The sequence below is a fragment of the Mustelus asterias genome, chromosome 4, assembly GCF_964213995.1.
Source record: "Mustelus asterias chromosome 4, sMusAst1.hap1.1, whole genome shotgun sequence".
Lineage (NCBI taxonomy): Eukaryota > Metazoa > Chordata > Chondrichthyes > Carcharhiniformes > Triakidae > Mustelus > Mustelus asterias.
In genome coordinates, this window is record NC_135804.1 from 94,016,911 (window position 1) to 94,070,742 (window position 53,832).

The following is a 53,832-nucleotide window of genomic DNA, read 5'->3' on the forward strand; positions in this document are numbered from 1 at the left end:
TAGCTAAAATGTAAAATTGCTATAACCTGAAGAAATTCTTATCTAAACATGCTGTCACAGTGGACCATTTGCATCATTTGTTAGTATGCTGTTCTGTGAACTGGGAACACTGTGCTTCAGCTTTGGTGAATATTTGCTCTCAGACTTCCTGAATTTTGTTAATTTATGTAGTGCGAAAGTATTTAACCAACCCAGGGGACAGAAGATCAGCACAAGTTCCACCTCAGTGCCCCTTCCTGGCTGATTACGTGCTGTAATTTTGAGAACCATGAAGCATATCCACCAGCAGTCACAGAATGCCTTTGTGGCAAGATTCATAGAATCAGAGGATCTTACAGTGCAGAAGGAGGCCATTTGGCCCATCGAGTTTGCACTGACTCTCTGACAGAGTGTCTTACCCTGGCCCTCTCCCCTGGCCTATCCCCATAACCCCACATATTTACCATGACTAATCCATCTAACCTACACATCATAGGACATGAATGGCCAATTTAGCATGGCCAATCCACCTAATTTGCACGTCTTTGGACTGTGGGAGGAAACCGGAGAACTTAGAGGAAACCCACACAGAAACTTGGAGAATGTGCAAACTCCACACATTCAAATATATAGGCCAGGATTCTCCCAAATAAATTCCAAGTTTCCAATGGGTGGAAAAATGGGAGTAAGTCCCACTGGTTTTTTTTAGCATGATTTCCAGACTGAATCTCAGACGCTCTGTTCATCGCAGAGTGTCCTTGCAGGATTCCCTCTGAAAATCTGGAGGCAGGGCCTAATCACGCCCGAGAGGCCAGCACTGAATGGGCCACTGCGTCTGCACCGATCTGTCAGCGTGGAGATTGGCGCATGCGCAGTGTCGCCCTCCCCCCCCCCCCCCCGCCCCCTGTTACCAGCCTCCAGATCAATGGCCAGCTCCGCAGCTCCCCATCGATGTCCTACCAACGCCATCCCTCCCAACCCCTGATCGCTGGTCTCCTGGACCTCCTTGGGACAGATGTCCTCCCCACCCACCACACCCCCTCCATCCCCACCCAGCCTCGATCTCCCCAACAACCCCCACAACGACAGTCCCTCCCCCAAGACAATCCCAACCCCACCCCCCGACCCCGCTGACCAGTCCCGATGTTCTCCCCTTCCCCCGCTGCCAGCCCTGATCTACCACCCCGCCAGCACAAATCACCCCCCAACCCTAATGGCCAGCCCTGATTGCCCTCATCCCTCCCTCTCTCAATGCTACAATTGCAGAGTGGCAGCGGGTTCCCCCCCCCCAGCCAATTGCCCCCCCAATAGGCCCTGCCCGAATAGGCCCCCTCTGGCCCTGCCCCCTTGGTACTGCCCACTGCCAGGGTCCCAGGCTGGCACTGCCCAAGGGGCAACCCCCCCTTACCCCTGACCTCCCGGTGGGGAGGGCCTCAATGGCTTCTCTTCACTGTAGCAGGATCAGGCCGCCTGTTACCTGTTAGTGGGGAGCAGGAGTAAATCCCTGTGGAGGGAACGACTCCCAGAGGATAATGGGGGTGCGCACTAGCAGGCCCAGAGAATGCAGTGCGGGGCCCGCGATCATATTGAAATCATAATTACAATATGCTAATCAGCTCTTCACCGATTTCTGGCACGGAACTGATTAGGTTCAAAAACTTGGTCCCAGAGATATGTGGAGGCCGTGACTTATAGTGAGAAGCCTTCAAAATGGCCACCACTCATGTCTCCCGGCCCGCTACGCTACTCATGCAGCGCAGCGGGCTGGGAGAATCGCTCCCATATTGTCAGAAAATAGCATCAGGATAAAGCACACACACTGGCTGCGATTTAGAGGCAGAGCAAACCGCGGGCACAAATTCTGAAATGGCCGCTACCTTTCGTGAGAGGCCAAAAACAGATTTGTGCCAACAAGAATCCCATGTGCAATCATCACCAGATCAAACCGATGGCACAATCAGTTTCATGCCCATGCAGGATGCGTACTTGATTAGCTTATTTTATAATAAATTTAAATAGGATTAGCAGGCTTAGCGCTGCCACTTCCGCCCTCACAGTGTGTTCCCATCCACTGGGTGTGATGTCACGCCAGCGCAATTCACTACAGGTTTTCAAAAGCAAAAATCAGTCGTGATGACCATGTCGGGGGTGCACAGTGAGGTATAGCTCCCGGTGATGCGGAACCAGGCAATGCCCACCCTGGCACTACTGTTTTGCAGTGTCAGGGTGACAGTGCCAAGCACAGGCCTCCTGTGGAGCCCCCTCTTGTGGGGGGTTTCCCTTATGTGGGGAAGGGAGGGGGCTATGCTTGTAGAGGGGGTGGGCATGATGCCCTAATTCAAGGTGGGGGTGGAGGCTCATCCCAATGCTTGTTGGGGGCAGGTTGGGTCAGAGCCTGTGAAGCGGGGTAGGGACGGTGCCAGTGCTGAGGGGGGTGGGGGTTGGAGTCAGTGATGAATGGGGGCGGTACTCTGATACCTGGGGGGGGGGGGGGGGGGGGGGCGGGGGTGAGTGGTCAGGTCACCCCGATGTTTGTGTACCCGACCTTTGCATTGTGGGGGCGGGGTGAGTGCGGGGGAGGGGGTGGATCCTGATATCCATGTTGGGGAGGGGGGATGGGGGCTTAAATTTAACTGAGATTGAGCATCCCTTTAAAAATGATACCCCAGCCTCAGAATCCTAACGTTGGTAGTGTGTTTAGGCCCTACCTCTCCAGCTGGCCATGTGATCCTCGCCAGCACTCTAAAGTTGCACAAAGTGCAGTTAAATCAAGTGAGCAAAAGCACCTATGAAACTAGCGAGTCTCAGACAGCATTTCTCACCTGATCCAGCACTCTGTACAATTTTGGGAAAATTGCACCCAGTGTCATATTCCAAATAATGATGTTTGTTCCAGCTGATTCCACCATTTCCTTGAAGTAATGTCCTTGGGCAGAATTTTGTGTCCTCTGATGTGGTTAACTGGGTAGTGAAGGAATATTAATCAGGTGTGAGGTTGATGAGACTGCACTGACTCTCTGAACCGCACCTCCACCACAACCCCCCCCCCTCCCCCCCTCCCCCCACCCCCACCCCATCCCCCCTTCCCCCCACCCCATCCCCCCTTCCCCCCACCCCCCCTCCCCCACCCCATCTCCTGTGCATTTACCATAGCCAATCCACCTAACCAACATATCTTTGGACTGTGGGAGGAAACCGGACCACCTGGAGGAAACCCACGCAGACACGGGGAGAACGTGCTGTGAGGATGCTACACATACCTTCAGTTGTCCCAAGTTACGGAAGGGAAAATCAATCAAAATTCCCACTCCTGAATCCTATCCAGCTACCCTGGCAAATAGAATTTGGATAAGGATACTGTGTGTGTGGCTGTGATGGCTCATATTAAATGACAGGCTCAAGTTTGAAGAACATTTCTTGTGAATTAAAGGTAGAATACCTGGGGTTCAGCTACACTTGTCTGTACTTTAGTGATCTTGGGAGATGTCCTGGCTTTGACAGCACAATTGAAGGATGTTGGGCTACATTTGTATTGGAGAATAATCCTGCAGAATTGAAATGGCGACCTGGAGCTTGACAATATTGCAGTGGGACTCCTAATGATTAACACCATTGGAGGAAGGGTCACTTTGATTTATTTTAACTGTGGAGGAGATATCTGGCATTTGATAATGGTGGAGGTGAGATTTGTCAAAATTATGCATTAAATTTGAGACATCGGTCACTGGTGAACCTAACGCCTGTCAACACTAATAGGAGGGCAGGGTACGGGTCTGACGGGATTGGTTAGAGAGGGAGGGGAGAATTCAATGACAGCACTGGTTTGTGGCTTTCTAAGGAATATTTTCAAACACTGAATTTATTATTTTGTCATTGGTTATGCCCAATGGTTGGCTCCCAATCGAGTAACATCTTAATTTTAAAATTATCATCCTTGCTTCCAAGTCCCATCAATGCATTGCTTCCAAGTCCCTCCCTATCTCTTTAATCTCCTCCAGCCCCTCAACATTCTGCAATATCAGCGCTCCTCTAATTCAGACCACTTTTGCATCCTTGATTTTAATATCTCCACCACTGGTGACCGCGGCTTCAGTTGCCTAGGCCCTACATGCTGGAACATCCTCTGTACACATCTCCACCTCCCAGCTCGCTTTCCCCTTTTGGGACATTCTTTAAAACCCACCTCTTTGCTGGCAAAAGGAGGTATCTTTGTTCCAACATAAATTGGAAGTGTTGGAAATGCCCAGCACATCTGGCAACATCTGTGCAGAGAGAAACAGAGGTCAGTGATCCTTTGACAGTGCAAATGCAGATTGTGTTTCTACTTTGACTCTCCAGATGCTGCCTGGCCTGCTGAGTATTCTATTTCTATTTCAAGTATCCAGCATCTCCTATCATTTTTTTAATGCATTCATGGGACGTGGGCATCGCTGGCTGGTTAGCATCCCTAGTTAACTGTTGTGGGAAATTCTTTTAAGTGGCCTGATTAATTTAAAGACTAAATCTTTTCATAAAACATTTCATTTCACAAAAGCAAAAAAATGTTTATTCAGTTCAATGAAATTAAAACATTGACATGTTAGAATCAAAAACACTACAAATTAACAATATTCAGACAAACATACAATTAAGACAAGACAAATCTCATTTTGGCCAAAATGGGAGATCAATGGATCCACCTACACAGCCAATGAGCTAGCAGGCTTTCACAAAAGATCTCAGATTTCATGCCAAAGGGCAGAATTGGTTATAGTTTTCGTTATCAGATTAATCAGCCCAGCACTTAATTAAAAGCAATTTCATTCATTCACTGTTGTGTCAATCTAACAATGGCATGTCCTTCAATTAATCATATTTTGACACCTTCAAATATTGATCTGCCATTCGTCTGTCTGTTTTACGGAAGGTCTCTCCCAAAAATGGCTTCTTATGGTTCAGCATTTCTCTAACCAGTTTAAACCGGCTCTAATACCAAAAAACACCTTTAGCTTTTGGTATTATCACCCGGCCTGGGTAATTTACTTTGTTGCATAATTTGTGCCTGACTTGGGCTGATATCTTTCATGAATACATCTTTCATTTTACTGGCATGTTACAAATTAATTTCTTCGAGACATTATTAAGATGTGACTTAAATATTTTGTATTCTTCTCAAACCACATATTAAAACATTAGCTGCTAATTATCCTCATGTTGGGTATTTAGAATTAATCAGAATTCTCAACTACATTGCTCGAAGGCAATTGAGAGTCAACCACATTGCGGTGGCTCTGGAGTCACATGTAGGCCAGACCAGGTGAGGACGACAGATTTCATTCCCTAAAGGACATTAGTGAACCAGATGAGTTTTTCTCGACAATGGTTTCATAGTCATCAGTAGATTGATACTTTTTATTGAGTTCAAATTTCACCATCTGCCGTGGTGGGATTTGAACCCGGGACCCCAGAACATTAGTTGGGTTCCTGGATTAATAGTCTAGCCACGAGAATTCTAATAGTCTAATTAGAACCAGTCTAATTAGCCACTAATAGTTTAATACCACTAGGCCATTGCCTCCCCTGCTAGGCATTTGTAAGTGTGGTTAGTTTCACTTTAAAATGAGAAAATATTTATCATTCATTGCAAAAGAAGTGTATTTTTTCTATTAACAAAGCTCACTTGTGTAGATAGAAATAGCAGATTATTACAGGTGAAGTGGTTGGTGCTAATTTACTGGAAAATGTTACCATTTTTAAACTTGGAACTGAAACCAGGAGTCATAAGCCAATTGAATACATCACCTTAGTTTAAGATATTCCCATTTGTACATAGGATTGTTGTTAGTGGTGCTTGTCTTTCAGATTTGCTGTCCGAGTATTGCATAGGATCAAGTTCAAAGAAGCAGAGTTGGTTGTATTATATAAAAAACCATGTTGGTTGCAATTGCCTGTCAAAGCCATAGTTGTAAAATGTATCATCCTGAAATCTTGAGCTTTCAATGGGCTTTATAAACAGATGTGGAGATGCCGGCGTTGGACTGGGGTAAACACAGTAAGAAGTCTAACAACACCAGGTTAAAGTCCAACAGGTTTATTTGGTAGCAAAAGCCACTAGCTTTCGGAACAGGCTGTCCCTTCGTCAGGTGGGTGGGAGTTCTGATCACAAACAGGGCACAAAGACACAAACTCAATTTACATGAATAATGATTGGAATCTGAGTCTTTACAGCTAATCAAGCCTTAAAGATACAGACAATGTGAGTGGAGGGAGCATTAAGCACAGGTTAAAGAGATGTGTATTGCCTCCAGACAGGACAGCTAGTGAGATTTTGCACATCCAGGCAGGTTGTGGGGGTTACAGGTAGTGTGACATGAACCAAATATCCCCTTGAGGCCATTCTCATGTGTGCGGAACCTGGCTATCAGTCTCTGTAAGAAGTCTAACAACACCAGGTTAAAGTCCAACAGGTTTATCCTGTTGGACTTTAACCTGGTGTAGTTAGACTTCTTACTGTGTTTACCCCAGTCCAACGCCGGCATCTCCATATCAGTCTCTGCTCAGCGACTCTGCGCTGTCGTGTGTCGTGAAGGCCGCCTTGGAGAACGCTTACCCGGAGATCAGAGGCTGAATGCCCGTGACCGCTGAAGTGCTCCCCAACAGGAAGAGAACAGTCTTGCCTGGTGATTGTCGAGCGGTGTTCATTCATCCGTTGTCATAGCGTCTGCATGGTTTCCTCAATGTACCATGCCTCGGGACATCCTTTCCTGCAGCGTAACAGGTAGACAACGTTGTCTTGACAAACACAGGACACGGTGGACAGAGTACCCTTCGTCGTCCAGTACTTCCCCGGAGCGGAGAAGGTATGACATCTCCTCCGGAGCCTTCAACATGTCATTGATAAAGACGAACATCTCGCCAAGGCCATCCCCACACCCCCACTCCTTGCCTTCAAACAACCGCACAACCTCAAACAGACCATTGTCCGCAGCAAACTACCCAGCCTTCAGGAGAACAGTGACCACGGCACCACGCAGCAACCTCTGCAAGACGTGCCGGATCATTGACACGGATGCCATCATCTCACGTGAGAACACCATCCACCAGGTACACGGTACATACTCTTGCAACTCAGCCAACATTGTCTACCTGATACGCTGCAGGAAAGGATGTCCCGAAGCATGCTACATTGGGGAAACCATGCAGACGCAACGACAACGGGTGAATGAACACCGCTCGACAATCACCAGGCAAGATGTGCAAAGATGTGCGGGTTAGGTTGATTGGCCATGCTAAAATTGCCCCTTGGTGTCCTGAGATGCGTAGGTTAGAGTGATTAGCAGGTAATATGTGTAAGGATATGGGGGTAGGGCCTGGGTGGGATTGTGGTCGGTGCAGACTTGATGGGCTGAATGGCCTGTTTCTGCACTGTCGGGTTTCTATGATTTCTGTGATTTCTATGAAGACTGTTCTCTTCCTGTTGGGGAGCACTTCAGCGGCCACGGGCATTCAGCCTCTGATCTCCGGGTAAGCGTTCTCCAAGGCGGCCTTCATGACACCCGACAGCGCAGAGTCGCTGAGCAGAGACTGATAGCCAGGTTCCGCACACATGAGGACGGCCTCAACCGGGATATTGGGTTCATGTCACACTATCTGTAACCCCCACAACCTGCCTGGATGTGCAAAATCTCACTCGCTGTCCTGTCTGGAGACAATACACATCTCTTTAACCTGTGCTTAATGCTCCCTCCACTCACATTGTCTGTACCTTTAAGGCTTGATTAGCTGTAAAGACTCACATTCCAATCATTATTCATGTAAATTGAGTTTGTGTCTTTGTGCCCTGTTTGTGATCAGAACTCCCACCCACCTGACGAAGGGACAGCCTGTTCCGAAAGCTAGTGGCTTTTGCTACCAAATAAACCTGTTGGACTTTAACCTGGTGTTGTTAGACTTCTTACTTTATAAACAGAGACAGAGAATACAAAAGACAAGAAGTTTTGGTAAACCCATATAAAACGGTTTGACCCCACTGTGACTATAGATCCCAATTCTGGACACCCAGAGGATATGAGGAGATCGAAGAGTGGTGATAAGTGGCCCAGAAACCTGAGAAGCACCAGGGCCTATGATTTATCTCTCCGACCCTGCTTAGAGGTTTTCACAGCACGTATGAAGCCAGCGAAACATGAAGCAGATCAGCTGGATTGTCAAAGCACAATGGCATCCCCAACAATGTTCACCCACCAGCCCCCCCACCGCCCCCCCACCCCAGAAATATTCACTCCCCTAAACCCCCAACCTTGGCAATGTTCAGACCCCATCCCAGCAATATTCACACACCTGGCAATATTCAGATTCCGTTCAGTCTATATCCCCTGCACACCCACAAACCCCACACCACTCATCAATGTTCAACCCATCATCCACCCGCCCTCCTCACCCGGCAATGTTTACTTCCTCTCCCCCCACCCCTGGATGCGTTCATCCCCACCTGCATCCCCTCTTGTATCCTCTCTCCAGACTTACCTTCCAGAATCCCTGACACCTCTCTAGCTAATGTTGGAAGAGCCAGCATTGTCACAGAGTGGGGGTGGAGGGAGTTTGAGAAACTTGTGGGTGAGAAGGGGTGAGGGAGTCTGAACATGATTAGGGAATGCGCTCGGGATGTGAATACTGACAGGAGCGAGGGAAGTGGTGAACACAGTTGGGGGATGAGGAACACTGGGGTTGAGAAGGGGGAGTTAACACTTGGGGGTGTGGGCGAGAGGGCAGGGGGGCTAACACACTCAAGAGGTGAGGAATAAGTGTGAATATGATCTGGGGAATAAGGCAGGGTTGAACACTGTCAGGGGTGAAGGAGAGGTCTGAACATTTTCAGGACATGAGGGGGAGGTTAGCATTGTCAGTGAGCGGAGATTGAATAGTTTTGGGGTGGACAGCTCCATTTAAAACATTGTAAGTCAATGAACTGAAGGTAGAACATAAGGACGTGTCTTAAGCTCTTGATAAGAGATTCATAGCTGGGCTGGAATTACAGTCAACAATTGACTGCATAACTCTTCATTCCTGCTGGAGCTGATATCACAAGGTGAGAAGGCTCCAATGTAAAGGGATAAGTGGGCAAAATAAACTGCAATCGGTATCTGGTGCACTTTCTTTGATCAGAAGATCTGGGCCTATTTTTCCTATTAGCTTTGCAACATAGTGGACTTCAGTTGGAGTGGGGGGCACTGGTTACTCCCCAAAATAACTGAGAGTTTGGAGTTTCCACCGATACTGATGTAGCTCCCAGATATCTGCTGCCTGAGGCAAAAATGGTCCCCCCCTTACTGAGCCAAAAGATCTTGGTGGCCGCATGTGAATTTTAAATCACCTCATTGTGAAATATGCGATTCTTGGAATTTCTCAATATGGTTTAAAACCAGTATTGAATATTAGACATTTCAATTATCGAGAAAAAAGTTAGAGGAAAGAATATTTCAAAAGACATTACGAATAATTTGTAGAAGTCTGTTAGCTAGATTTACCATCAGAGTTATTTACATACACAAAATCCATTCTAATCATTAAGAATTTATAACAGGAATTATTCTACACAAATATCATTAAATGAAGTATGATGAATTGTGTAAACAGAAAGGAAGCAGAGATGTAAGATTTAAGGCCAAGCTGGTGTAAAGTTCTAAACACTGGCAATCCTCTGATATATCACCTTGAAGTGGCCGTTCTTTTTGTGTGCAACCTAGCATGTTGGCAACCTACATAGAATATAGAACAGTACAGCACAGTACAGGCCCTTCGGCCCTCGATGTTGTGCCAAGCTTAGTCCGAAACCAAGATCAAGCTATCCCACTCCCTGTCATTCTGGTGCTCTCCATGTGCCTATCCAATAGCCGCTTGAAAGTTCCTAAAGTGCCCAACTCCACTATCACAGCAGGCAGTCCATTCCACACCCCAACCACTCTCTGAGTAAAGAACCTACCTCAGACATCCCTCCTATATCTCCCACCATAAACCTTATGGTTATCCCCCCCAGTAACAGCTACATCCACCCGAGGAAATAGTCTCTGAACGTCCACTCTATCTATCCCCCTCATCATCTTATAAACTTCTATTAAGTCTCCTCTCATCCTCCTCCACTCTAAAGAGAAAAGCCCTAGTTCCCTCAACCTTTCCTCATAAGACCTATCCTCCAAACCAGGCAGCATCCTGGAAAATCTCCTCTGCACTCTCTCCAATGCTTCCACATCCTTCTTATAGTGAGGTGACCAGAACTGCACACAATATTCCAAATGTGGTCTTACCAAGGTCCTGTACAGTTGCAGCATAACCCCACGGCTCTTAAACTCAAACCCCCTGTTAATAAACGCTAACACACTATAGGCCTTCTTCACGGCTCTATCCACTTGAGTGGCAACCTTCAGAGATCTGTGGATATGAACCCCAAGATCTCTCTGTTCCTCCACATTCCTCAGAATCCTGCCATTGACCCTGTAATCCGCATTCAAATTTGTCCTACCAAAATGAATCACCTCGCACTTATCAGGGTTAAACTCCATCTGCCATTTTTCGGCCCAGCCCTGCATCCTATCAATGTCTCTTTGCAGCCTACAACAGCCCTCCACCTCATCCACTACTCCACCAATCTTGGTGTCATCAGAAAATTTACTGACCCACCCTTCAGCCCCCTCCTCCAAGTCATTGATAAAAATCACAAATAGCAGAGGACCCAGCACTGATCCCTGTGGTACACCGCTGGTAACTGGTCTCCAGTCTGAAAATTTTCCATCCACCACCACCCTCTGTCTTCTATGAGATAGCCAGTTACTTATCCAATCGGCAAAATTTCCCTCTATCCCACACCTCCTTACTTTCTTCATGAGCCGACCATGGGGAACCTTATCAAACGCCTTACTAAAATCCATGTATACGACATCAACTGCTCTACCTTCATCTACACACTTAGTTACCTCCTCAAAGAATTCAATCAAATTTGTGAGGCAAGACTTACCCTTCACGAATCCGTGTTGACTATCCTGGATTAAGCTACATCTTTCCAAATGTTCATAAATGCTATCCCTGAGGACCTTTTCCATTAACTTACCGAACACCGAAGTAAGACTAACCGGCCTATAATTACCATGGTCATTCCTATTTCCTTTCTTGAACAGAGGAACAACATTCACCACTCTCCAGTCCTCTGGCACTATCCCCATGATGTGGAGATGCCGGCGTTGGACTGGGGTGAACACAGTAAGAGTTTTAACAACACCAGGTTAAAGTCCAACAGGTTTATTTGGTAGCTAATGGACAGTGAGGACCCAAAGATCAAAGCCAAAGGCTCTGCAATCTCATCCCTTGCCTCCCAAAGAATCCTAGGATATATCCCATCTGGCCCAGGGGACTTATCAACCCTCAGGTTTTTCAAAATTGCTAATACATCTTCCCTCAGAACATCTTCCTCCTCCAGCCTATCAGCCTGTATCACACTCTCATCCTCAAAAACATGGCCCCTCTCCTTGGTGAACACTGAAGAAAAGTATTCTTGATTTTCATTTTCATTTGTGGGTTGTGGGTGTTGGCTGCCTGGCATTTACAGCCCATATCCCTAACTGTCCTTGAGAAAGTGGTGGTGAGCAATGTTCCTTCAAAGTTCCATAGGCATGCAACTATGCAGCAAGTCAGAACAACTTGCACATGGATCAAAGAGTGTTTGAATAAACAGTGTTTAGCTAATTTATGATAGATCTTTGAGCAAATAACCAGCAGCACGCATAAAGGGGAACATTTATATGTGGTGTTCTTGGATTTCCAAAGGGCATTTGATAAGATGCCACATCAAACATTATTAAAAATAAGAAAGTATGGTTTGAGAGTAACATATTAGCATGAATAGAGGATTGGTTAGCTAACAGGGTGTAGAGATGCCGGCGTTAGACTGGGGTAAGCACAGTAAGAAGTCTCACAACACCAGGTTAAAGTCCAAAAATTTATTTGGTAGCACAAGCTTTCGGAGCACTGCCCCTTCATCAGGTGAGTGGGAGTTGTGTTCACAAACAGGGCATATATAGACACAAACTCAATTTACAAGATAATGGTTGGAACACGAGTCTTTACAGGTAATCAAGTTTTAAAGGTACAGACAATATGAGTGGAGAGAGGGTTAAGCACAGGTTAAAAAGATGTGTATTGTCTCCAGTCAGGACAGTTAGTGAGATTTTGCAAGCCCAGACAAGTCGTGGGGTTACAGGTAGTGTGACATGAACCCAAGATCCCGGTTGAGGCCGTCCTCATGTGTGTGGAACTTGGCTATCAGTTTCTGTTCAGCGATTCTGCATTGTCGTGTGTCATGAAGGCTGCCTTGGAGAATGCTTACCCGAAGATTAGAGGCTGAATGCCCGTAATGCTGAAGTGTTCCCCAACAGGAAGCGAACACTCCTGCCTGGTGATTGTCGAGCGGTGTTCATTCATCTGTTGTTGTAGTGTCTGCATGGTCTTCCCAATGTACCACGCCTCGGGACATCCTTTCCAGGAAAGCTTGTGGCTTGTGCCACCAAATAAACCTGTTGGACTTTAACCTGGTGTTGTGAGACTTCTTACTAGCTAACAGGAAGCAGAAATCAGTGATGAATGGATCATTTTCCGGTTGGCAAGTTGTAACTTATGGAGTACCACAAGATTCAGTGTTCGGGTCTCAACTATTTCCAATCTCTATCAATTACTTGGACGAACAAACCAAATGAATGGTAGTAAATTTGCCAAATGACACAAAGATAGGTAGGAAAGTAAATCATCAAGAGGAAGTAAAGAGTCTACAAAGGGATATAGATTGGTTAAGTGATTGAGAAATGTTTGGCAGATGGGGTATAACGTGGGAAAATGTGAACTTGTTCACTTTGGCAGGAACAATAGTAAAGCAGTAAATTATTTACATGGAGAGAGATTGCAAAACTCAGGTACAGAGGGATCAGGGTGTCCTGGTACATGAAGCACAAAACATTAGTATGCAGGTAAAACAAGTGATTAGGAAGGCAAATTGAATTATGGTGTTTCTAACAAGGGGAATAGAATATAAAAGTAGGGACGTTTTACTGCAGCTTTACAGGGTTTTGGTGAGACCACATCTTCAATATTGTGTACAGTTTTCTCTCCTTATTTGAAAAAAAGGATATAAATACATTAGAAGCAGTTCAGAGCAGGTTCACTCTACATTTTCCTGGGATGAAGGGCTTATCTTATGAAGAATGGTTGAACAATTTGGGCTGACAAGGATGCTCCCCTCCTCTCTCCCCAATCCAGAGCCTGACTATCCCTTCTGACCCGACTACCGCTACCCCTGCCCACCCAGCTATCCACTCATCCACCTACTCCCTACCCACCTACCCATCCTACCCACTTCACACACTTCATCTACTTACCCACCTCACCCACCAAAGTAGGTCAGAGGCTGTGAATCCTGCAGTGAGTAACTCACCTCCTGACTCCCCAAAGCTTGTCTGCCATCTACAAGGGACAAGTCAGAGTGTGGTGGAATACTTTCCACTTGCTTGGATGAATGTGGTTCCAGCAACCCTCAAGAAGCTTGACACCATCCAGGACAAAGCAGCCCGCTTGATTACCACCTTCAACATTCACTCGCTCTATCACCAATGCACAGTGGCAGCAGTATGTATCATGTACATGATATATTACAGCAACTCACCAAGGCTTCATCGACAGCACCTTCCAATCACATGATCTCTATCACCTGGAAGGACAAGAGAAGCAGATACATGGGGATACCACTACCTGCAAACTTCCCTTCAAGCTACACACCATCCTGGCTTGGAATTATATCGCTATTCCTTCATTGCTGCTGGCTCAAAATCCTGGAACTCCCTTCCTAATAACACTATGGGTGTATGATATGTCCACATAGAATCAGAGAATCCTTACAGTGCAGATGGAAGTCATTTGGCCCATCAAGTTTGCACCAACCACAATCTCACCCAGGCCCTATCCCCAAACCCTCACATATTTACCCTGTTAATCCCACTGACACTAAGCATCAATTCGTCATGGCCAATCCGCCAACCCCCACATCTTTGGAGTGTGGGAGGAAACCGGAGCACCCGGAGGAAACCCACCCAAGGAAATCCATGGGCTGGCAGTTCAAGAAGGTGGCACACCATTAGGAATGGTAAAGAATGCTGGCCTAGCCAGCGATGCCCACAAACCATGAAAAAATAATTAAAAATGAACATGGCTACTTACTCACCTCACCCACATTTAGCTCAGTTGGCTGGACAACTGGTTTGTGATGCAGAGCGACACCAACAGCGCAGGTTCAATTCCTGTACCGGATGAGGTTATTCATGAAGGCCTGCCTTCTCAAACTTGCCCCTCATCTGAGGTGTGGTGATCTTCAAGTTAAAATCACCACCAGTCAGCTCTCCCCCTCATAGCGCGGAGCCGGCAAAAGTCATCTGGGTCCATGGCACAGCTTACTAGCCTGAAAATGATCCATTGCTCTCTACTTCCTATTAGCTAACCAATCTTCTATCCACACTAATATATTACCCTCAAACCATGAACTCTTATTTTGTGTAGCAACTTTGATGTGGCATCAAATACCTTTTGGAAATTCAAGCATTTCTACTCCACTCCAATGGAGTTCTCCAAGGTGTGCTGCGCTGTACATTCCTTTGACAGCCAGGATTGGAAGACCCAGAATAAATGTGCAGCAGTGCCATTTCGGGGGAATTTACAACTGCAGCGCCAATTGGACGATGATTGCAATTAGCAAAAAGTTTCGGCCAAGAAAATGTTCACCTGCGGACACTGATCGTTTAGCCTGACACTCAGAAACATGGAAATCACAACATAGAAGTGGTCCACTATATGTGTGGCAGCTTTTAATATAGGGCTACCTAATCCAATTTCTCTGTCAACTCTCCAAACATGAGCAATAGCTTTTTGGATTGGCTACCACAGAGTAATTGGTGCTTATGAAACAATATGCCAGCAAAGTTGAATGTCTATCCACAACAGAAAGAAAAAATAACCTTTGTCAGTATTCCCCCATAACAATTGCCCTAGAATTTTGCTATGTGGATATTATTATTTTATATCACAGGGAGATGGTGGCATAGTGTCACCAGACTAATAATCCAGAGGCACGAGCCAATGCTCTGACGTCATGGGTTCAAATCCCACAACAGCAGATGGCAGAATTTAAATTCAGTTAATAAAATCTGGAAGCTGATCTCAATAATGGTGGCCATGAAACTGTCATTGATTGTTGTCCAAAAAAATCATCTTCAGGGAAGGAAATCTGCCATCCTTACCTGTTCTACATGTGACTCCAGAGCCACAGCAATCGTATTAACTCTTCATTGTCCTCTGCAAGGCCTGGCAAGCTACTCGGTTCATGGGCAATTCAGGATGGGCAACAAATGCTGGATTTGCCAATGGTGTCCACATTCCATTAAATCATTAATATTTTAAAATTCGCTTACACATTTAGAACATAGAACATAGAATAGTACAGCACAGAACAGGCCCTTCGGCCCACATTTACATAGCATTTATTTGATAGCTATCTATTTTAACCAGTTTATTTTGAGTGGATTCATCTTCCTGTTAAAACAGTAGGCTAAGGAACCTAATTTGTATTCGTAAACTGTTAACGTGCGCAGTAATCTTGATTCCCGTTACGAATTGGCTGAAGACTAACAGTGTACACTCTAAAGATTTCATTTGACCTGTTTCTCATTACTGTTCCTAAGTACTCCACAAAGATATTATTTCCCATCTTTACTCTATCAGATGGACTTTAAACCACATCAGCTGAAAAATAGCCTTCACATCGTACAGAAATAAGCTCACACTGGCCTTTCAATTGATCTTCACTATATTGTTACAATTTAATACTTCTACCAATCTACTCGCCTAATAGAGGAGGTGTGTATATATAATAATTCATGCTCATCCAACATTATATGTATTAAAATCGTGATGTGAAATACGCGATCTAACTGAAGTAAAGCTCACTCTCATGAAAATATCACCAAGAGGCGGAGCAAATCCTTAAAAGGCGTAACTTGGCTGGCATTTTAAACCGGGATTGGTAGAGAAAGCCCAGCCTATAGGGACTCACTTCACCAGAGTTTAAGTGAAAGAGTTTTTTTTAACAGCAGATTGAGCCAAAAAGGAATGGAAGGTGGGAAACATTATACTTGTGTTTGAAAAGTGCACGTTGTCCATTTTAATCTCTATTCCATCGAAATGCTTTTTAAAAAAAGTCTTTGACACTGTTGTTTCTAATGATAAAGACTTGCTTGCAGATGGAAAATTCGTGGCAAAGCGGGCTACAAGTTTAGCAGTCGAGCGCCATGAATAGAGCTATTTAACAGTGAGAAATTAACACTCCTGCATTCCGCCCCTCATTGTCCGGATTTGAGGTTCAGGGCATCAGGGAAAGGAAGGGGGAGAAGCCCCATTGAGGAAATCAGAGCGCTAACAACGCGACCAGGACTTCAAGGGGACTGGGATTTTTATTTATTTTTAAATTCCTTTTGGAATCCAACTGTTTTGTTTAGAATTTGCTGTGATAGCCATGGGGACTGGTGTGTTTGGGACACTGCTCCTGCTCTTTACTAACTGGCTGCTCGGTGTCCTGGCCGCCTCGGGGGAGTACTGCCACGGCTGGTCTGACAGTAACGGGAGCTGGCACTCGGGGTTCCAGTGTCCCGAGCGATACGATGGCCAGGAAGCCACTCTGTGCTGCGGATCTTGTGCTCTCCGGTATTGCTGCTCTCTGCCGGATAATCGACTAGACCAAGGCGCCTGCATCAACGATAACAACGTCAACCAGGAGCCAGACTCCTACAGTAAATCAACATCAGGTATGGGGCACATTTAATGAATTCTATCTCCAGCACCAGCATTCATTTTGATTTGATTTATTATTGTCACATGTATTGGGATACAGTGAAAAGTATTGTTTCTTGCGCGCTTACAGACAAAGCATACCGTTCATAGAGTACAAAGGGGAGGAAGAAAGGAGAGGGAGCAGAATTTAGTGTTACTACAGTCATAGCTAGGGTGTAGAGAAAGATCAACGTAATATTTATCTTATTCAATCTACAAAAAGATGCACCAACTTTTGTGATCCCTTCACCCACCCCATTGTTGAATAGAGGAAAATAACTTTTAAAAAGCCTGGCACGAAAACAGTGTTTTGAGATATTCTGCATCACTTTTCTAATTTACCAACATGACAGATGGGATCAAGACTCGATGAGTTACAGTAAAAGTATAATCTTGGAATATGTGCATTAGCTTTTGTATATATAAAATTTATTTTGGAAAGTCATGCAGACCAGAGAGTTCCTGATTTGATCTCAGTCTGTGTTTGGTTAATTGATTTGTTTGTTGCAATTGGTTTTAGTTCTCTGGGGCTCAGGAGGAGGAAACAATCCGCCACATTTCCCACTTCTCAGTTAAGGTGATTAATTTACAGCACAGGAGACCATTCAGCCCATGGTATTTGTCTTCGCTTTTGAAACAGTTATCCGGTTGTCCCCTATTCCTTGTTTTTTTTACCTACACTACTTCTCATTTAAGAGCTGTTATGGAGTTTGCTTCAACCAATATTTCTAGGAGAGGATTCCAAGTCCTAATGGTCCCTTTGTGTAAAGAACAATTTTCCTAAATTCCAGCGGCAGAGCTGCTGTGTTGACCTGTACTCCATCAATAGTTGGTATTTTTGGAATTAAAAGGAAAATCTATATGCATTTATATTCATATCCTTTACTCAAGATATTAATTCTCTTGCTTCATGACATCCAGTGCTCTTCCAGTTTGCCATTTTTCATGTGTGGGACTTGGCAATGAATGTTGGAAAGCTGGACAATATATGATAGACACATGTAGACAATGGTCAGGATTGGGAAACTTGGCCAATTTCCCTTGCCCAATAGAACATTTAGAGTCCCAATAATCACCGTGGGAAAAATCTAATTAAACTCGGTGCAACCAGGGATTGAATGGCATACCATTGGGTACCTTTTAGCTGTGATCGATAAAGAGAATGAAATTAACTTCCTTTTTAAAATGTAATTTTAAAGGACACTACTTTTTTAAAGTGCCTTTAACATCGTTGAATCAAAGAAATTATAGCATTGAAGATTATTCAGCCTTTCATATCTGTTCCAGTCTTCAGCTGATATTGGCTCTAATCCAATTCCCTATACTCGGTTTATGGTGTTCTCCAATACTTATCTAATCCTTCATTAGATGGTGTTATATAGACTATGCCTTGGTAACCATTTGTCACGAGCATCTGTTTGAAAGAAAACACCCATAAAGAAAATTTTCAAACTTCCTACTTAGTTTAAGAATCTTCTGTCTATGCCCTATTGTTACCAGCCGTCCATGGAAACTCTCTTTTATTATTTACCTTCTCTAAGCCTTTCAGAATTTTGAAAATCTCTTTGCTTTTCCTATTAATCTTCTCTGTTCTAACAAAAATTCTTTGATTATCGCCTTTCACTCAAATTCTTGTGAATCTAAAGCTTTCCATAGCCCAACAGTGATTCAATAGTGTTTTTCCACTGTAACTGATATTAAAATAATATATGTTTAAAATATATCTTGAATGACAAAAAGTATTAAGCAGCTTGCTACTAGTGTTGCCAAAATATTCAACAAGTGCTGGAGTAAGTATACAGAGTTTATTTGTACATGTCTATATATCCTTGTATGAATAACTTCCATTGACCAAGCTGCTGACCAGGACACTCCCCTCATCCCAGAACAAACTCTCTTTCTGCCAAGTGGATATTACGTTAGAAGGGGGTGGGAAACTAGGCTATTGGAGACTCTGTAAGTGTGTTTATTATTGCTCACAGAAGCTAGTTATAAAGTCCTATGACTTATGGAGGACCCTTTGGAGTAATTTTAACAGAACCCATCTGGTAGGAAACTTGTTGTGGAAATACTTTTCAGTAATCACTATATATTTTTTAAAAAATACTTTTTAAACTCAATGACAGAACTGGGAGATGGTTTAATAATCATTAAACATACAAAATTGGCATTATTTTACTGTGTTTAAGCAGTATTCACAAAAAGAAATGACTGAGCTCTTTTTTGCATTTTTTAAAAATAGCTTACCATCAACAGGTTCTTTCAAAAACTTTATTTTCATCTCTGTTGCCATAAATGTTCTCCATACAATGGAAATGCACCAAGTTGTATTGTTTTTAAAAAAGTATTTGTGTTTGTACTACTGCTGTAAAGTCTTGATTTTTAATAAGAATCAACTATATCCACTACCATGCCCAATAATAACACTTGTTCTTCATATTTCCTTTGTAGTTCCTATGTATTTGCCATTCCTCATCGTTGGTTCCATATTTGTAGCCTTCATCATAGTTGGTTCATTCATTGCGGTTTGCTGCTGCAGATGCTTGAAACCCAAGCCGCAGGAGAACCAGCAGGATGCCCCTACCCAGAGCCGTTTGCTAGAGTCCCTTCCTCCAACTGGCATCAGAACCCCCTCGCGCCATTCTACCTCCAGCACCACAACTACTTCCACAAGGAGCTCCATGGGACGGCAGAACAACATTTGTTCCGTGGGGACCGATGGTATCAACCTCTACATGAATGTGCCAACAAATTTCCCGGTCATGGGCTGTCACCAAGCTCAACAGTTCCTCCCTTCACAATCCACAGGAAATCCTTTTCTACCAGCACAATATCTTAGCTATGGGATTCCACCTGATCATACGCTAGTAATGGCTCCTGCATATGTGGACAGACCTGGATATGGACAACAATCTAATAATCCTTATTCACATGGAACATTAAATGGTGACCAGCTGATGTATCCAGCAGTGACTCTGTAAGATTCATCCACCCAAAAGACCAAGTCTAGTCTTTATGGAATCTCTGACAATGTAATACTTGAATCTAATAATTTAAAAATGCCTATGTAATCTTTCTTTAATTCCCAGTTACTACATTGTGTTCTTAGCTCTCAATGTTGGTATCATAAATAGGAGCTGAGGTAGGCTATTTGGCCATTGGGTCTGTTCTGTCATTTAATATGATCATTGCCGATCTTCTAACTCAATTCTACTTTCCCACACAAGCTATATCCACTTAATTCCCTTATTACCCCTAACTCTATTGGCCTCCTGTGTGTCGAATATATTCACCAACTAAATGTCCATAGCTCTCTGGGGTAGAAAATTTCAAAGATTCACAACTATTTGAATGAAGAAATCTCTCCTCATCTGTTTTAAATCTCTTTAATCTGAACTCTATCCGGATTCTCCTGCCAAGGGAACATTTTTCTAAGCATCTACCTCGTCCAAACCCATTAAGAATTTTGTATGTTTCAGTTTGATCTTTCATTGTTCTAGACACTGGGAATATAGACCTCATCTATTTATTATCTCCTTGTAGGACACCCCCTTAACCTAGGAAACAGTAGATTGAACCTTCCTTGCACTCCAGGGCAGGTATCCCCTTCCTTAGGTAAGGAGACCAAAACTGCATACAGTACTGAAGGGGAGGTAGTCAGGCTTCTTTACTCAGATGCTCTAATTCCTTTGTAACAAAAGCTAACATACCATTTGCCTTCCTAATTGCTTGCTGTACCTGCATGTTAACTTTCTGGAATTCGTGTCCAAGAACACTGAGGTCCCTGTAATGGTGCAAATTTCCTAGTTTCTCACTATTTTCAAAAAATACTCTGCTTTCTTTATTTTTCCTACCAAAGTAGATATCTTAACATTTCTTCGCATTGTAGTCTATGTTCTTACCCACTCTCCCAGTCAGTCTATACCCCCCTACAGCCTCTTTGCATCCTCCTCACTGCTTACTTTCTGGCTTAACTTTGTATTGTCAACAAACTTGGGTACGTTGAACTTGGGTCTCCTCAGCTAAGTAGTTAATATAGATTGTAAATAGCCATGGCCTGACCACTTATCGTACATCTCTAGATTTATCCTGAAAATGCCACGTTTATTCCTATTGTTTTCTTTCCAAATCCCTCACCCCTTCTCTCATAGAATAACTGGATCACTATCACCAAAATCTTGCTCCCGTTCACACTGGCAGGATCTTACTGTCCAGTCGATGGCGCACACCTGCCATGAGTTTCCTGGTGGCAAGGGATGCGTTCAACCAGAAATCCTGCTGACAACAGCAGGACCATAAGATCTTGCCCCCAGTGAGCGTTGTGCCGCTTTCTGCCACTGCCAAACACGCTGCGGAGAGGGAGAAAAATCCCACCCTATATCTTCATCTCTTCCATGCCCTTCAGTTGAAATTTGTTTGCTAATTTTACTAGAGAAGTTATTGATTTTAAATGAGGGGATCCCACTTTATGCTCACAATGGATTTACTAAATTACTAAAGAGAAATTTTGCTCCTTTCAATGGTTCTTTCAGTTCTTCAAAGACACTGGTAGAAATTCATCTTGGGACAGCCATATCTATTAACGGCCGGTGATATTATTTTATTTCATGGGCTGTGGGTGCCACTGACAAGGCCAGCAGTTATTGCCCTTGAACTGAGTAGGTTATTAGGCCACTTTCAGAGGCAATTAAGGGTCAACCACGTTGATGTGGTTCTGGAGTCACATGTAGGTCAGATGTGGTAAGGATGGAAGATTTCCTTCCCTAAACGACATTAGTGAGCCAGATGAGTTTCTCCAAAGTCGATGATAGATGTCCTGGTCACCATTACTGGGACTAGATTTCAATTCCAGAGTTTATTACTCAAATTTAAATTATACTAGCTGCCACGGTGGGATTTGAACCCAGTCTCCAGATCATTGGTCTAGGCTTCTCAATTACTAATCAATGTTGCCATGTCTCTCAATATGCAGTACCTAATATCCAATTCCATTGATTGTAATATAACTGAATATCAAGTATTGTGTTGAATTGTAGCCAATTCAATACTACCCAAGACAAGTTTTTATCCTGCTGTTCCTTTATCAATCTAATCAACACTCTTGCCGTTGATTATTTTACCCTTAATCCTTCATTAATCAAAATTCTTTATCACATTTTGTGCAAGTAATCTGTTCTGTAATGTATTGGACATTACAGAACTGCATATGCCAGCTTTTCTGGCTGAATATATTCCGTGCAGCACAAAAACTGTACAGCTAAGGCCCAGATTGAGTTTAGTATGATAAATTGGGGTTTTGCATTGGGTGTTGACAGTGTTCTGACATATCACTAGGCGATAGGTTTGTAAGTATGTAGAAGGTTATGGCAAATGTACAGTTCATCTGGTCCCTTTGCTCTGAATGGATTATATATGAATTCTATCCAAGTATAGTTATGTTTTGTACATTTTCTCAGGATGTGAATAAAAATGTGAACAACTTGCATCAATATAGCCTCATTTTCATCTTGTAAAGTCACAAAGTGCTGAGCAGGTTGTGGGAGAGAGGTTAGAGAAAGGACTAAGCATAGTCAGAAGGTTATGTTTCAATATACTACTGAAGTGACAAGATAAAAAGTATTGGGAGAGTGAGTTCCAGAGTTCTGTAGTGTGTAGCTAAAAGGACTGCTATTAATGGTGGACTTCAGGAAGTGTGGGAATGGGGGAGGTAACATATGATAGAACAGTGGCGTTGAAATATATGACTGAATTTGTCTTCTGGATATTTGTCAAATTGGTGCATGATGACAGAAATGTGTGCCACAAATATTCTGTCTCAGGTATTGAATGTGTCCTGCATGAATAAATTGGTTAAACTCTTTAATGTTTGCAAACTGTAAGCAACTTGTTTGGAATGGGATAGTCTGTTCAAAATAATTGCCTTCTGCCAAAAAAGCAGTAAATGTCATTCATTCAGGTGCTTTCTTTACAATTGTAGATTAGCTTTAAAGTTCTTGTAACATTATAGTGTGTCTGTCTGACTCCTTAAGCTTCAGAAGCCAGCAATTGCAAGCAGTTTATTGTAACAGTCGGCTCTGGTTCCTTACCACGGGAAGAAAAAACACTATTTTGATTCTCTAATAACAGTAGCAGTAATAATTTTATAAATGGCTTTTAGCTATTTGGGAGATAGAATCAGAAGAGAGCATCTGGGAAGTCCTAAAGTTCAAAGCTGTCATATGGGAATAATATTCACATATCCCTCAGTCTTTCTCTCTGTCAAATAACTATCCAGTTCCCTATTGGATTTCCCAATATAGTCTCTCCATAACCTTGCCAGATGCAATCACAATTATTCACCCTTTTATATGCACAATTATAATTATTAGATGATCTCCTATGGTATTGCACCCAGGAGGTGAGACAAATTCCAATATTTTGGAAAGGAACATGCATAGGAATTAGGAGCACAAGTAGGTCTTTCAACCCCTCAAATCTGTTCCCCCATTGATAAGATCATGGCTGATCTGATTGTGGCCTCAACTCTACTTTTCTGTCGACTTCCCTGTCAATCACGAATCTATTTAACTTGGCCTTAAAAATATTCTATGACCCAGCTTCCACTGCATTCTCACAAAGAGAATTCCACAGACTAACCACCTTCTCAGAGAAAGCATTTCCCCCTCATCTCCAGCTTAAATGGGAGACCCATTATTTTTAAACAGTGTCCCATAGTTCCAGACTCCCCTACGAGGGGCAACATCCTCTTAGTATCTACCCTGTGAAGTCCCCTCCATCTTATATGTTTCAATAAAATTGCCTCTCATTCTTCTAAACTCCAATGGGCACAGGTCCAACCTTTCCCCGTAAGACGACCCCTTCATTGCAGGAATCAATTGAGTGAACCTTCCCTTAATTATTTCTAAAGCAAGTAGGGAAGTGGGAAAAGGCAAATGAAACTGGGAGAGGTGAGGGAAAGGTAGTGAAGAGGAAAGTGATGAGGGGAATGGGTGAACACCAGAGGATGAAAGTAATTATTCCATAATATTCATTAACCATATTCCATGGTCTGGGTTCCTATCTTAGTACGCAGAATGGGGAGAAGGGAAGTAGATGATGATAGCGGAGAGGAGGAGTGGGCAGGGGTTGTGTGACACTAGAAAAGGGTCCTGTCTTTTCATTGAGGAAATGGAGTCAGAGCCTAATTCCATCTCGCTGGCACATTCAGTGTGGAGAGAGTTGCTGGAAAGGAGGGAGATTTCTTGGCTTCCCATATTTGGGGAACCTTTGCAGAGGGTAGGTTTTCAGCTGCATCAGGATAATGAGTTGGCAGAGGCCCAAGTTATTTTTCAATGACTGGAAAGGAAATTTATTGTTCACAGGGGGATGGGGGTGGGTTGATGTTTTTATATATGAGCCTGAATTTGGTCTATGTGGAACGAAAGGGGGAAAATGTGGCTCACGGTGCAAGGAAGGAATTTGTTTTTGGTGGGGACCAAGTCTGCTGTTATTATCTGACCTGTCTCTGTTTGGTTCAGTTAATTGGTCCATTCTAGGTGGTTTTGACACAGGTGGCACAGTGGTTAGAACTGCTGCCGCACAGCGCCAGGGATCGATTCCTGGGTCACTGTTCTTGCGGAGTCTGAATGTTCTCCCAGTGTCTGCATGGGTTTCCTCTGGGTGCTTTGGTTTCCTCCCACAGTCTGAAAGATATGTTGGTTAGATGCGTTGGCCATGCTAAATTCTCCCTCAGTGTACCCGAACAAGCACCGGAGTGTGGCAACTAAGGGAACTTCACAGTAACTTCATTGCAGTGTTAATGTAAGCCTTACTTCTGACACTAATAAATAAAATTTAGTAAACTTTAAGTGCAGATTGGCTCTGACCTGAGGTTCCCAGCTCAGATTTGTATCTCGTACAGGATCTGAGTCCAAACCAGAGTCTGATGAGATAGGGCCTAAAAATGGCTTTGAATGGGGAACTCGACTGCACCTTGTGCATTGCAGGGGATCCTGGCTCTAATTTCAGGTTAATATTAGTTTAGGTTTGCTACTAATTTGAGGTAGTAAATTGGGGCATTACACCTCATTTAGTGCTGGGGACGTGGAGGGGGCAGAGTTTGTAAGGAGTATCCAGGAGGGTTTCTTGAAACAGTATATAGATAGTCCAACTAGAGAAGGGGCTGTACTGGACCTGGTATTGGGGAATGAGCCCGGGCAGGTGGTCGACTTTTCAGTCAGGGAGCAGTTTGGGAACAGTGACTACAATTCAGTAAGCTTTAAGGAACTGCTGGATAAACATAAATGTAGTCCTCAAGGTGCTAAATTACAACAATATTAGGCAGGAACAGACGAATGTAGATTGGGGGCAGATATTTGAGGGCAAATCAACATCTGGCACGTGGGAGGCTTTCAAGTGTAAGTTGATAGGGATTCAGGACTGGCACATTCTTGTAGGATGAAGGATAAGTATGGCAAGTTTTGGGAACCTTGGATAACAAGAGATATTGTGCGCCTAGTCAGAGAAAAAGGAAGCATTTGTCAAGGCTAGGAGGCTGGGAACACACGAAGTAAGTGTGGAAAACAAGGAAAGTAGGAAGAAACTTAAGCAAGGAGTAAGGAGGGTTAAAAGGGGTCACGAAAAGTCATTGGCCAGCAGGATTAAGGAAAATCCCAAGGCTTTTGATACATATATAAAAGGCAAGATGGTAGCCAGGGAGAGGATTAGCCCACTCAAGGACAGGGAGGGAATCTATGCGTGGAACCAGAGGAAATGGGTGAGGCATTAAATGAGTATTTTGTGTCAGTATGCACCAAAGAGAAGGACTTGGTGGATGATGAGTCTGGGAAAGGGTGTGTAGATAGTTTGGGTCATGTTGAGATCAAAAAGGAGGCGGTTTTGGGGTTCTTGAAAAACATTTATGATAGACAAGTCCCTAGGGCCTGATGGGATATACCCCAGAACACTGAGAGAGGCAAAGGAGAAATTGATGGGGCCTTGAGAGAAATCTCTGTATCCTCACTGGCTACAGGGGAGGTCATGATGTGGAGATGCCGGCGTTGGACTGGGGTAAACACAGTAAGAAGTTTAACAACACCAGGTTAAAGTCCAACAGGTTTATTTGGTAGCAAAAGCCACACAAGAGCTTCGAAAGCTTGTGTGGCTTTTGCTACCAAATAAACCTGTTGGACTTTAACCTGGTGTTGTTAAACTTCTTACAGGGGAGGTCCCAGAGAATTGGAGAATAGCCAATGTTGTTTCTTTGTTAAAGGAGGGTAGCAAGAATAATCTAGGTAATTACAAGCCGGTGAGCCATACCTCAGTGGTCGGGAAATTATTGGAGAGGATGCTTCGAGACAGCGTTTACTCCCACTTGGAAATAAGTGGATGTACTAGGAGAGGCAATGTGATTTTGTGAAGGGGAGGTCGTGTCTCACTAACTTGATTGAGTTTTTCGAGTAAGTGACGAAAATGATTGATGAGGGTAGGGCAGTGGATGTTGTCTACATGGACTTCAGTAAGGCCTTTGACAAGGTCTCTCGTGGCAGACTGGTGCAGAAAGTGAAGTCACATGGGATCAGAGTTGAACTAGCAAGGTGGATACAGAACTGGCTCGATCAAAGACAGAGGGTAGCAATGGAAGGGTGCGTTTCTGAATGGAGGGCTGTGACAAGTGGCGTTCCTCAGGGATCAGTGCTGGGACCTTTGCTGTTTGTAATATATATAAATGATTTGGAGGAAAATGTAAATGGTTTGATTATTAAGTTTGCGGACGACACAAAGGTTGATGGATTTGCGGATAGCGATGAGGACCATCAGAGGATACAGCAGGTTATAGATCGGCTGGAGACTTGGGCCAAGAGATGGCAGATGGAGTTTAATCTGGACAAATGTGAGGTAATGCATTTTGGAAGGTCTAATACAGAGAGGAAATATACAGTAAATCGCAGAACCCTTAAGAGTATTGATAGGCAGAGGGATCTGGGTGTACAGGTACACAGGTCACTGAAAGTGGCAACGCAGGTGGAGAAGGTAGTCAAGAAGGCATACGGCATGCTTGCCTTCATTGGCCGGGGTACTGAGTTTTAAAATTGGCAAGTCGTGTTGCAACTTTATAGAACCTTGGTTAGGCCGAACTTGGAATATATTGTTCAATTCTGGTCGCTACACTACCACAATGATGTGGAGGCTTTGGAGAGGGTACAGAAAAGATTAACCAGGATGTTGCCTAGAGAGCATTAGCTATGAGGAGAGGTTGGAGAAACTTGGTTTGTTCTCACTGGAATGACAGAGGTTGAGGGGTGACCTGATAGAAGTCTACAAGATTATGAGGGGCATGGACAGAGTGGATAGTCAGAAGCATTTTCCAGGGTGGAAGAGTGAATTACTAGGGGGCATAGATTTAAGGTGCGAGGGGCAAGGTTTAAAGGAGATGTACGAGGCACGTTTTTTACACAGAGGGTGATGGGTGCCTGGAACTCGCTGCCGGGGAAGGTAGTGGAAGCAGATACGATAGTGACTTTTAAGGGCCTTGACAAATACATGAATAGAATTAGAATGGAGGGATATGGTCCCCCAAAGGGTAAGGGGTTTTAGTTGAGTCGGGCAGTATGGTCGGTGCAGGCTTGGAGGGCCGAAGGGCCTGTTCCTGTGCTGTAATTTTCTTTGTTCTTTGTTCATCAGTGAGTTATTGTCATGCTCAGAGAATATGAGTGTTAACCATTAGTTATCACTGAGTCGCCATTAAAAGGAAACAGCAGAAGGCTGGGACTGATTAAGAAACAGAAGAAAAGTTTGGTTGTAGAGACAGAAGGTATGGTTGACCTATTAGATGAGTGCATCACATCTATCTTTTCAAAAGAAGAGGTTGCTGCTAATGTTGTAGTAAAGCAGGAGGAGCTAAAGGGATAGGATTTAAAATAGATAATGAAGGGGTACTTGGAAGATTGGTAGTGTTCAAAGTGGAAAACTCAAACCATCTGGACGGGAAGCATCTTAGGTTGCCGAGAGGAATAAGGATGAAAATTGAGGAGGCTCTGTCCACAATTGTCCACAATCTTTCATTCTAGCTTAGTGGTGCCAGAGGAATGGAGGGTCACAAATATTCCAAAGACGTGTGGGTTGGTTGATTGGCCATGTTAAGTTACCCCTTAGTGTCAGGGGGATTAGCAGGGTAAATATGTGGGGGTACGGGGATAGGGCTGGTGTGAGATTGTTGTCAGTGCAGACTTGATGGGCCAAATAGCCTCCTGCACTGTAGGGATTCTATTCTATGAAATACAACTCTCTGTGCAAAAAAAAACTGGAATGGGGGGGGAGGGGTGTTGCAGTGGAGGAAAGAAATCCTGCAATTACAGAGTAGTCAGTCTAATAAGTGCTGAAGGAATCATTAGAGAAAATTAGTTGTCACATGGAAAATTAATAAAACAACCAACATGAATTAATGTTCTCCTTTTGCACTCCCACAGTATGTCAGCAGAACATAGTGGCAAACTCCAAACCTCTGCCTTGGCTTTTCATCCAAATGGATTATGTGGTCATGTTTAAAACACTAGTTTATTTTTGCTCTTGGTCTTTCACAATGCATACGGTGTTTCTCCCAGTCTATTTTTTTTCCTATTTTGAGAAAGTATTAGAATATCTATATTTCCTTTTTAAATATGGTTGTTATTTTTCCTGAAATATTTTTTATTCTGAAACCAAAAAAATGGGCAAAGTTTCATTGAGTAGGAGACCCGTGGAAATGAAGGAAAATTCATTGCGATTAAGCTCCGATTAAGTTGGAGCAACATATCAAACCCTGTTTCTCCAAATTATTCACCATCTCGGAATGCTCCACTTTGTAACTGCACGTTTTTTTTCCAAATTAAAGGTCATCTGGGAGCAGTTGAACTATTTCAACTGGTTTGAAATTTGAAATAATGCAGGGCCCTTGCTTCTGTTTACTCTCCAGTGGCTCCTGCTGAAAAGTGTGCATGTGGATGTTTGCTGAAGAAAGTATCAGGCAACAAAACATGAGCTTGAAAGGCTACTGACTTTTACTGTCAAGGCACACAGGGGTGCTATTCACTTTGACGGGGCAGTCCACACTGATGGGGCAGCACTTCAGAAGTTTCTGTAGGAGAACAAGAGGAGATTTAGGATTGAGATGAGGAGAAGTTTCTTCATCAGAGGATTATAAATTTTTGGAATTCTGTACCCTGGAGAGCTGTGAATACTCAATCACTGAGTATTTTCAAGGCTGGTATCAGGAGATTTTGGTACTCTAGGGCCAGAATGTTCATATCCTGAATTGGATGGGACAGTGTCAGAACAGCAATAAAATTGCCACTGGGTGACACAACTGGAAATCTCACTTCTCTTCCTGTGCTCCACTGGTTTCCCGAGAACAGGAGCAGGATCCAAATAGTCCCACTCCTATTAAGGAGCTAATTTACATAGTGGTGATAATCACTGAAAAGTCCTTGAATTTCATCCAAGGCTTCAGGGGATCAGTAGCTGGCAGGCTTTACAGCAGCTGCATAAAAGGGGGGAAGTGTTTTAAAAGATAAAATCGCTTCTCGGCCTTTTGGCTAAGATCAAGTGTAGTATCGACATGCTGTGCTTGGTTGAAGTCATTAGGTTACATTTTAGCCTCATTTGAAGCAATTTTTAAAAGCGGCATCTCGGCCTTTCGGCTAAGATGCAAATGAGACCAAGCCTTGGAGGAGGAGCTATGCCTACTCCAATCAGCTTGGATCATGTAGGTCAAGCCCAAGACAGGAGGTGAGAGCCCTGTCTTGTCAGCTTGGATCGGGAATGTCTCAACTTGTTGGGACTCTGAATTGGACTTGATTTGATTGAATTGGAATAAAAACAAAAAAAAAGATAAAATCGCTTCTCGGCCTTTTGGCTAAGATCAAATGTAGTATCGACATGCTGTCCTTGGCTGAAGTCATTAGGTTACATTTTAGCTTCATTTGAAGCAATTTTTAAAAGCGGCATCTCGGCCTTTTGGCTAAGATGCAAATGAGATCAAGCCTTGGAGGAGGTGCAATGCCTACTCCAATCAGCTTGATTTGATTGAACTGGATTTAAAAAAATAAAAGCTTTGAAAGTGTTTTAATTTTTTTTTGTTTAGACACTGATTTCTTAAAGTCAAATTATTTATTTGGGGATTTTATGGGCTTGTGGATGCAATCAAGCTTTTTATGTATTTATAAATGCTTGAAAGCAGCTGTATAAACATTGTGACATACTTATACATACATTAAAAAGCTTGATTACTTCAAAGAGCCCCCAAATAAACAATTTGGTGCTTGACAATTATGAACCCTGCGACTGTAAAATCGTGTTCCCTGATAGTCAGGAGACAGAAGCTGAAATGCAACTTCAGTTCAGTCACGACTCCCAATTTCCGCCATCTACAGGAAAATGGGACCCCAAGGAAATTGGGATTAGATAGGAAATTAGAGTTGAGATTGAAGTTCAGTAATGGGTTTATTGAATGACAGACTAGATATGAAGGACTGAATGGCCCAATCCTACGCCTCCTACTTCTTACTGTCTTAGGAGAAAAATAAATTGGCAGAAACTTAGCATAATAACTTGAATGACCATTTTTCATGTATGCTCTCTACTGTTGGTAGACTATCTGCCTAAGGCAGCTGCCCCCACTCAATAAATGTACAAGTAGTACCATTCAACAATCTCAGCCCCAGCTGAGATCAACTAGAACAATGGGACCTTGACCTGCATTGCTCAATAATGCTCAATTAAACACTTTGTTTTTTTAAATCTTTTGATTAATTGCTTTTGTATTTATTTAAGACTGCGTGAAGTTACAAAATGAGGGCTGTTGGTAATAAGCAAATACTGCATCCTAATATTTTAAGTAGTCTATCTCTTTTTGCCAAAGAGAACTGTCTTCAAAATCTAAGCCATGTGGGATGATAGGAATGCTTTTTGTTCCGAGGAGTTAATTGACATGCACCAAACTTTCAAAAGTGCCATGAAACCTAGCCTCGTTTGTCATTCAGTTTGGACAATGCCCTACGAAATCCATTAGTGCGGATTCCACGACATTTTTTTCAGCAACTCTGATTGCTCAGACTGTACTGTCAATATGAAATGTATGGTTTGTGTCTCTCTGCTTCCTAAATTGCCTTGCTTAATTCTTCAAGAGTTCTCAATAACTAAGAGAAAATATCAGTATTGACTTCAGGGATCCAGCATGTAGGATAATTCCAGTTTGAACGGAAGGGAGAGAGGGAGAAGAGTGCTAATGAGAACTGGAAGGGTAAAGTTGGAATAGTTACAGTGTCAACATGATCTGGAGAGGTTTGAGTAGCTCAAAACATCAGAACAATTGATTTGGATGTGAGAGAGAACACTTGGGATAGTTTTGGGGGCCTGTTAAAAATCCAAAAGTCACTGGTTTTCCTTTGCAGCAAATGACAGATAACAGAGTAGTTTTCAATATATTCCCATTATAGAATAAAACAGTGCAATGTCCACATAAATTCCAAAATGCCAGCAAATGCAGCAAATAAAGTGCCAAAAGTGAACATTTTATTTTTGCTGATTATATCAAGGAAATAAATTCCCTCTATATTTGTGATTTCTCCTTCACTCTTTCAAACTAAGGAACCTTCAGATTACAGGGTAAATCATTCTGTGGTTGTTTGTGGAATATGGTGTGTGTAAGATAGATGCCTAGGGCGTGATCTTACCGGTCATTCATGCCACATTCCCCCTGCAGCGAGGTTGGAGAATTTGGTGCCCAGCCGAATCTCCGTTCACTTTAGCATGATGGGAAAATCCGATTAGCGTGAACCGCCCTAATATTCCGGCCGTGTCCTTCAACAGTAACTGCTTCAAAGTTATTCGGTGTAGGTGCAGCACTTTGAGATGTTTGATAGAAGTGTTAAGATGCTTTATAAATAGAAGCTTTTTAATACAGAATAATCGAGAATTCTAATCCTTGAAAGATATTTCTTTACTTCATTATTTATAAATGTCAATAGCTTTCATGCACTTTGGCATAGTAAGAATGATATTATCCTCTGCTTTGCTAAATGTAATAAAAAATTAGACAGATGCATAAAGTGAGGAACACCTACATAAACCCAAACTTTGCTCCCGCCTGTATCATATAAGGCAGTTTTATGCTCCCCCTAGGTGCGTTCTGAGGCAGGGCGAGGGGAGCATTAAATTGGATGGATGGGATTCCCCCGGGAACCCACCCAAACTCAGGCATTAGGCTGGCAGGGTCTTGGGCGCGAAACCCACCCATTTGCCTAGTAAGGCCTCATTCTAATTCCACATTCTCCTCGTGTCTGCGTGGGTTTCCTCCGGGTCCTCCCACAGTCCAAAGATGTGCGGGTTAGGTTGATTGGCCATGCTAAAAAAAATTGCCCTTAGTGTCCTGAAATGCGTAGGTTAGAGGGATTAGTGGGTGGATATGGGGGTAGGGCCTGGATGGGATTGTGGTCGGTGCAGACTCGATGGGCCGAAGGGCCTCTTTCTGTAATGTAGGGTTTCTATGGATTTCTTTCTATGGAAGGCCCTTAAGTGGCCACTTAATGGTGATTTAAGGGGCTTATCCAGTCCAGCCTCAATTTTTAGGCTGGCAGGTAGGGTGGGCATGTGATATTTACACTTTTTAGAATCTCGGATGGGAAGGTGGTGGTGGTGGTGGGGGGAGGTGTGCACATCTCGCTGAAGACTCCTCAAAGGTGCCCCCCCCCCCGCCCCGAGGGACATTGGAGCTCTGGGACACTTTTCCCACCTCCCTCCATCCTTCCCAGCCTACCCCTGATGCTGTGATTGCCCCCACCCCGATCCCTCAGGCATCTCCCACCCTCCTGCTCCTGAGACCCCTGGGACTTACCTTTTCAAAGATCCCGGGACTTAGTCCCAGGCAAAGCGCTGCGGTGCTGCTCCTGACTGCTGCAGTGTTGTGCCTGGTCAGGTTGGAATCAGATTGGCTGACTGCTCTCATGGGTGTGATTTCCTTCCAAGGGCAGATGTAAGCACTGCCCACTGCCAATCAATGCTCAAGTGAGCATTAAGTGGCAGTGGGAGATCGCGAGTCAGTGGCTACACTTTAGGTGCCAACTCTTGGGATATAGAGTGTTGATTGTTTGCCATCCTTAAATTCTATCCATAGCTTCCCTATGTTGGTAGCAAAGAGGTCTGACCCTTACCACATTCCCTTACAGTTGAATAGGCTGCGTGCAAACAGGAAATCTGCATGGGGTGTTATGCTGCTAAGCAACCCCATAAACTGAGAATAGCAAAAACTTTGTTGGGCTCCAGCTCTTAAAAGTGCTGCTGCTGGATTTTAAAAGGGAGACCATTTTGGGATGCCAAGAAACACCTTGATGTGTGCACAGGCTACAGGGGGAAATGTAAGCAAAACTGCTCGATTCGCTGATTATGGCTTGGAGGCCCTGCTGCTGCAGGTACAGAGAGGCACAGTAGTTAGCATTGCTGCCTCACAGTGCCAGGGACCTGGGATCGATTCCTGGCTTGGGTCACTGTCTGTGTGCAGTTCGCACATTCTCCCCCTGTCTGCATGGGTTTTCTCCGGGTGCTCCGGTTTCCTCCCACAGTCTGAAAGATGTGCCGGTTAGGTGAATTGGCCGTGCTAAATTCTCCCTCAGTGTACCCGAACAGGCGCCAGACTGTGGCAACTAGGAGATTTTCACAGTAACTTCATTGCAGTGTGAATGTAAGCCTTACATGTGACTAATAAATAAATAAACTTTTAGAAAAACACAGTGGCTCTTTCTTTGGGAGGATGATCACCAAGACTGACATGCAAGTAAAGTAGTAGGGGGGGATGGTGATTGAGTGAATGAAGGAAGCCTATCCATCCTTCCTGGAAACAAATCAGGAAGGTGTTTTCTAGTAAAAAGAGAAGTGCCAAGGTAAGTGTACTTTCCATACTGTACATGTCTGCCTACCAGCCTAAATATCGAACTCTTGTACCCTTGGGAGAAAGCTGCACATATTATTTAACCCTTTTTGCAAAATCCGTTCCCTATTTCTGTGGAACAGAAGCTATAGGGCACAATTGTAGCAAGGCACCGTAATACTTTGCTGTTCTATGATTAGCTTGTATACGAAACTTCCACTAGTTCATTGAAAGTTCCTGTCCTTCCTGAGTTCCCTCAGATGGAAACTGGCTCATGCATAGACTTGATGTTTGCTGTGCTTAGATGTAGATGTCAGATAAGAATGAGATTATGTTCAGCTGTGATACTGTCCACTGCTGAATAACCAGTTTACACTCATTCACTATCGCAGCTCACTTCGGTAAAATGGTAAAGAACTGCCAGAGCAGAAAGAATTGTTACTTTCAGGAGAAGGGTTTCTTGAGTGGAGGAAATGTACCGTCAAAAACAGACCTACTTTTTGCAGTGAAAACAGGAAATGCCAGAAATGCACAGCAGGCTCATCTGTATACGGCTGAAAGAGAAAATATAAATTAATGTTTTCACTGAGGATTTTTCTTAGCTGACCACATTTCCGGTTATTTTTTTAAACCTCCTTTGCTGGAGTATCTTTATACTAGTTCTGTTTTAGTTTGTATCTGAAAAACTAGTGTTCTTAGAATCATAGAATCCCTACAATGCAGAAGGAGGCCATTTGGTCCATTGAGTCTACACCGACAACAATCCACCTAGATCCTATCCCCGTAACCCCATGAATTTACCCTGCTAGTCTCCCTGACAGTACGGGTCAATTTAGCATGACCAATCAAACTAACCTGCGCACCTTTGGAGTGTGGGGGGAAACCGGAGCACCCGGAGGAAACCCGCGTAGACATGGGAGAAGTGCAAGCTCCACACAGTGATCCAAGGCCGGAATTGAACCCTAGCGCTGTGAGGGAGCAATGCTAACCATGGTGCCATTGTGCTGCCCTAGATCTTGGGGATAAATTGTTTGAACTTAAAACTGGCATTGTGGGTTGTCCATCCAAATAAAAGTAACCCAATTTTTGCAATAACCTAGGAAATAAGAGCAGGAGTAGGCCATTCAGCCCCTCGAGCCTTCTTCTCCATGAACTAGATCATGACTGATCTTCTACCTTAAAGCCATTTTCCACATTTTACTCTTATTCTCTTAGGAGTAATGGCAATGGGGAGACAGCAATCTGATGTCCAATCGGGTATTAGAAGGAGAGTATTTGCAGTCAGGGAACTAACACCAAACATCACATCAGGATCGCCCAATTTATTGTAACCTTAATATCATCGGATTTTGAACATGGAAGGGAAAAGCACCATTAGAGTGAGGAGAAACTGTACACATGTTGTGTGTGTGGATCGGCTTCAGCCGATCATCTTACCTGTCAAAACACAAGCACAGCCACATTGAGGAGAAACCATGGAAGTGTGCGGATTGTGGGAAAGGATTCAAATACCCGCCTGAACTGGAAGCTTATTGACAGCGGCACGGTGGCACAGTGGTTAGCACTGCTGAGCTTAGATGTAGATGCCTCACAGAGCCAGGGAACTGGGTTCAATTCCAGCCTTGGGTCACTGTCTGTGGAGTCTGCACGTTCTCCCTGTGTCTGCATGGGTTTCTTCTGGGTGCTTCGGTTTCCTCCCACAGTCCGAAAGACATGCTGGTTAGGTGCATTGCCGGTCTAAATTCTCCCTCAGTGTACCCGAACAGGCGCCAGAGTGTGGCGACTAGGGGGTTTTCACAGTAACTTCATTGCAGTGTTAATGTATGCCTACTTGTGACTAATAAATAAACTTTAAAGCTTTTAAATGTTGCATTCGGTTGCGGTTTAGCCAGAATCTGAGCTAAATTGAATTGAAACAGCCACAATACAAAAGAGGCTAAAGAAACTGCAATTACAAATCCCCAACTGGGATGAATAGCAGGATTATGATTTAAACTTAGAAAATAAATGTATGTTACTATCTTCCACTTGGTTTAAAGCTATAGCCCAAAAGAAAGGTATATTGGGATTTGTACAAAATGCATAACAATGACATGAATGGACAGCAGATAGTCAACAGCAGCTGTGTCAATTGGAAGGGTGGAGCTGTGGAGAAAAAAGCTGCTTAAGTATGTCAAGTAAAACAAAACAAGAAACCTTAAACCATTCGCATGAATACTTAGCACTTAGATTACAAATCAGCATGATAAATAGATTTTAATTGGGAATGATTGCCTTGAAATGGAATTCATTTAAATGCAAGAACTGAAGATAACACTGTCTGCAGAGACTAAATATCTGTGCCAGTCTTGTCTCAGTGCGCTGAGACTGAGTGTATGAGCTAGTTTCACATTTTGTCAAGTGTTTATGGATTCTGTGTGGTGAGAAGAGATATGTTAATAAATCCAGGCTGGTCCATATGGACATTAAAAACTTCAAGGAAAATCCAATGGCTGAAGAAAAGGAGGGAATTTCCTTTCCCAAGAATCCCAAAAATAGATTAATTAATTTTTCTTCTCTTTCTATTACAATGCTACTGATCCCAAAGCTTTGCAGGTGACTTTCCAGTTAGCAATGTCTTCCTCCTCAAGTTCCAGCCCTAGCCCTGCTCGATGCAGGGGTAAACACAGTAAGAAGTTTAACAACACCAGGTTAAAGTCCAACAGGTTTATTTGGTAGCAAAGCTTTTGCTACCAAATAAACCTGTTGGACTTTAACCTGGTGTTGTTAAACTTCTTACTGTGTTTACCCCAGTCCAACGCCGGCATCTCCACACGATGCAGGGGTGGCACAGTAGCACAGTTGTTAGCACTTCTTCCTCACAATGCCAGAGAACCCAGGTTCAATTCCAACCTCGCGTCGCTGTTGGTGCAGAGTCTGCATGCTCACTCTACGTCTGCGTGGGTTTCCTTCAGGTGCCCCGGTTTCCTCCCACACTCCAAAGGTGTGCGGGTTAGGTTGATTGGTCATGGTGAATTAGTGGCAGGAAGATAGCAGGGTAAATGCATGGGGTAGGTCCGACTGGGATTGGTATTGTGTTTGGTGCAGATTTGATGGGCCAAATGGCCTCTTTCTGCGCTGTATGGATTCTATGATGTGTTACCCAGTGTACTTATTTCTAATTCACTCACTAATTCTCTCGGATGGGTGTACAAATGCATGGAGGAATAGAACTAATGACAACACCTACTGTTGGCAGAATCATATGGACTCGAAATGTTAACTCTGTCTCTCCACAGATGCTGCCAGACCTGCTGAGTTTTATCCAGCATTTTCTGTTTTTATTTCAGATGTAGTTCAATTTCTTATTCATGCAAGCATAGCTAGACTGGGAGTAAAATAGAAAGGGAGTTTAGAGGAGTTGTTGAGGAGTCGAGATCAAATGTGACTTTCAGAACAAAGAATGATTTAAAGGCTTCATAATAAGGTTTGCAAACAGTATATAAGAGAAGGATGTCATTGTGAACTTGCAGCATATATTTGCTTTCCCACCATCTTGGATGGAGTTTTCCTAAAAAATGGCTAAGTGCCATAATGGCAGGAAAACCAGAGCAATCCGCGCTAGTCTGTCTGGCGTGGACCAGACCACAATCATCCCACACTTAGTCATTTTTTGGGAGAGTGGTGAGTTGTGCATTGGTTCTGGGGCGGTGGGCGGGGCCCAAACACAACAATGAGCTTGGCTGCAAAGTGGTTGGGTGCCGTTTTGAAAGGGAGCCCCAATCTCACAGTGCATTGGAAGTCCTCCTCCCTCATCCCATGGACATCGGGCACCCCTTACCCATCGGCAGCATGTTCCCACCCCCGGCATCAGAGCACTGGGGCTCTCCAAATGGGTCCCCTTTCATAACTCCTGACATGGTCTCCCTTCATGCCCCACCCCTTCATGACCGCCTTCATGCTCCACCCCTATACAACCCCCTTTCATGAGCCCTCCTGCATAGCCCCCCTGCATAGCCCCCCCATCATAGCCTTCATCATAAACCCCCCTCCAACTCCCCCCACTCAGGTCCCACCTCCACTCAGGCCCACCCTGTGGCACTGCCTTGGCACACTGGTAGTGCCCAACTGGCACTGCCAGATGGGCATTGCCCAGCCATGAACCCCAACCACTTGGGGCTTCAATGGCTTCCGAGTCCCCCTGGAGAGGCCATTGCGCCTGGTCTCTGCGAGTGGAGGCCTGTAGTGATTCTCAGCAGACTCCTGCCACACCCGAATGTTGGAAGATCCCAAGAGCTGAGAGAATCCGGCGTTGAATGGGCTAAGCTTATTTAAACACTACTTTAAATATGCTAATCATTCACGTGCCCTTTCTGGGGGCAATCCGGTTTGCGCCAGTAGAAAGGGACCAGGACGACTACAAACCATTCGGTGCGAGGTGTGAAACCCATTTTTAGGCCCACACACTATTTTCTGGGGTAGATGCGATATGCGCCAGGTGAGGTGAGGCCTGAAAATTGCTCCCCCCTCAACTTACATCTGAATCCTTTGACATAAACGTTCCTCCTCCTCGACTTGTCCCAGGAAGTATGACACTTTCTCTTCAAAAGACATTGAAAAAATGTGGGTTTAGAATCTGTCACCTGGTGTCCATCTCGCTCAGCTATTGCAGGTTGCTTTTTAAAAAAATAATACAAGAGAGAAGAACAAATCGCACAATACTTTTCTCTTGGGCCTTTAGCTTTCCACCAAATTGGTGATAACAATGCATTTATTTTCCCAGCTCAGGTCACAGCCCTGCAGCTCAGCCTGTTGAGTATATGAAGCAGTCTTTTTAGTTCCTTCTACACGGGTGCTGTTTCAGTTTGGACAGTTCAGTTCCAATGCTGAATGACCCGAAACTAGGTCAGTCTGCAGCATTTGTGTGAGTAAATCTGATCCCCTTTACCCTGGTAGCAGACTTGTAGACTCGGCCTCTTTTTCTCTGCTGTCTACAAATTTTCAACTTGGATGGAAAGGGACCTGAGATGAGTTATAGAATCATACAACCCAGGAGCAGGCCATTCTCCCCATCATTGCCTGTGTCAGCCCTTTGAAAGGGTTATCCAATTAGTCCTACTCTACTGCTCTTTCCCATAGTCCTGGAAATGTTTTCTTTTCAAGTGTTTATCCAATTAGTAGTGTAAACATCAAGAGCTGGATTGAAAATTGATCTTCATTTATTTTGAAAAGATCAGGAAATATTCTCATCAAACCAAACCCCAAAGCGATAATAAAAAGCTAATAGAAATCTGTGTTCCACCATGAGTTACAGAATATAAAATCTGCAAGATAATAATGAAGCATTATAAAACCTTGCTAAGATCTCATGGGCAGGATTTTACATCCTCGCTCGAGCAAGACCGGAAATTCCCACCCCGAGATCAATGGACATTTCCGTTGTCCGTCCCTCGCCCGCTCTGAGTCTGTGGCGGGCGAGGTGGTAGAATTCCCAAATGTGGCATTGGGCTCCACAGGAAAAGAAACATTGCAGCATTGGAGTATCCTAGTGTCACTAAAATACTGCCTCATGCTATGATTAAGCACTTGGAAAATTGGGCCTTTCTCATTACAACAATGCAAATCATGGGGCAATGTGATTGAAGTGTTCAAAATTATAATATTATGGGAGTGTGTAGATTAAAACAGACTTTCCAGTAGTTAAAGGATGAGGGACACAACGTACAGGATTGAGCGCAAGAGACATACAACTGGGAGCAGGAGAAGCCTTTTGTACACAGAGTTTTGACGCCATGGAATTCTTTACCAAGGTTAGCAATTGAAGTAGGCATAATGTATCAACACTGAAGATTCTATTGGATAGGTGGATGTAAGGAAAATGGCTGAAGGGATACTGCAATAATTCAGCCGGATTAGCTGAGCCATTGAGGGAGTGAGAGTGAAAGCTTAAGCCTGGAATTTTTCCCAGCAGGAGTCATCTAGGCATAGTCCAACTCCCAGTCGCATGTCCATCCCTCGCACCCCACCCCCCACAAACCTCTGTGTGATGGCCCCAGAAATTTTAACTCCTGGACCTTACCTGCATAGTCAGTCTCTCACCCAAAATTGACTGCAAGTGTCATCTGGTGGGAGTGGGATGCCGAGTGACAGTAGGTTTCTGCCAGCGGTCCTTGGGAATAGGCTCCAGCAGTCATGTAAGTCTTTTGGGGACGGTGGGGTCAGGAGGTTATTGTTGGGGAGGGGAGGGGAGGAGTGATGCCCGGCGCAGGGAAAGCACAAAGTGTCTGTATGGGTCCTGGAGGAACACTTTTCCTTTTCCCTGGACGACAAGGAAATAGGAAATAAAAACTAAAAATGAATTACTTCTCTAGTTATCACTGGATGGTATCTCTGCTTGCCGCAAGATCCTAGAACAACTTCCCCATTAAAAGACTAGATTCAAATTGCAGTCGGATCCCAATGGTGTCATTGGAGTCTGATCCCCTTCTGAAAGCAGCACCTTTTGGTGAATGCTCCACTCACAGATTTTGATTTGATTTATTATTGTCACATGTATTAGTATACAGTGAAAAGTATTGTTTCTTGCGTGCTATACGAACAAAACATACCATTCATAGAGAAGGAAAGGAGAGAGTGCGGAATGTAATGTTGCAGTCATAGCTAGAGAAAGATCAACTTAATGCAAGGTAGGTCCATTCAAAAGTCTGATGGCAGCAGGGAAGAAGTTGTTCTTGAGTCAGTTGATATGTGACCTCAGACTTCTATATCTTTTTCTCGCCGGAAGGAGGTGGAAGAGAGAATATTCAGGTTGCGTGGGGTCTTAATTATGCTGGCTGCAATCACAACTCATGTAAAGGTACTGGAATTGTAGGAGGAACTTTGCCATAGCCACTGGGCGACTAAGTTCTGTCTTGAATGTGATGAACACAAATCTCACTTTCCTGTGAGGAAAGGCAGCTGGAACATGCCATTAACAGAAGAGCCTCAGGGAAGCTTCCCTTGAAATATATTTATGACAAACACAATACAAAGAGAATTACTGCTTACAAAAATAAAACATTTAGAAAAACAACCTTTGAAAAAATAATATATTCATCCATCATGTCAAAAGCAAGAATGGTTTTTTCCATTTAAAAGGCCTAACCATATTGAGAAGCTCAACTAATCCTGTGGTTCATTTGGCAAATCCTGCACAAGCAGTACAAAAGCTCCTTCAGGAATGAAGTCCATGGGATTAAAACAAAAAATTTCGGGAGTGCATGATAACAGTCGTTGAGGATTTTTTTTAAATTTCAAAAATATACTTTATTCATTAAAAAAACCTCTCAAATGAACATTGCAAAACGACAGATCCAAAAGTTACAAACAGTGCAAAAAAAGAATCATTTTTACAGTACAATACAATGCTTATTTACAAAACATTACATTCATTACACTTCATTACTTAAAACTATGTACAGTCATTGAGGATTTATTTGTCCCACAAATGTCCTTTTAATCTGGGCCAAATACAAATACAAATATGAAATTACTATGGTCAAGGGATATTGTTTTTCAACCACCTTCCTTCTTCCAATGCAGTAGGAAATTAATTAAATACTCTTTGCTTGTGTCAAACACCTTTTTAGTGGTGCAACCTCTAGCCTTATACACAATGTGAACTTTCTCACCAAGATGTTATCTCTGCCTGACACTAGATCCGAGGACAACTTCCCCCTAAAAGCCCAGATTCAAAGTGCAGTCAGACCCCAATGGTGTCATTGGAGCCTGATCCCCTTATTAAAGCAGCACCTTTTGGTGAATGCTTCACTCACAGATTTCAATCACAACTCGTGCGAAGGTGGTGGAATTGGAGAAGGAATTTCACTGTAGCCACCCATCTGATTTTTCACTGCACGTAAAATCAGCCCTTTAAGTTATGTCTTGAATGCTGTGAACACAAATCTTGCTTTCTGTGAGATTGATGTAAATGAGGAGGGTCCATTTACCCACCCAAAATGTCCCTCCAAACCTTGGCATCCAAATATATTTTTTAATTGATTCGTGAGTTTTTTCGCTACCCTGAAATCCATTCCAAGTGTCAATCACCCTTTGTGTGACATCAGCCCTTTTATTCCTTTTATCCATTTGAAACTGTGGATCTTGTCCAAACTAGTAGCTCTGGGGTAAAAATTGGATTCCTCCAGTTTTGTTATATTAGGGTCACAATTCATGATTAACCCATGCCTGGTGCTGTTGAGGCAGAAAGCATGCAAACTTTGAATGACTGCAACATTCAGCAAAGCATGACCCTTGCTTGCGAGCTGAATGACCAGCAGTGGTCCAGCAGCAAGTGCAGCTAGCACATGGTTCAGCTAGCCTGCCTCCCTCAAAGACAACCTGCCCCCCTCTTAAAAGGGAGCTTCATTCATTGCACAACACAGTGCTGCTGATTGCTGCAGTGCAATTGGATTTAAGGAGAACAGCATCAACTGGAGCTACAGCCTTGTGAAAGCGTTCTCAGATGCAGCATTGGAGGCCTTAGTCATAGAATCATAGAATCCTACAGTGCAGAGGGAGGCCATTTGGCCCATCGTGTCTGCACCAACCGCAATCCCACCCAGGCCCTATCTCCATTACCTTATAACCCCATGCATTTACCCTAGCTAGTCCCCCTGACACTAAGGGCAATTTAGCATGGCCAATCCACCTAACTGGTGGACTTTAGTAAAGCGTTTGACAAAGTCCCTCATGGTAGGTTGGTGCAAAATGTTGGATCTCATGGGATAAAGGGGGAGGTGGCTAGATGGGTGGAGAACTGGCTCGGTCACAGAAGACAGAGGGTGGTAGTGGAAGGGTCTTTTTCCGGCTGGAGGCCTGTGACTAGTGGTGTTCCGCAGGGCTCTGTATTGGGACCTCTGCTGTTTGTGATTTATATAAACGATCTGGAAGAAGGTGTAACTGGGGTGATCAGTAAGTTTGCGGACGACACGAAAATGGCTGGACTTGCAGATAGTGAGGAACATTGTCAGAGGCTACAGAAGGATATAGATAGGCTGGAAATTTGGGCAAAGAAATGGCAGATGGAGTTCAATCCGGATAAATGCGAAGTGATGCATTTTGGTAGAACTAACGTAGGGGGGAGCTATACGATAAATGGCAGAACCATAAAGGGTGTAGGTACGCAGAGGGACCTGGGTGTGCAAGTCCACAGATCCTTGAAGGTGACGTCACAGGTGGAGAAGGTAGTGAATAAGACATATGGCATGCTTGCCTTTATAGGACGGGGCATAGAGTATAAAACTTGGGGTCTGATGTTGCAGATGTATAGAACGTTGGTTCGGCCGCATTTGGAATACTGCGCCCAGTTCTGGTCGCCACACTACCAGAAGGACGTGGAGGCTTTAGAGAGAGTGCAGAGGAGGTTTACCAGGATGTTGCCTGGTATGGAAGGGCTTAGTTATGAGGAGAGATTGGGTAAACTGGGGTTGTTCTCACTGGAATGACGGAGGATGAGGGGTGACCTAATAGAGGTGTATAAAATTATGAAAGGCATAGATAGGGTGAACGGTGGGAAGCTTTTTCCCAGGTCGGTGGTGACGTTCATGAGGGGTCATAGATTCAAGGTGATGGGGGGGGAGGTTCAACACGGATATCAGAAGGGCGTATTTTACACAGAGGGTGGTGGGGGCCTGGAATGCGCTGCTGGGCATGGTGGTGGAGGCGGACACACTGGGAACGTTTAAGACTTATCTAGATAGCCACATGAACAGAGTGGGAATGGAGGGATACAAAAGGATGGTCTAGTTTGGACCAGGGAGCGGCGCGGGCTTGGATGGCCGAAGGGCCTGTTCCTGTGCTGTATTGTTCTTTGTTCTTTGTTCTAACCCGTACATCTTTGGAGTGCGGGAAGAGACTGGAGCACCCGGAGGAAACCTATGCAGACATGGGGAGAGTGTGTAAACTCCACACAAATAGTGACCCAAGCCGGGGATTGAGTCTGGGTCTCTGGTGTTGATTTGATTTGATTTGATTTATTATTGTCACATGTATTAACATACAGTGAAAAGTATTGTTTCTTGCATGCTATACAGACAAAGCATACCGTTCATAGAGAAAGAAACAAGAGAGTGCAGAATGTAGTGTTACAGTCATAGCTAGGGTGTAGAGAAAGATCAACTTAATGCATAGTAGGTCCATTCAAAAGTTTAACGGCAGCAGGGAAGAAGCTGTTCTTGAGTTGGTTGGTATGTGACTTCAGACTTCTGTATCCTTTTCCCGAAGGAAGAAGGTGGAAGAGAGAATGTCCGGGGTGCCTGGGGTCCTTAATTATACTGGCTTCTTTGCCGAGGCAGTGGGAAGTGTAGACAGAATCAGTGGATGGGAGGCTGGTTTGCGTGATGGATTGGGCTACATTCGCGACCTTTTGTAGTTCCTTGCGGTCTTGGGCAGAGCAGGAGCTGTACCAAGCTGTGATACAACCAGAAAGAATGCTTTCTATGGTGCATCTGTAAAAGTTGGTGAGAGTTGTAGCTGATAATCCAAATTTCCTTAGTGTTCTGAGAAAGTAGAGGCATTGGTGAGCTTTCTTAACTATAGTGTTAGCATGGAGGGACCAGGGTAGGTTGTTGGTGACCTGGACACCTAAAAACTTGAAACTCTTGAGCCTTTCTACTTTGTCCCCATTGATGTAGACAGGGGTATGATCTCCTTCATTTTGTTGACATTGAGGGAGAGATTATTGTCGCTGCACCAATTAATCAGATTCTCTATCTCATTCCTGTACTCTGTCTCCTCATTGTTTGAGATCCGACCCACTTCGGTGGTGTCGTCAGCAAACTTGAAAATTGAGTTGGAAGGGAATTTGGCGGCACAGTTATAGATGTATAAGGAGTATAGTAGGAGGCTGAGAACACAACCTTATGGGGCACCGGTGTCAAAGATGATCGTGGAGGAGGTGTTGGTGCCTTTCCTTACTGATTGTGGTCTGTGGGTTAGGAAGTTCAGGATCCAGTTGCAGAGGGAGGAGCCGAGGCCCAGGCCATGGAGTTTGTTGATGAGTTTTGTAGGAATAATGCTCTGAGGCAGAAGTGCTAACCACTGTGCCACCGTTAACAGGAGGAGAGAGTATGTGCAAGCCCTCAAAGAACACCCTCATAAGGGACTGAGAGAAGGTGACCATTGGGTCAGGTTTTCAGCTCCGAGTACCTGGCAGTAATACTGGAAGAAATTCAATCATCTCAAATGGGTGGTCAAGTTCAGTAAATCCATCTTCAAATGACAATTTATACCAACAAGTTCTCAAGCAGCTCATTGCAACACAGCCCTCATCACTCACCCATTAACACTCTCTAACAGTCAGGGGCTTGAGCCTATAACTCAGATGTTCCACCTCACTCTCACACAACCGCTTCTCATTGTATCCATATTCTAGCTATTCATGATTTGGAGTTGCCTGCGTTGGACTGGGGTGGGCGCAATAAGAAGTCTCACAACACCAGGTTAAAGTCCAACAGGTTTATTTGGCAGCACGAGCTTTCGGAGCACTGCCCCTTCATCACCTGATGAAGGGGCAGCGCTCCGAAAGCTCGTGCTACCAAATAAACCTGTTGGACTTTAACCTGGTGTTGTGAGACTTCTTACTGTGTCTAGCTATTCAACTAGCAAATGCACACCACCAAAACAGATTGCCCCAAGTTCATTCTTCACATTCTCTTGCAGAATAATATGATACACAGTAGAGCAGAAACAATGGGGACACACTCACCTGCCTCACATAATCTATTCAGAGGAGGGCTGCTCCACTTCAAGGGGGCAGTCATAATGGGGTGTGTAGCATTCAAGATGCTGAGAACATTAAAGATGACAGTAAAGATGACAGGGGCGGCACGGTAGCACAGTGGCTGGCACTGCTGCTTCACAGCTCCAGGGACCTGGGTTCGATTCCCGGCTTGGGTCGCTGTCTGTGTGGAGTTTGCACATTCTCCTCGTGTCTGCGTGGGTTTCCTCCGGGTGCTCCGGTTTCCTCCCACAGTCCAAAGATGTGCGGGTTAGGTTGATTGGCCATGCTAAAATTGCCCCTTAGTGTCCTGGGATTCGTAGATTAGAGGGATTAGTGGGTAAAATATGTAGGGATATGGGGGTAGGGTCTGGGTGGGATTGTGGTCGGTGCAGACTCGATGGGCCGAATGGCCTCTTTCTGTACTATAGGGTTTCTATGATTTCTATGATAAATTCCTGCTTGATGTCCCTTCTCAACTCCCACCTCACCTTTACCCTGCTTTCTGGCATGAACTGAAAACTGTTGATGGTGTGACCATGGACTTCTTGCTTTCCAAGCAATGCACTTTCCTCACCCAAATTTTTCTTTGCTGATTTTCTGCTTTTCGATATCCAAGCCCGTACTGCAGCCTCATGAAGATGGGGCAAGAGCTGCTGCAGCCCCTGAAGAAGAAGCATCATTACTTGGTCTGATACTTGCAGCCACTTGTTTGAATACTGATACATTGTGTACCTTAGCGGGTGGCATAGTCAGCACACCATGTGATGAGTCACTGGGCATGAGTGGGCTGCAGTCAGGCCTGAAGGAAAAGGATACTTTGATTGCCACCTCAAAAGAGGATGAAGTCGCAGTTGAGTTCTGCTACACAGGACTCAGGAAGCGCAGTGGAGAACATGCCTTTGTTTACATCAACGGGGATGAAGTGGAAATGGTTGAGAGCTTCAGGTTTCTAGGTGTTCCAGATTAATAACAACCTGTCCTGGTCTCGCCCATGCCAATGCTATAGTTAAGAAAGCATACCAATGTCTCTACTTTCTCAGGAGGCTAAGGAAATTCAGCATGTCCGCTACGACTCTCACCAACTTTTATAGCTGCACCACAGAAAGCATTCTTTCTGGTTGTATCACAGCTTGGTATGTCTCCTGTTCTGTTCAAGACCGCAAGGAACTACAAAGGGCCGTGAACAAAGCCCAGTCCATCACGCAAACCAGCCTCCCATCCATTGACACAGTCTATACTTCCCGCTACCTCAGAAAAACAGCCAGCATAATCAAGGACCACACGCACACTGGAAATACTCTCTTCCATCTTCTTCTGTTGGGAAAAAGATACAAAAGTTTGAGGTCACATACCAACTGACTCAAGAATAGTTTCTTCCCTGCTGCCATCTGACTTTTGAATGGGCCTACCTTATATTAAGTTGATCTTTCTCTGCACCCTAGCTATGACCGTAATTCTATATTCTGCACCGTCTCCTTTCCTTCTCTATGAATGGTATGCTTTGTCTATATAGCGTGCAAGAAACAATATTTTTCATTGTATACTAATACATGTGACAATAATAAATCAAATCAAATCAAATTAAACGAAATCTTGATTTGGATGCCTACAAGAGAACATCAATGCGTGTGCACACCAAGATGTTTGGCCCATTTGTAGGCTTGGCAATCAGCCACTGGTCATTGGTAGGAACATGGGGAAGTCCAGTTTAACTTGGCACAGGGTTTCATGCAGAGTTGGAGTCCACCCTTTTCACTGTGGAGTTGATGGTCAGCTCCAGGATGGCACTTGCAGACGCAGCTATGATGCAGTGTCTGGTGGCCGATGTCTTAGCTTCCATTGTAGCACGGGTGAAAACTGCAACATCTCAGAGTTGCACTGGAAGTTCAGGTGGAGGTCATGAGATCCATACTTGCTGCCATGCAAACTCAGACTACTGCTATTATAGCAACAGATCTCAGTCCTGAAAGAGGTTTGCAGGCTCACAAAGCAGGCCAGCAATCTGTCATCCAACAGATTACTAGGATTGTTCACGTGCTGTTCCAGAGGAGTGGCAGTGGCGTTGTAGAGTACAAACCTTATGTTCATTCCCGGGATGAGGGCTTTCAAACTCCCACACTTCCATTTTGTTTGGACGCTTGCTGTTGCCTGTCAGCCAGCCTGTCCAGACTGCTGCCACAAATACTGAGGTGGTGCAGTCTGAAGCAAGGCCCTTAAGGCCCAGAACTGCTCAAGGATATCGTTCAGGACCATTTACAATCTCTATCATTGGAAGTCACCAACCCTGCTGCAGCTACTGTGGAAGAACTACTTGAGAACACTAGGACAGGTGAGGGACCTGCAAGACAGGGCACCAAGGGAAAGCATAAGTGTGAATAGTTAAGTTTTGTATAATTGGAAAAAGCCACTGTTGGGTAACGTCATTGTAGAATGTTTTTAGTTGGTGAACTTTATTGCAAGAGTTTGCCCAGGAGAGCATTATGAAGGACCATAGCAGATGGACTGGAAGGTGGCAAGTTGTTGAATAATGGTGGTGATGGGGTAATGGAGGAACTCATGGACAGTCTGATTGGAGTGAAGGCATTCTGTGTATCTCCTTCTTTTCCTCTTCTTCCCCTTCCTTCTCTTTCTCCAAAGGTGGCTTTTGTATTTCTGAAGGAAGGGCTGCACCTTCATGTCAGTGATGGTTTGCAGGATGCAGTAGGCCACCATCAATATGGAGACATTCTTTGGCAAGTACTTTAGAGTTCCCCCATAATGCCGAGTGGTCCAGGCAGAGAAACTGTTGTTGAAAATACCAATCATCTGCTCCACAGTGTTCCTGGTGATTACCTGACTTTCATTGTCAGCGTATTGTTCTTGTGTGACTGGATGTGGGAAGGGGGAGTTGTCAACAATATGTAAGGGGGTTGGACATATCTTGTTTCTAAGCAGTCATCCTCTGGTTCTTCCTAATGACCTGAGAACACTGGGAACAGTAGAATGTATTGTGACTGATAATGGATAGTGGTCATTCGCCAACATGATGGTCTGGGCGTGGCTGCACACCAGTGAGGTGCAACATTTTGTATTTCCCATACATCTCCCCATTTATATGTGGGGTTCACAGAGCAGTTGGTGACTCCCTATACCATTCGGAATCCCATTACCCTGACAAAGCCACATGGCCACTCTTCCTGCTTCTCTATGCTCAGAGGAAACATTATGAAGTCTCCTCACCAATGATACAGATCTCGGTCACCTCTCAAATGCGGTGGTAGATGATAAATTGGGAAACGTTTTCCCAAAGGATGTGGGTTGCATAGCGGTTGAGAGTGACAATTACCTTGAAGGCGATTGGTACTGCCCTCATCACCCTGCGGTGAGGCTGCATGTTCTTCTGAAGAAGTTGACAATGCGATTGGTGGAGGGAAGGGTGTATAAAGCATGGCTCCTGGTTGAGGTAGTGTTGGCAGGGGTCTTCCATGGAGAGTCCCCTTCCTCCTCCTCACTCCACACACAGCTTCTCCTCCCTATGGGATCAGGCCAAGCGGGACTGTAATTCCCCAGCCTCCATAACTGTAGCAATCTTTCTGCAGATAGCTCACAAATGTCCTCTGACCTGCCTGTCAGGGTGAAGCAACAGTCTTTTTCAAAAGCAGCAAGTCACCAAAACTCCTCTGAGGACACGCTACAGTATGTCCACATGGAAGAGCAAAATTAAATCTAAAGCACGTCACATGCAAGTTGAATGGCAGGCCCTATAAATTGAATGAGTGTTGAGTGCAGCTGAATGTGTGTCCAGATGTGACAGATTAGGACATGGCAGTGATTGGACCAACACAGTCCAAATTAGCAGAAAATTAATCGATCAGCCTAATATTTGCCTACTCGGCCTTTTGGCTAAGATCAAGTGTATGGTCGGCACCCCATTGTCGGCCGCACTTGGTCGAGGTCATTGGGTTACGCTGAGGCTTCATATGTTTCATATGAAGCAATTTTTAAAAGCGACATCTCGGCCTTTTGGCTAAGATGCAAATTAGCTCAAGTCTTGGAGGAGGAACCTCCCCCTTCTCCAATCAGCTTGGCTCATGTAGATCAGGCCCAGGACAGGGTGGTTTGGTCGCTCGCCCTGTCTTGTCAGCCTGGATCTGAAATGTCTCAACTTGTTGAGACTCTGAATTGGATTTGATTTGATTGAATTGGAAAAGTATTTTTAAAAAAATATTTGCCTACTGTAAGAGTTCTGCCTCAGATATAGTGTGTTATGCTAGACCCTTTCCCAACAAGGGGCATTGCCAGAAGTCCTGCCATTTTAAGGCACACTTGCTCATGTAGCTCCGACTCCAGGAGTACCACGCAGCTGACATTTACAGCCTTTGAATTTGTCTTTTCTGCACTACTTACCATTGCCAATAGGTTCCTCACTCAGTGATTTTCTTTTGAGGTTTAAAAACCTCTCTGGTCTTCCTGAGAAGCAAATGGTCCTTTGAGGCTGAAGATCAGCCTCGTAACACCACTTGCAGGGTCTTAGGTGGCACAGTGGTTAGCTACGTTGCCTCACAGTGCTAGAGAGCCGGGTTCGATTCCCGGCTTGGATCATTGTCTTTGTGGAGTCTGCACGTTCTCCCTGTGTCTGCGAGGGTTTCCTCCGGGTGTTCCGGTTTCCACCCACAATCCAAAAGATGTTCTGGTTAGGTGCATTGGCCATGCTAAATTCTCCCTCAGTGTGCCCAAACAGGCGCAGTAGTGTGGCACTAGGGGATTTTCACAGTAACTTCATTGCAGTGTTAATGAAAGCCTACTGTGACATTAATAAACAAACTTTATTAAACTGAATGTCTGCTTTTCTATTGTTTAACTTTTATCCTAGTTTGGATTCTGGGTGGAGAGCTTCAGCAGCTGGTACTTGAGGAATCTATAGCAAAGTGAGCAGTAAGCATGGAAACGGGAAACCCGAGGAAAGAGGGAGGGAGAAATGACAGAGAATAAAAGATCAGAAGTCTTTGTACTCAAGCTGTGAATTAGCAATCGTATCTGATGCATGTTTGTATATTTGGGGAAAAAAACTCATCAGTTGTGTCCAGAAACGGCGGCACGGTAGCACAGTGGTTAGCACAGCTGCTTCACAGCTCCAAGGACCTGGGTTCGATTCCCAGCTTGGGTCACTGTCTGTGTGGAGTTTGCACGTTCTCTTCGTGTCTGCGTGGGTTTCCTCCGGGTGCTCCGGTTTCCTCCCACAGTCCAAAGATGTGCAGGTTAGGTTGATTGGCCATGCTAAAATTGCCCCTTAGTGTCCTTAGATGCGTAGGTTAGAGGGATTAGCGGGTAAATATGTAAGGATATTGGGGTAGGGCCTAGGTGGGATTGTGGTCGGTGCAGACTCGATGGGCCAAATGGCCTCTTTCTGCACTGTAGGGTTTCTATGTTTCTATGTTTCAAAGATGATAGCAGACAACATGCAGGTGAGGTTTGTATGGTAGTAAAATAAAAGTAGGAAAGGCATCAATTTCTAAGGATCGCAATAAAAGGTACAAACAAGAAATAACAATGAACCAGATGTTACCGATCAAACATAGAGATCAAACGATCACGTTAAACATATATTTTAGATCTACTGAAAAGGAATAAACACTTGGCAGCTGGCAATCCACAGTAAGTTATTTAAATTTTCAGCAGTGTCAGCCTGGCTCTGTTAGCAGCGCTTTCTTCTCTGATCTGGAGAGTTGTAAGTTTAAGCTCTTCATCACGACTTCAGGTGAGATTTTCTGGCCCCCACTCAGTGTTTTTCTCAGAGGCGGGAGGAGGCACATCGTTCGCTGTGAATGGGAATTCCCATCAAAGCCAACCCATGTTGTTGAGACCTGAGAATCCTGTTAGCGTGTACGGCTGGAAAATTCCGGCCTTGATCCGATAATCAGTGAGGAAGTGCTACATTGTCAGGGGCACTGGTTTTTGAATGAAATATTGAAGCTAGGCTTAGTCCACTGGTTTAAAGAGCCTTGAAGATACCACGGCACTTTACGAAGAACAGAAAGTTACCCTGGAAATAATTCCTATGTCAATCAAACCACCAAGAGAAAATGAACTAATGTTATGAGCCCAGCTGATGTTATAACTGGATGGGAAGATTCCAGAATGGCACCCTGGCTCAAAAGACATTGGACAAGTTACTCCAGCCTCCCAGCTGTGTGTTTCCCGCTGGCGGGAGGTGATGCGTTGTTTGTTGGCGGTGGGATTCTCTGGTGCCCCCGCTGTCAATGGGAATTCCCATTGAGGTCACCCCATGCCGGCGTGAACGGCCAGAGAATACTGGCCCATAACTTTTACATTTTTTAATAAAATGTGGAGGAACAGAGTCGTAGAGCTGCTGATTAGTTTTAACAACAAGAAAAAAAATGCTCATGAGAAGATTGGATTATTTCCAATAAGAAACAATATTTCTTTACTCCCCCCCCTTATCTTATCAAATACACATAGATTTTAAGATTAATATGGATTACAAAGTATACCTTAAGATACAACAGTCTCAGTAACACAATATCCCTTTCAACACATGAGATGGCTATAGTCAAATACACTCTCCACTCTCAACCTCAAGTGAACGTCTATGGATTTCTTCTCAGAATCTGCCAAGATGATTGCAACATGAAAGTTTCCAAACTCCATGCCCAAAAATATGCTTTATAACATTATTTCACAATAATGCATTCCATTACTGGCTTGCATTCTGAAATCCAGATTAAGTTTTCCAAATTGTTGTTTTAAACAAAGCTTCTGCTCTACTTTTAACAGTGAATCCAGTATCTAGGTTTCACACCTCCCCCTTTAGGATTTCTTTGTCTTGACTGTTGTACAAACTGCTCATAAATACTTTAACTCTCAATTCCAAGACTCCATTAAATGGCATCAAACTTTTGATGTACATATGAAGTCCGCTTTCCAACTTTAAATCTGGGTACTGCAACTGTCTCTTTAACTCAGAATGCTTTGTTTACTTTTCCCCTTGAATTCTCCTGAACATTACATTGACTTATTCTACATTCTCTTATTTCAGTGCTCTTCAGACATTTTTTATGTCCCAATTTCCTGGTGAGCTGGACTGTATCTAGTTCTTTGGGAAGCTTACCTCTTTCCCTTATCTTGTTTAGTCTTTCTTCTGGCAAAGTTGAGAGATGTTCACTCTCCAGCATCCTGTCTCCAACTTCAATCAAATTCAGCTAAACGACGAACAAAATCTTTTCCACCTTAAAAGACCCCCAGTTGCTTAGGAACCACTGCTATTATATTTACTCTTCACAGTGTAACCGTCTCTAAACATAAGGGAAACACAGTTGGAATTGAAACCAACCCCCACACATACAAACACTTTTGTCCAGTATGAATCTAAATCGAGGTTTTACTCTTTCAGGCACAGAAACATGAAATTAAACCCAAATAAAACGATGCCTTATTTCTAATGTTTCCCAACACAAATCTAAATCCCTTAAAACTACTTTTGTTTTCCTAACACTGATTAGTCATTCTTCTGTTGTTTCAAGGATCTTGCTGTTGAAGGGGTCCATGCATAGTGATCAAGAATGGGAACTCTGGCTTATTCTCGACTCTACTTTCTTAGGAGGTTAAGGAAATTCAGATGTCTATTTACAACTCTCATCAACATTTACAGATGCACCATAGAAAGCATCCTTTCTGGATGTATCACAACTTGGTATGGCTCCTGCTCTGACCAAAACTGCAAGAAGCTACAAAGGGTCATAAACATAGCCCAGTGTAGACTCTGTCTACACTTGCCGCTGCCTCGGAAAAGCAGCCAGCATAATCGAGGTCACCATGCACCATGGACATGCTCTCTTCCACCTTCTTCTATTGGGAAAATGATACAAAAGTCTGAGGTCACATACCAACTGACTCAAGAACAGTTTCTTCTCTGCTGCCATCACACTTTTGAATGGACCTACCTTATATTAAGTTGATCTTTCTCTACGCCCTAGATATGACTGTAACACTACATTCTGCACCCTCTCCTGTCCTTCTCTGTGAACGGTATGCTTTATCTGTATAACACGCAAGAAACAATACTTTTCACTGTATACCAATACATGTGACAAATAGTAAATCAAATTAAATTATTCTCTCCTTTTTAAAGTAGCTGCACTGAAATTAGTTGTTTTATTGCTGTCGCAGCCAACTCAGCAAAGACAAAGGACCAAGGTTAGAAGATTTTGTGATATGTATAACTCAGCTTTGTACTGCTTAAGGAAGCTGATCAATTCCTATTTCTACTATGTTATTGACAGGAACCATTTATCTCTAAAGCATGTTTTACATAGTGATCCGAAGGAATAGAGTAGATATTAGAGAG

General features: G+C 44.0%; 1 protein-coding gene and 2 non-coding genes across 3 annotated transcripts; all 3 read left to right on the plus strand.

Moving 5' to 3' along the window:
- The first annotated feature begins 16,555 nt into the window (after positions 1-16,555).
- shisa2a (shisa family member 2a) lies at positions 16,556-23,447 on the plus strand. Its single transcript, XM_078212046.1, has 3 exons — positions 16,556-16,844; positions 19,321-19,788; positions 23,398-23,447. The coding sequence occupies exons 1-3, from the start codon at positions 16,556-16,558 to the stop codon at positions 23,445-23,447; spliced, it is 807 nt and encodes a 268-aa protein (XP_078068172.1).
- A 5,953-nt stretch (positions 23,448-29,400) lies between these two features.
- On the plus strand, positions 29,401-29,599 carry LOC144493274 (U2 spliceosomal RNA). The gene has a single exon (XR_013497716.1). It is a non-coding gene; the product is annotated as a U2 spliceosomal RNA (small nuclear RNA).
- Positions 29,600-29,720: 121 nt separating this feature from the next.
- On the plus strand, positions 29,721-29,911 carry LOC144493290 (U2 spliceosomal RNA). The gene has a single exon (XR_013497725.1). It is a non-coding gene; the product is annotated as a U2 spliceosomal RNA (small nuclear RNA).
- The last annotated feature ends 23,921 nt before the right edge of the window (positions 29,912-53,832 follow it).

What these genes read in the sequence shown, in the direction of transcription:
- shisa2a (XM_078212046.1), top strand. Translation starts at nt 16,556, where the DNA reads ATGGGGACTGGTGTGTTTGGGACACTGCTCCTGCTCTTTACTAACTGG. An exon ending in CTACAGTAAATCAACATCAG is followed by an intron (nt 16,845 to 19,320) that starts GTATGGGGCACA and finishes TTTCCTTTGTAG; the next exon opens with TTCCTATGTATTTGCCATTC. An exon ending in ATATGGACAACAATCTAATA is followed by an intron (nt 19,789 to 23,397) that starts ATCCTTATTCAC and finishes CCTCAACTCTAC; the next exon opens with TTTTCTGTCGACTTCCCTGT.